This window comes from Centropristis striata, chromosome 5 (assembly GCF_030273125.1).
Source record: "Centropristis striata isolate RG_2023a ecotype Rhode Island chromosome 5, C.striata_1.0, whole genome shotgun sequence".
NCBI lineage: Eukaryota > Metazoa > Chordata > Actinopteri > Perciformes > Serranidae > Centropristis > Centropristis striata.
The window spans coordinates 41,903,773-41,975,861 of NC_081521.1; the positions used below are offsets into that span (position 1 = coordinate 41,903,773).

At 37.2% G+C, this 72,089-nt stretch overlaps 4 protein-coding genes across 6 annotated transcripts in view; 2 read left to right on the forward strand and 2 right to left on the reverse strand.

Annotated features, from left to right (window-relative positions):
- trappc6b (trafficking protein particle complex subunit 6B) overlaps positions 1-140 on the forward strand; it is a 12,657-nt gene extending 12,517 nt beyond the window's left edge. For both annotated transcript variants that reach the window (XM_059334179.1, XM_059334178.1), the window contains exon 6: positions 1-140. This exon is cut by the window's left edge and continues 209 nt beyond it. The gene's annotated coding sequence lies outside the window, so the exon portion shown is untranslated.
- Positions 141-7,127: 6,987 nt separating this feature from the next.
- On the reverse strand, positions 7,128-15,869 carry LOC131971883 (guanylin-like). The gene is made up of 3 exons (XM_059333542.1): positions 15,766-15,869; positions 9,241-9,436; positions 7,128-7,419 (listed from the first exon to the last, which is right to left on the reverse strand). Exons 1-3 carry the CDS (start codon positions 15,841-15,843, stop codon positions 7,355-7,357), a joined length of 339 nt encoding a protein of 112 aa, XP_059189525.1. The 5' UTR covers positions 15,844-15,869; the 3' UTR covers positions 7,128-7,354.
- Positions 15,870-18,876: 3,007 nt separating this feature from the next.
- Positions 18,877-29,777, reverse strand: lactbl1a (lactamase, beta-like 1a). The gene is made up of 6 exons (XM_059332993.1): positions 29,669-29,777; positions 27,080-27,183; positions 26,239-26,396; positions 24,949-25,169; positions 21,075-21,180; positions 18,877-20,155 (listed from the first exon to the last, which is right to left on the reverse strand). The coding sequence occupies exons 1-6, from the start codon at positions 29,772-29,774 to the stop codon at positions 19,177-19,179; spliced, it is 1,674 nt and encodes a 557-aa protein (XP_059188976.1). The 5' UTR covers positions 29,775-29,777; the 3' UTR covers positions 18,877-19,176.
- A 19,097-nt stretch (positions 29,778-48,874) lies between these two features.
- ephb2a (eph receptor B2a) overlaps positions 48,875-72,089 on the forward strand; it is a 55,412-nt gene continuing 32,197 nt past the window's right edge. For both annotated transcript variants that reach the window (XR_009394391.1, XM_059332992.1), the window contains exon 1: positions 48,875-49,047. Coding sequence is in view for 1 of the 2 variants with exons in the window: in XM_059332992.1 (XP_059188975.1) it covers positions 48,984-49,047 (64 nt within the window). In the remaining variant the exon portion in view is untranslated. The remainder of the gene's footprint in view (positions 49,048-72,089) is intronic.

A 72,089-nucleotide genomic window follows, 5' to 3' on the forward strand; every position in this document is an offset into this window, starting at 1 on the left:
AATTTCACAGTTCTGTCTTTGAAAGTATAAGAGTCTAAATGAATGTGTTGTATTGTCATTCTGGAACGAAGGTCAACGGCACTATTTGAATTGATGCACAGTAAACTGAATGATTGAATAAAAAAAGAGATTTAAATAAATGGAGTATTTATCAATACATTTGTTATATAATTTGATGTACACTACTGGTCAAAAGTTTTAAAACACACCAACTTTACCAGAATTTAATTGAAAATGATGCAGTTTAATGTCTCAGTGTACTCTGAAATTAATGCACATTTGCAACATTTAAAATTCTTTATTGAGCATGATAGTGTTTTGAAAGTAAAAAAAAGATTCAAAATCACATTTTATGTTGGACTAAAGGACTAAAAAAAGACACAAAATGACAAAAAAAGACACAAAATGACAAAGAAAAGACTCAAAATGACAAAAAAAGACACAAAATGACAAAGAAAAGACACAAAATGACAAAGAAAAGACACAAAATTACCAAAAAAGACACAAAATGACTAAAAAAAGACACAAAATGACTTACAAAGACACAAAATGACTAAAAAAAGACACAAAATGACTTACAAAGACACAAAATGACTAAAAAAAGACACAAAATGACTTACAAAGACATGAAAAGAATTCCAAAATGGACAAAATAGCCCAAGACTCCATAGAGTTAAGTTGTTAACCCATTTCTTGTTCCCTGAAAAAGGCCTACTTGTATAATTCTGAAATGTACATTATTTTCCAGTTTTGGTTAAGCTTACCTTTTTTTATTTACCTCTGGCAGTTCACCACTTACCTTTGGACCCTTTCAAGCTGTTCATTTGACTTGAACTGCTTGAATTTCAATAAAAAATGGAAAAATTGGGGTGTTATAAAACTTTTGACCGGTGGTGTACCTGTATGTGTAATGTCCGAGCCCTACCAGCTAGCTCTGATTAGAGAGAGCACATTTATGTTTCAGCAAATTATTAAAAAAACAGATATATGCTGCCCTAAAAGGTCTAACTGCAGTAACTACACAAAGAGTTAAACTAAGAAAAACTGCTTTAAAGTGTTTTAACGTCTTTTAACTGGCCAGCCAAATTAATTATAGCTGGGTAAGTGATGTGAAACTTAATTCTACATGAATTAATGATGTAATATTTATGCTCGAAAAGCATGACAATTTATTTGACCTTTGACCCCCAAAATGTAGTTACTGCACTTTTTGTTTTTGCATTGCTGTGAAAGCTTCTAATAGTAATGTTGTTGTCTTCTTTCAGCTTTTATATTTTGTTTTTATTGAATAAACATTTTCATTTAACAAAATCGATTTTGTTAAAAGTGTATTTAAGTGTCCATCAACTCTTGATTTGTGTATTTTAGACTTAATATTACAAAGTAATATTTTTAGTATAAATTTTAGTCTTAATTTAACTTTTCTCACTTTTTTACTTCATCTAAATAATTTCCCTATCAACTAAACTTAATAATTATAATATAATAATTTCTATTATTCTCGTCTTCACAATTCAACACAATGAAGAAATGCAAGGCTACACTGTATCACAGTCACAGTGAAGTTACTGCAGTCTGCTTTGGTTCTATGTTTAAATGTGAATAATATATATACACTACCGGTCAAAAGTTTTAGAACACACCAATTTTTCCAGAATTTAATTGAAAATGATGCAGTTTAATGTCTCAGTGTACTCTGAAATTAATGCACATTTGCAACATTTAAAATTCTTTATTGAGCATGATAGTGTTTTGAAAGTAAAAAAAAGATTCAAAATCACATTTTATGTTGGACTAAAGGACTAAAGAAAGACACAAAATTACCAAAAAAAGACACAAAATGACTAAAAAAAAAGACACAAAAAGACAAAAAAGACACAAAATGACAAAAAAGACACAAATGACTAAAAAAAGACACAAAATGACAAAAAAAGACACAAAATGACAAAAAAGACACAAATGACTAAAAAAAGACACAAAATGACAAAAAAAGACACAGAATGACAAAAAAAGACACAGAATGACAAAAAAAGACACAAAATGACTTAAAAAGACACAAAATGACTAAAAAAAGACACAAAATGACCAAAAACAGACACAAAATGACCAAAAAAGACACCAAAAGACACAAAATGACAAAAAAAGACACCAAAAGACACAAAATGACCAAAAAAAAGACACAAAATGACAAAAAAAGACAAAATGACAAAAAAAGACACAAAATGACCAAAAAAAGACACAAAATGACCAAAAAAAGACACAAAATGACTTACAAAGACATGAAAAGAATTCAAAAATGGACAAAATAGCCCAAGACTCCATAGAGTTAAGTTGTTAACCCATTTCTTGTTCCCTGAAAAAGGCCTACTTGTATAATTCTGAAATGTACATTATTTTCCAGTTTTGGTTAAGCTTACCTTTTTTTATTTACCTCTGGCAGTTCACCACTTACCTTTGGACCCTTTCAAGCTGTTCATTTGACTTGAACTGCTTGAATTTCAATATAAAACTGGAAAAATTGGTGTGTTCTAAAACTTTTGACCGGTAGTGTATATCCAAAGCAGAGCGTGGTAAGTGAACTTACTGAGGTCTGCTTTGGTTTTGAGTTGGATTTTGTTGTTACTGCAATTTTTATAGCATTATTTCTCTGAATTTAAGCAAAATTGAAATCTAAAATTCTGTCACAAGATAAAACGGACATCAAGAAGGTCATTTTTAGTGATCACTGAATTTCAACCAAAAATGTTACTGCACCCAGGCTTTGTAGGGCGTTGTAGACCAAAAATGAAAATGTCAGTGCAGACAAGAGGCAGATGGAGTCGACCTGCAGAACACGATGTGATCATCAGGACTCTAACTGCTCAGGAATCCTGCTGAAGCATGAAACAGTCTGCAGTGTTTGTACATGTTGACATTCGTTCTGTTCTGGTTCAAGTGGTTTGACATCAGTTGCATTAAATTCTGGTGTGAAAAGCTTTTTAACCTGCTTCATTCCTGCCAGCAGCAAAACAAATAGAAGCCCAATTATCAACTACTAATTAATTAACTAATTATAAAGAGATGTAAGCAGGGTTAACATACACTCAAATTTGACAAATGGACAAAAATAATGTTTTTTAGCTCTTTCCCACCATAATATTAAACAAATAATTTTTACTGAAATTAAATTAGTTTAAGACTTACTGTGAAAGTGAAAATAATCTGTGTGCCTTTTTTCCACTGTGTCTTTATTTTATACCTGGCTGATGTGGAAACTTTTGGGATTTGTTGCCCGTAGGCAAAAGTGAAAAAGACTGTTTTTAAAACTAATTTTAACATAATTTATTTAATACACATGTGTAAAAGATTCAGTAGCTTCAACAGGGTACAATACAAAATATTTAAATTTAAAAACATTATAAAAGGAACATTTTCAACCTGTTTCCTGTCTGAATGTTGCCTGTAGGCAGTATTGAACCAGTCTAAATGGATGAAACTATCAGAAACGAAGGTTTACTCACCTCTCAGTAGGAATATATTTTTTTCCAGATGGAAAAGGGCCATGAAATTACGTTTTGAGTGATTTTTTGTGGCTTAAAATGGCAAAATAGGGTTTCAATTTGGCCTCCTGGAGGTCATGTGACAAATGAATGCATTGCTATTGGTTCCCTATACTTTTTTTATACCCTCTTTTTTAAAATATTGCATCACTCACAAACATGCATTGTAGAAATATGGGCCAAAGGTTCTTTACTGTCCTTAAACCTCCACAAGGTGGCGTAGATACTCTGAACACTCACTGTTTCCATCAACATGAAGAGAATCCTGATCTCACCCCGTCCACCAGCGTTCCCATCAACCTGCCACAGCTTCTCTGTGGATCTGCAGAAAATGGCAGCAAATCCAAAATCCAGGCCTGCAGAAGTAGTCACATCAAACCAGAGAAGACTTGGAGCTGTGCAGTTAAATACTACTGAGTCATCAATGTGTTTTTATTTTATGATACATTTACAAAAAAATCTTAACCCTCTATGGCAGTAGTTCTCAACCTTTTTGAGTCGCGACCCCCAATTTAACATGCATGTTGTCCGCGACCCCCGCTCACTGAACACCCAAAAAAGAAACAAAATGAGCTAAAAAAGGAAACAAAATGACCAAAAAAGACACAAATTGACCACAAAATGATCAAAAAAGACACAAAATGACCAAAAAAAAGAAACAAAATGACTGAAAAAGACACAAAATGACCAAAAAAGACACAAAATGACAAAAAAAAGACACAAAATGACCAAAAAAGACACAAAATGACCAAAAAAGTCAGAAATGGACCACAAAATGATCAAAAAAAGACACAAAATGACCAAAAAAGACACAAAGTGACCACAAAATGATCAACAAAGAAACAAAAAAGACACAAAAAAGACAAAATGACCAAAAAAGACACAAAATGACCAAAAAAACATAAAATGACCAAAAAAAAGACATTAAGTGACTAAAAAGACTAAAACACATTAACACATGAACACTTTAACACAGTGGAGACAGAGCTGACTTCCAAAATGATTTGGCGACCCCCAGAAATCATCTCGCGACCCCAATTGGGGTCCCGACCCCAAGGTTGAGAATAGCTGATCTGTGGTACGCATTATGTTGCCAGGTAGGAAAAAAATGTTTGAAGTGTTTTTTTTGTCTTAAAATAGACTGAGTAAACTAGAAATGTTATTTAAAAGTAAAAATTTAAATGAATTGGAAGTTTTTGACAGTCAAAGTTGACTATATATATATATATATATATATATATATATATATATATATATATATATATATATATATATATATATATATATATATATATATATACCTAAACACACACGCTACCAATATCTTATGCTGCCATGCTGATTCCATAGTGGTTCATTTTTTTCCCTTGAGGCAACGCAGCAATTTTCCATAATGTTTAAGTTTCCATTATTAAACTCGAAAATAAATTGCATGAAACTATCGAAAATGAAGGTTTACTCAGCTATCAGTAGGAATATATTTTTTCCAGATGGAAAAGGGCCAGGAAATGATGTTTTGAGTGATTTTTTGTGGCGCAAAATGGCAAAGCTGTTTCCTTTGGAAAAGTCTGCAAAAAAGTGTTTCAATATGGCCTCCTGGACAAATTAAAGCGTTGCTATTGGTTCCCTATACTATTCCCTCTTTTTAAAGTATCGCATCACTCAAAAACATGCATTGTAGAAATTTGACAGGCCAAAAATGGGGATATTGTCTGAGGTCAACAATGTACCATAGAGGGTTAACCTGGTCATGAAACAACTGTAAACACATTTAAACAGGAACTCTATCAGAATTATAAAGTTTAAAAAAACAAAACATTTTTATAAACTTTGGAAAATATCATGAGAGCAAGCAGCTGGTACACTTCCTGCCCAACATGACAACATAGTCATGTTTATAACTATGAACATCATAAAAGTATTGATTACTCCCTCTAGTGGTGAAGAGTGCAGCAATGATCTTATTGTTCTAAATGCAAATTAAACTGATGTTTTAGCTTCATACAATGAATTCATAGTTTTATCCTGCTTTCATTCAATTCACTGAAATTAAACCTACATAAAATTGAATAAAATATGTGTGTTTTTTAATTTTTTTAATTCACTTTTGATTGAGTAAGTTTTTTAACATTTTATCCAGAACAAAGAACAAGAACAGTTCTTTGCAGCGGTCGTTGTTAGTTAAATGACAGTTTTATATAAAATCAGAACTTGTAGGTTTAACATATTCTGTCCATTTTGACCAGGTTTTGTAAAATGAGTCCATTTGTAACTTCAGATGAAAAGTCACTTTTTCCATTGTGTAGATGTCTCGTATGATGTTGATCCAGTCTTCATTTTGTGGTTCATCTCCTGGTAACGGCCTTTTTACTTGCTGCTAAAAGAATATAAAGTAATTTCTTGTCTGCGTAGCTAAAGCCGTCTAGTAATATGTTACCGAGATACACAGTTTCAAATAAAAAGGGGAAAACAATTGAGAATACATTCTGCAAATGATGATGAATTTCAACCCAATACCTTTGAATAATTTTACAGTTCCAGAAAATATGGAAATGATTAGCTCTTTCAATACCTCCAGCAGGCATCTCCATTTCTACGGTATCTTTTTTGAGCTGGTGTAATGATAAAACGCATTATATTTTTCCAACAAAATTCCAGATATTTGACCCAGTGGATGTTACAGATGTGCTCCCAGTCTTCCTCAGTTATCGTGAAGCTTCCTTCTCTTTCCCATTTTTCTGTCACATAATATGTGTCCCCCCCCCCCCTCTGTGATAACATCCAGACACACCTGCAACACTTTTTAACTCCAGGTTATCAAGTTATAGTCCGGCGGCTTAGGACCAGATTTGAGAATAAAGGGGACACGTCGGACAAAATCACCACATTTTTCCACATGCTCTCTATCTCTATAGGTTTCAATTTTTGGTAGGAGCCACTTCATCAAGATTGCGGATCAGAGATGGCAGCCATATAAAGTCTATGAGAACCAGTATGTCTTCCAAGCCACTTAGAAGGTCAATCTTGGTGTCAAAATCTACATTTTCTTTGTCAAAGAATCATTTAAAGCCACTGAGAATATCACTAGATGACTCACTGTAAATAATGTGTTGATCAAGATCTGACATGAGATGAAAGCTTTACCAGACCTACCAGTCTGGGTAAAAAGTAACATATCTATTTGATCAAATAATCATCTAGTGATATTCTCAATAGCTTTAAATGATTCTTTGACCCAGAAAATGTAGATTTTGACACTCAGATTGACCTTCTAAGTGGCTTGGAAGATATAGCATTTCTCATAGACTTTATATGGCTGCCATCTCCAATCCGCCATCTTGATGAAGTGGCTCCTACCAAAAATTTAAACCTATAATGATAGAGAGTATGTGGAAAAAATGTGGTGCTTTTGTCCGGCGTGTCCCCTTTATTTAGCTAAGACACCTGACTATCAGGATCCCGTCCAGGTTTGTTTTAGCACTCAACCTCACCACGAAGCAGCTCAACTCTGCTTTTTTGATATGCATGTTGGTATTTTTTCCAAACAATAAAACAATATTTCAAAGCTTTAACTAGATGTGTTCTGCTCTGTTGAATTGAAAAGCTTTCCACCAGACAAACTGTAGAAGTATCATATCGTTTTTTTATTTGTTCTGCTCATAGTGATACACAAATTAAATACAAGTCACAATCACTGTCCAACGTTGCTTATTGATTGTAATGTTTATGTCTGCATCACTGTTTACTTGCTTGTTCATTTTGGACTTTAATACATTCAAAAGTCAGATATTGTGAGAAAGATGCAGGTTTCCCTTTCAGCAGCCGGGGCAGGCGACTGACTCACAGATCTCACAGGCACTAGCGTGGATCGCCACGAACGCTGAAAGAGACATGAACGACATTAAAATAGATCCAGTTGGGAGCATGAATATGTGCATGAACATCTACACAGACAGACTGAATGACAGCTGTGTCCTTATGAACGACGCTCGATTTACTGTTGTGACTCAGTCGCACAACCACTGTTTCAACTGTTTTAACTGTTTCAACTGTTTCAACTGTTTCAACTGTTTCAGCTGTTTCAACTGTTTCAACTGTTTCAACTGTTTCAACTGTTTTAACTGTTTTAACTGTTTTAACTGTTTCAACTGTTTCAACTGTTTCAACTGTTTCAACTGTTTTAACTGTTTTAACTGTTTCAACTGTTTCAACTGTTTCAACTGTTTCAACTGTTTTAACTGTTTCAACTGTTTCAACTGTTTTAACTGTTTTAACTGTTTCAACTGTTTCAACTGTTTTAACTGTTTTAACTGTTTTAACTGTTTCAACTGTTTCAACTGTTTTAACTGTTTTAACTGTTTCAACTGTTTCAACTGTTTCAACTGTTTCAGCTGTTTCAGCTGTTTCAACTGTTTCAGCTGTTTTAACTGTTTCAACTGTGGTTGTTGTTGTGACACACCATAAGATGCCTTTGAGACTTCCCCAATTCCCAAAAAATAGTTCATATTTTCCATTGAACTTCATATTTATTGTATTAAGTAGATGTTAGAAATGCATGTTGGTCAAGCTCCCACACTTTTTTATAAATGAACTGCTCTACAAACTGCAGTAACTACGCAAAGGGTAAAACTGCTTTAAATGTTTTTAATATGTTTTAACTGGCCAGCCAAATGTGTTATAGGTAGGTCAGTGATATGACATTTATTTCTGCATGTAGTGATGATGTATTTTTTACGCTCAAAAAGCAAGATGATTTATTTGACCTTTGACCCCAAAATGAAGTTACTGCACACTGATTTTGCTGAAAAAGATTCTAATAGTAAAGCAAAACCTAAGTGCAGTAACTACAATGTTGTTGTCTTCTTTCAGCTTTTATATTTTATTTTCAGTGAATAAACATTTTCAAATTGATTTTGTTATCAGTGTATTTAAAAACTGTTAACAACTCTATTCAAAGATTTGCATATTTTACACTTATTATTATAAAGTAATGTTATTATTTATTCTGCTATTATCTAGTCTGCTTTGGTTTTATGGTTAAATTCATATATATATATATATATATATATATATATATATATATATATATATATATATATATATATATACATTACTGTATAAGTAATGGTCCTCTATTAAAACTTTGTTAAGTATCATAAGTTAAAAGTATCAAAAGTAGAAGTACTCATTGTGCAGTAAAAAGTGTCCTGTTTTACTATTCTACAGGTGTTTTTAAATGAATTCTAGAGCTGCACTATTGAGTATGATACATTTTACTGCTGTAGATGTTTATGTTTGTGCTCATTTAATCTCTTTTATATCCTGTAGGGTAGTTTAATCCAGAGCAATGCATCATATTCTATAAGATATGTTTGTATCTCTAAAAAATAAAAGTTTCAGCTTTGTGTCCAAGACTTTTCCAGCTGCTCCAAGGTGGTTTTTAAAGCATTTATTTAGCTTAAGAGGAAGGAAGATGTTCTCTTTTCAAAGAAACACCTCATTCTTCAGTTTATCAGAAAGATTCTAAATGTAAAGAAAGCTGTCAGACAAAGGTAGAATGTAATACATGTAGTGGAGTACAAATGTTAAGGAGCAGAAAAGGTAAATAGGCGGAAATTATACTTCTGTGCAGTATTTGAGTAAATGCTACTTTCTGCCACTGGAAATCAGAGCGTCCCAAAATGATGTTAATCTACTTTACCCAGCCTGGCCAGAGATGCTCCAGCATCTCTCCTCAGACACAGAGGTCTGAAGTCTTCGGGCAGCGCTGGGTGAGAACACACTGCTGCAGCTTTGGCCTCCACCAGGAGGAGGTTCTGCTCTGCTGCTGGATCATCTGCAGCCATCACAGCCCCCAGAGCCTTCACCGCCTCCAGGGAGAACTGGAACTCTCCTTCCTGCAATACATGACAAGCTGTTAGCTGAAGAGACCAAATATAGATTTTTGAAGTATTCTTTTAACTCGTACATGACTACAAGATAAAGTTTACAGAGTCTCTGAACATTTCCTAATACTTATAAACATCCTACAGCACTTCTACCTGAGGGAGATATTTAACTTATTTCAACTGCAAAGCAGTTCCTACTACACTGCAAAAAAGCCAACTTGTATTTTTTTTCCTAAAACAGTGTTTTAATTTGGTAAAACTTGGAAATATAAATTATTGACATTTAGGGCAATAATGTAAGTTAGCACAACAAAGGAAGCCAGTTGTCTGCTCAAAAACAAGTTGGTGAGTTGTTGTTACTTATATCTTTAAGTTGGGCTTCACAACAACGGCTAACAGCTTAGCGGCTAACTGACGCTAGCGGCTAACTGACGCTAGCGGCGCTGTTTGTTACAGCTACAAGAGTAGCCATTAGCGTATCAATGCTAACTCAAAATTGTGGTCGCAACATTAGCTGACATTTCATAGCGGTGTTACAATCGTGCCACTTCAGCACATTGCAGAAGTTAGCAGAAGTAAGGATTAAAAGTTATTATAACTTATAATTGTGACGGCCCCAGGCCCCACCCGGGTGTGGGTGTGTGTGTGTGTTTGTTTGTTTGTCTGTTGTTTCAGGGTGCTGGATTGGATCCGATTGGAGGCAGCTGGCCACTGTCTCCACGCCTTTAAAACCCGCCCTCCTGAGGGGTTTGGTCTGTTATTTTTCCCTTGGCATCATGGAGGAGCTGATCACCTTTGTTTGAGTTCTCTGTGTTTAGTTTTCCATTATATTAAGTTGACCGAGTAGTATGTTTTCTGTCAGCTCCTTTGCTTTAGTTTAGTAAAGATTTGGTTATGTTGTTTCCTTTTGGATTCATTTTGTTAAAATAAATTATACTTTTCCATTTAATCCCTATATGCTTCCTTAGTTTTGTGTGGTCTGTGAGCCGGATCATAACAAATTGGGGGCTCGTCTGAAAAGAGAATAGGTTGTAAGTGGTGTTAATTGTTTGGTTATGGTGATATATGTTTTTTGTGGTTGTTGTTTGTTTGTAGTGGCGCTTTGTTGGGAGTTCACGCGTTTCCTTTGTGCCGGCAGGGAAGTGGCGGGACTGATGGGTTTCCCCAGGGAGTGACGTCATCCTTGGGATTCCCTTTCTAGCGTCCAGTTTAGGAAGCTTATGTTGGGATTTGGAATGGGGTTAAGTATTTTTCTTGGTTATGTAGTCCAGGGAATTAAAGGATGTAGTGCAGATTTTGCCTTTGTCGATTTTGTGAGACAGTCGCGGGACAGGGAGAAGTGAGCACTGACCGTTTTTATGCGCATAATGCACTTGTTGAGATGACTCCCCTGTAGGCATAGCGTGGTTCCTCTTTGGGATTCGTGTGCAGTACATGTAGTGTGGGGTGAAAGTGGTTGGAGCGGTTGTCTCGGGAGCACGTCCGTAGTGTTGGCGGGGTTGCCAGCGTGCTGGTCGCCTTTGTCCACACTACTGGTTTTTAGTGCGTAAATACCCGCCGTGAGTACCCCCTGAAGACTAGGGTTGAGTTAGGTAGATCGGGTTAGGCAGTTAGAGGGGACGCTCGACTTTATGAGGTTTGTAGCCCTCGGTTGCGCATGAGTGGGGTCAGTGTTGTGCTTTTTTGTTGTTACCGGAGACTGTCTGGTGTGGTTAAATCATGGCATCAGTGGAAGATTTTGTGCGCGCTCCGTCGGAGGCGTTATTGGATCAATGTAACAGAGATCAGCTGTTGAAAATAGCAGAGCATTTTGTAATATCGGTAGGTGACAAAAGATTAAAAGATAATGTTCGGGCTATTATTAAGGCAAATTTGTATGAGTTAAATGTTCTTAAACCATTGCAGGAATCACCGGTTGTAACTAATCTGGCTGGGGCGGATGGGTTGCAGGGCGCACTCGCGGAGCCTGGCCCTGAGCTGGCCTTGAGTTTTGAGCAGCAGAAGGAATTGCTGAGATTGCGGATGCAACTAGAGATGGGAAAAGAGTTGGAAATTGGAAAAATTGCGACAGAGAGCAGAGTTTGATAAAGCGGTGGCTGTGGAACAAATACGGCAGCAAACAGAAAAAGCTAAACTCGATTTGGAAGCTATGAAGTTGAATCTGCTTAAGGAGGGAAAATTGTCTGATGTGTCAATGAATGAGTCGACTCGGATTGGTGATCACTCGCGGGACATTGTGAGTAGTTTACGGTTGGTACCGAGATTTAATGAGAGGGAGGTTGAAATTTTTTTCACGTTGTTTGAGCGAGTTGCAGATGCACGAGGCTGGGATGATGCGGACCGCACGGTCTTGCTGCAGTGCGTATTAACGGGAGGCGCGCAGGAGGCTTTTTCCTCGTTGACAACAGAGGATAGCGGTAATTATGTGAAGGTTAAAACGGCAGTTTTGAAAACTTATGAAATGGTCCCCGAGGCTTATCGACAGCGATTTAGGAGCTGGAAAAGGGGGGACAAATCATGCTTAGAGTTTGCCCGTGATTTGTTAACTCACTTCAACCGCTGGTGTTCAGCAGCTGAGGTAAAAGACTTTGATGGTTTGTGTAACTTGATGGTGCTTGAACAGTTTAAAAATTCGGTTCCGGAACGAGTTGCAATGTACTTAAGTGAACAGAAAGTGAAAACGGCTGCAGAGGTTGCTGCGTTAGCGGATGATTATTTGTTGACCCACAACGTCGGTGGAAATCCGCGTACTGCGTTTGGCGCTGGCAGGGGGAATGACCTTGTTGGTGGGCTGCAGTTCTCTGGGCGTCCTGGTGGAAGTTTTGGTCCGAGGCAAGAGAAAAACTGACTTCAGCACAAGCCAAAATGAAACGTCTGTATGATCGACGGGCTGAGCGGCGTGTTTTCATCCCTGGTGACCAGGTGTTGGCTTTGTTGCCTATTGTTACTTCACCGTTCCAGGCTAAGTTCATGGGTCCATACACTGTAGTGAAACAACTCTCAGAACAAAATTACCTCATTGCCACTCCTGACCGTCGAAAGCATCACCAACTCTGTCACATAAATTTGTTAAAGCCATATCATTCCCGTGCGTCTCAGCAGCAAAGTGTGCCGTTGGATGTTGTGCATCCAGTGTGTGTTAGTAACACACTCCCAACGTGCAGTGAAGCATTGTGTGAGGATGGTTTGCCAAATCATGATTCGGCGTTGTTAACAGGTAGGCTGAAAAATTCTGAGGTCCTGGCTAATTTGGATGGTGTTGTTGGTCATTTATCCGAGTCACGGCGCACTGACTTAGTAGATCTGATTCGTAGGTATCCGAGTTTGTTTGGGGATGTGGTGTCTCGAACTCACTTGCTGGAACATGACATTGATGTGGGTGACGCGAAGCCAATAAAACAGCGTTTTTACCGTGTCAGCCCAGAGAGGCGTAAGTTCTTGGACACTGAGGTAGAGTACATGTTGAAAAATGGCATCGCTGAACCATCATCATCTAGCTGGGCATCACCATGCTTGCTTGTGTCAAAATCCGACAACACTCCTCGGTTTTGTTCTGATTTCAGAAAAGTAAACAGCGTTACGAAGCCCGATTCCTATCCGTTGCCGCGCATGGATGATTGTATTGACCAGGTTGGTGCTGCCAAGTTCATCAGTAAATTTGACCTATTGAAAGGTTATTGGCAGGTTCCTTTGTCTCAAAGAGCACGAGAGATAGCAGCGTTTATTACGGCAAGTGGACTGTACTCGTATTCTGTAATGCCTTTTGGTTTGTGCAATGCGCCGGCAACTTTCCAACGTTTGATGAACCGAGTTGTTGGTAATTTGGATGGCTGTGCAATATATTTAGATGACGTCGTTGTTTATTCCGATACTTGGTCTGACCACCTGAAGCGTGTGAAACTCTTGTTCGACCGTCTGGCTGAGGCATGTTTAACTGTTAACTTGGCGAAGTGTGAGTTCGCTCGGGCGACAGTGACGTACCTGGGTCGGCAGGTTGGGCATGGAGAAGTGCGTCCCCTGCAGGCGAAAGTGCAGGCAATCGAACAGTATCCGCCACCCGCTACAAAAAAAGAACTGATGAGATTTCTGGGTTTGGTTGGATTCTACCGGGGCTTCTGTAGACATTTTTCCACTGTAGTTGCACCCTTGACAGATTTGCTGAAAATAAATGTAAAATACATCTGGTCTCCTTCATGTCAAAAGGCTTTTGAAAATGTTAAGACGATCCTCTGTGATGCTCCGGTCCTGGCTGCCCCTTGCATGCAGAAAGCCTTTAAGATCCAGGTTGATGCTAGTAATGTGGGCGCAGGTGGGGTATTGCTGCAGGTGGATGATTTTGGTGTTGATAGACCCGTAAGCTTTTTCTCCAGGAAGTTTAATAAACATCAATTAAACTATTCCGTTGTCGAAAAAGAAGCGTTAGCTTTGATTTGGTCATTACAGCAATTTGAAGTCTATGTGGGTTCAGGGCCGGTGGTGGTTTATACAGATCACAATCCGTTAACATTCTTGAATTCACTTCGCTGTCCAAATCAAAGGCTGATAAGATGGTCTCTGTTTCTGCAGTCGCATTCGTTAGAGATAAAACACATTAAAGGAAAGGATAACATAGTGGCAGATGCCCTGTCGAGAGCCCCATGCCAGTAGTTTCATGTCTTCATTATGAATGTTTCTGTCTTTCTCTTAAATTTGCTTCAAGGTACCAGTAGCTGAGATGGGATAGAAACTACATGATAGTGGACAAGTGAAAAACTGTTAAGGTGAATCTGTATTTTGGAAGAATGTAATTTTTGTGATTGTTATTTCAAATATATGCATTGGTATGGGTAAAGATTATTAGTAAAAAATGATGTAGTTGTGCAAATTGTTGTTTACAGGTTGTAGCAGGCCAGGGTTGGGACCCTGTCTTTATGGGGGGGGGGGGGGGTGTGACGGCCCCAGGCCCCACCCGGGTGTGGGTGTGTGTGTGTGTTTGTTTGTTTGTCTGTTGTTTCAGGGTGCTGGATTGGATCCGATTGGAGGCAGCTGGCCACTGTCTCCACGCCTTTAAAACCCGCCCTCCTGAGGGGTTTGGTCTCTTATTTTTCCCTTGGCATCATGGAGGAGCTGATCACCTTTGTTTGAGTTCTCTGTGTTTAGTTTTCCATTATATTAAGTTGACCGAGTAGTATGTTTTCTGTCAGCTCCTTTGGTTTAGTTTAGTAAAGATTTGGTTATGTTGTTTCCTTTTGGATTCATTTTGTTAAAATAAATTATACTTTTCCATTTAATCCCTATATGCTTCCTTAGTTTTGTGTGGTCTGTGAGCCGGATCATAACATAATGTAAATTATAAATTAGTACAACTTACAGTTGAGTTGACAAAAATCTGAATTCAGAGTTGAGCAAATGCAAAAACAAAACTTAAAATATTTAGTTTAATTGTCCAACTTAAAATTTTATTGTAGTTTGTTGCCTTGAAATTTTGAGTTCACCCAACTTTTCTTTTTTTTTCAGTGTACACTCCACATAATTTTGGTTGTTCAGAAGCGTTTTGTTGGGATGGCAACCCGATCTGAGTCACATGATCATCTGTTCCTCTTTTTCAGAAACTCCACATACTTTCTGTTCATGACATCAATATCTCTCAAATATGTGTTTTTATTTTTAAGGTATATTCAGATCATGAAAACTTTCTAAAGTACTTTAAGAGTTATTTTAAATTGAATTCTCATGTTCACTCTAATCCAACGTGTCGATCTTTAGATCTTCATCCTCCAAGATTTCTTACATGCAGAGGTCAATTTATTGTTCAATTTTAAATGATGGAATACCTTTTCCCATCTGGCAATGAACTCAAAATTTGTAAAAGATATCTAAAAACCCATTTAACTGCTGTTTTAACATTCTAATTCACATACTTTGATATCATGTTTTGTTTTGATATTATTTTTGTTATATTCATTATAACTTGTTGTTGATGTTTTTCATATGTTTTTTCTATTATCATCCATTCATTATTATTTACTACTTTCTTATAACTATGACATTTTAGGTGGAGGCTTTAAATAATCCCATCTGGTTTTCTGCCTCTCCCTTTACTTTATGTTATCTTTGTCATTTTATGTAATCTAACCGTGCAAATAAACCTAAAGCATACAGTAACAATGTCATAAAATGAAGGTCAGGAAAATATTTGCAAAATAAGGTCCTCAATAATGATAATAATATAAATATGATTATTATGATTTGGTAGCTAGGGTATCACTGCTGCTGCTGTATTTCTCATGTCAGAATTCAACAAACAAAATCACAGGAAACCTACGAGAATATTCCTACAGGTTAGTTTGGATGTTTACCTTGACGGTCACAGCGCTGGAGGGCCGGCTCAGAGCTACGAGGAGAAGGGACACACAGATGGTGGTCTTCATCTTCATCTTGCTGTCTTCTGGGATGGATAATGAACTTGTTGCTGTCTCTCAGCTCTGCTCTCTACACAGTGTTGCTTCACTGTATTTATACTGTACACAGACAGTGGGTGAGGCCTGAAGGCTAGTTAATGATAAACAGGAACTGTTTATGATGCCATAAAAGCTGCACTGTTGTCACATAGTGTTGAAAAATGAAAAGAAATATGATGGGTATTTATTGTTTTTATATTTATGTTGCTGATTATCAGTGTTCGGAGCTCTGCAGTGTACACATGATAAACTGGCTTCACGTCATTAACAGCTAATACTTCTTTCACTCCCTCTTGATAAGGAAGTTACACAAGATTAGGCTTCTTTTTTTGTACATGGGAACAGCTCTGTGCACAGATATCAGCCAGGTAGAAAAGCATGTTAACAAAGCGTTTCTGTATAACACTGTATAACATTGTATACTTTGGGAAAGGCATATTCTCTAATGACACTCAAAAGCTGATAAACCATTCGAAACAGTTGAAAGCTAGAAGTGGATGTTTGAGATTATTGTCACACATTTGACAGTTTTGTCAAGCCAAGTTTCAACCTCAGAGTCCGCAATCATTTAGTGTGCCACCATATACTCCCCACAGCGCTTCTTCTTCTTCTTCTGTTTCTTCCATGTTTTTTTTCGGTCGACCACTCCTCCCAGAGTTTTGGTCGCACAAACACTAAAAAGGTATCAAATCGACATTGAGTGTGCTCAGACTTTTCTAAGGGTTTCGGAAAACGGTTTTCAAATTATTTGGCAAAAACACGCCAAAAAATCCCCCCAATGTAACCCTATGGAGAGGCTAGAGTGGATGACATCATAGCTAGGGTGTAGAGGGATAGAAGAATTTGTCAAAAACTGTGCTTGAGGCCGCAAATGCCACAGAAATAATTTATACATAGAAACAAAGGAAAATTCGTCTTCTCGCTCACATTGGTGTGGTAAAGCTGTCAGAGTTCTAGTTTGGACGTAGGACACACAGATGATCCACCAACACCACCAACAGCCTCATAGACCGCCATGATAAAAAGGCGGGAAAATTTCTGGAGGAAAGCAGAGGTCCCAGTTTCTACTGATCTCTCTAAAAACAATTTCCTCATTTTTCTTCACAAAACACATATGTAGACGTTCAGGAAGAACTCAGGATGCTCAAAGTGAAGTCGGTTCAATGATGGGAGCTACCGTTTGGCCAAAAATGCTTTCTGTTCGAGGGGAATTTTAGCTGTTTTTCTCTCTTGCTCAGTGGCATCAAATGCAGTTGATTGCTCTGCTCTGATTGGTGGCTGCCACGTGGCCCTGGTTGCTTGGTTACCAAAGCCTTGATCTGTCACATACCTCAGCAATGGTAGAGATAATAAACTGTAAACTACTCGGCAGAGTAAATAATGTATGGCTGAGAGTCAAGCACAATCAACATTTCTTTAGAAATGTTCTAGCTATATTTTATTATGCATTATCATTAAATGAAGGTGTCATTTTTCTTGATCTTACTACAGCGACTATCTTGGACTTTTTAAAACAAACTTGAATGAAAGGGTAATTGGTTTGAAAGTTACATTAACAATTGCTTTTTGGTCACTTACGGGCAACCGATATATCTGGCATATCAGCACATTATATTGTTGCTATGGTAACGTCCAGCAGACACAGAGCAACATTCGGATTCATTTAAAGGCATGTTTTGTCAGTCAAATATTCACTTTCCTGTTAGCTCTGTCTCTGGTGTCTACCAACATTTACCCCGATCTGAAGCAGCTAAACACTATGTCCACTAGCTATATTTGTGTCTGTCTGCTGGTTGCTGTTTCCTTTTCTATGAATGTCCAGTTTCTGTCCTGGCAGATGGTGAATCCAGAGGGCCACATGTTGGACCTCCCACCTGAATGTAATGCAGAAAGGCATTCCTGAGCTGCAGTTTGGTGCAGGAACACATGGTCCTGATGGTCCTGATGGTCCTGATGAGATGTGATTTCCCCAGCATCACCTGCTGCCTCCAGGCTGAAATGTGTCATCCACTGACAGGTGGAGGTCGGCACAGCGAGATGAGATCTGAGTGGAGGATTTCTAGACTGCATGTGTTGACAACAGTGCGTGCAAGTCGTGGCTGTACGGTACAAACCTGCAGCCTCTATCTTCCCCCAACAGGTGAACTGGGACTTGGCTGCAAAATTGTCAGTTAATGGTAAACAATCTGGTAATGAGTATGGGCTAAAAAAAAAAAAAAGTCCAAATTAGCATTCATTTATTTATCCATTACCAGTAACCCCTCTTCCAGGGGGGCTGGAGGACAGCTAGACTATCACAGGGCTGACACATAGAGACAGACAACCATTCACGCTGTCATACACTCCTACGGGCAATTTAGCACCACTAATTAGCCTCAGCTGCATGTGTTTGGACTGTTGGAGGACACGGGGACCCCTCCTGCTAACCACTGCACCCCCCAAATTAAAGTCCTTGTTATAAATACAATTGCATCAAATTTTATTTTAAATAATCAATCTGAATTTTCTAAGTAGGGCTAATTAGAAACTACAGTTTTAAAAAATCAAAGAGGATTTAGCCCCCACTTTATCACTTGACTACATATTTTGCCTACAAGACGTGTTCTGCTCACCATATTCTGAAGAAAATGATCAAAACAAATGGCCAAAGACCGAAATGATCTGCAAAAAAAACAAAAACTGGACAAACCGACCTCCCAGTAAGCCTTCAGGACTTTGCTACATGCAGCTGTTTCCCACTAATATTCCCAGTATTATAGTATAATATTCTGTCTGCTGCTTCCAGTTCTTGCTGTCTTGTAGCTGCTGTTTTGTTTTTCCTCCGTTGCCATTGTAAATAATTATTTGTGGTTGGTTAAATAAAGGTTCAGTTAAAAACTAAAAAACACCAATTCATTGACACTTTTTATACCGTATGATTTTATTCAGCATATTATCTTGTAACATCATTATTGCTCATAGTATGTTCCCATTCTTCTCTGCTGGATTTTAATCTTAAATCTTAAAAAAACGTGACCACTTGACATTTCGTGACCACTTCTTTCTCTTTCTGGGTCACACTGTAGGCACTTAAAGGTTAAAGAGGAAAACTGCAACATTGTGGTAAGCGAACATGTCTAATGTCACCAGTTTTGCTTTGCTTGTGCTAGTTCAAGGAAAACGAAATGATATAATTGATATTATAAACAGAGTATTAAATAAATAATATTAGAATACTGAATGAATCACGTCCACTGCAGCAGGACAGTGTCATATGAAAACTGCCATATTTTTGCTACTGCATCAGTTCTACCTGAGTTGAATGCTCCTTTATACAGTGAAGTACGGCCTGCCAGCTATCCTGGTCACCCTGTAAGTGTTGAGTCCTGGAGAATCAAACCCTGGAGAAACACCTTTCTTGTTGAAGAGGTAAAAGTTGAAGAGCTGTCTGTCTTGTGCCTCCAGGGAGACAGAAGCACTGTTCACCTTCAGCTTGCAAGGGTACGGGCTCTCAAACACCACCCGGAACACTCTGTCCTGCAGGTAATCCAGCCGGATAGTTCGGTATTTGGACGGCACAGTCGCGTCCACCTGTGGTCCAAACTGCTGCATGACCAGAACCCCATCTGAGTCCACCTTGATCTCATAGAAAGTCATATTCCTGTAGGTGAAGAAGCCAACATATGGAGCTGGGCTCGGCGGCGGTCTGAGAGTTCGTTGAGCTTCCCTGAACGCTCTCTTCAGTGCAGGGATGAGATAGCTGTAGGCCTGCCGCACAAGGTCCCGATCTGTAGGCCGGACCCCCGCCATCAGGACCACCAGGCCCAGTTTGAGTCGAGGCACCAGGGAGAGGGTGGCCGCGTACCCGTCCAGGTCTCCGTCCTTCCTCACCACGTCGTAGCCGTCCTGCTCGTTGACCTCCCACGGCGTCCCGGTGGAGTTGGCAAAGTAGCCGCTGTGGCAGCGTAACACCGGGGTCAGCATGGTGTTCAGGGTGTCCTGGCGGAGCAGGGTCCCACCGTACGCTCCCAGAAGAGTCATCATGAGCTTGGCCATGTCAGCTGCTGTGGAGTACATCTGGCCTGCAGGTCTGTACCAGCCCAGGTCGTAGAGCGGAGCCGGCTGGCCGTTGCTGTACACGCCCACCGCCATCCGCCTCCGAACGGCCGGACTAATGTTGAAACCCGTGTCCTCCATGCTGAGCCGCTCCAGGATGTTCTCAGATACCCAACTCTCAAAGTCTGAGCCTGTCACCTTCTGGGCCAAAATGTTGGCCAATAAGGAAAAAGCAACATTGCTGTAGTGGCATCTGAGGGAAAACAGACGTTAATGTCACAGATGTTCATAAACTCCCTGTGGTGAGAACAAGATATCACCTTCCTCTCTCCTCTCAGACCACAGAAACACACAGATTGTTTAAAGACACCACTGTTAGTCTAGACGGAATCGTCCAAAAAGTGAAAGTGAGGAGCATTTATGGGTACAAGTCAGGAACCGGCCTACTTTACTTATTTCAAGGGTGCTGAATCCAAAAAAAAATGGTTCCCAAGCGAAATTTAGAGTTTTTGACCTTCTCATTTGCATATCAAAATGGCCGCCGTTGGTCATTGGACCATTTCCCCTTAGTTTTTTTGTAAGTAGGCAATCAAAGATGAGGAAATTAAGTTTCTGGATCTATAGTCTAGGGTCAGAGCAAGGATATAGTGGAGGCTCAGTGTCTTTTTTATGTATGTATATTTATATATATATGCAAAATACCAACTTTTAAGGTGAAATTAAACATTATTTGTGTCAGTTTTTTGAGGCCGACATAAATATTCAATCAATATCACTTTTAAATGTTACAGTTGGTAATTTGCATATATATATGCATAAAAAAGACACTGAGCCTCCACTATATCCTTGCTCTGACTCTAGACTATAGATCCAGAAACTTAATTTCCTCATCTTTGATTGCCTACTTACAATAAAACTAAGGGGAAATGGTCCAATCACTGAGCAAGATGGGCAATTTGGTGGCCATTTGATACAAATTAGAAGGTCAAAAACTCAAACTTTTGCTTGGGAACCATTTTTTTTGGACTCAGCACCCTTGAGATATGTAAGGTAGGCTGGTTCCTGACTTGTACCCATAAATGCTCCTCACTTCTTATAGGAGGCCTTTATTCTGAAATCCGTCTAGACTATGTTAACAAAAAGGTCAACACAAGAAGGAAACAGAGGCTCACTTGCTGCCGGGATCTGCCACCAGGACATCGTCCTTTAACAAATGAAGGGCTGCTTCTGTGTCTCCACTCCAGAGGAGATTAGTGGACCTTAATCTTCTGGGTAACCCTGTGGAAATATAAAATAAAAAACAAGTGAATCTGTGGACTAACATGAAGTTATGCCACAGATACTGTGTCTGTGGAAGAACTTAGCGTGACCATTATTCTGTATGTATTAGAAAAGCATGCAAGCAACAAACCTGTCAATATATGCAGCAATAAGGAGCTTATGCTCATAGCCAGCTTTATATTGCAAAACTGGTTTTCTGATGTACCATCTAAATAAATCTGTATTGTAGATATGACAATCAACTTTCTTCTTTTATAAGAAAGATTTTTCTTGTCATGATCTGGTATGTAACTTTTATTATGGATATGTTTAAGTCAAAGAAAGTAGGTGAGTCTGAATGTCATCATTTGTTTTCAGTCACACGTGAGGCTGATCATTCCTGACTATCAGCTTTTATATCAGGTGACCAAAGAAAGACACAAAATGACACAAAAGAAGAAACAAAATGACAAAAAAGACACAAAATGACAAAAAAAGGAAACAAAATGACCAAAAAAGACACAAATTGACCACAATATGATCAAAAAAAGACACAAAATGACCAAAAAAGACACAAAATGACAAAAAAAAAACACAAAATGACCAAAAAAAAGACATTGAGTGTCCAAAAAGACTTCCAAAATGATTTGGCGACCCCCAGAAATCATCTCGCGACCCCAATTGGGGTCCCGACCCCAAGGTTGAGAATAGCTGATTTAGAGCATGTGGCTACAATTTAACATGTGGGCAGTTTCTGTCTGTACTTGGATGACACTTTAATGGAGTAAATATATCACCAGTATATTGTTTGGTTATATATGCCAAACACTTGTTTTTTATACCAGTATGATTAAATCTAAGGATGATATTCCTCAATAAATGGACTGGGTTGATCCACATTAAGACTTTCTAGTGATGCAAGTGATTCAGTTGATTCCTTTCAGCCTTAGAGTCGTTGACCGATCGTATTAGTCTGAACCCTCTCACTTTATCTCAACCCTCTATGGTACGGTGACCTCAGGCAACATACACATTTTTGGTCTGTCAAATTTCTAGAATGCATGTTTTTGAGTGATGTGATACTTGGAATACTTGGATACTGGAAGAGGGAACTAATAGCAATGTTTTCATTTGTCACAAATCACTCAAAACGTCATTTTCTGGCCATTTTCTATCTGGAAAAAATATATTCCTACTGATAGGAGAGTAAACCTTAATTTTTGATAGTTTCATACACTCAGACTGTTCAAGACATTCATTTCAGTGGGTCGTTGGTTCAATGGTTCAATGTTTCCTACAGGCAACATTCAGACAAGAAACAGGTTAAAAGGTTCCTTTTATAATGTTTTTAAATTTAAAATGTTATGTATTGTACCCTGTTGAAGCTACTGAATCTTGTACACATGTTTATTAAATAAATTATGTTAAAATTAATTTAAAAAACTTTCTTTTTCACTTGTGCACCGTTATGGTACAATGTTGGCTACGGACAACAAACCCCAAAAACTTCCACAAAAAATAAATAAATAAATATAAAATTTCTTCAGATTATGTTTATTTAGTCTATTTTAAAACAAAAAACACAAACATTTTCTTTATAATGCGTACCATAGAGGGTGACAATCACAATGCCTGTGAATATTTGATCAGCTGCCTAGTTTGACAGTTGGAGCTGGGTTTAGTGGTTTAGTGAGTTGCACTGGTCAGCTGATTGGAGATCAGTCTGAATATGGGACAGAAGATTTGTCTGTTTCTGGGCTAGATGAATTTGGTCATGACTAAAATACCTGAGACAGGATGTGTGTTAATAACTTTGCTAAGCCTCTTATTTTTCATCCAGGACATTTATGGTTCCCTCACAAGGTTTACTTCTGACTCTGGAGATGCCCTGGTGTTTCCTGCAGGGCCATGATGACAGTGTTTTGCCATGCATGTTGGTACAAACATTAATGTTTCCCTCAGGATGAACTCTAATTACTGATGCAGATAGACTTGTACTCTAAGCAGGGCCTCCCCCTCTTTTAATCCCTTCTTTTCATTCTGAGCGCACAGAGCTGATTAGCGCTATATCTGGACTCAGCTCAGTGTAAAGATAGCTTCTCTTACTTTTACCGTGAGCCCGGGTTAGCTGAGGTGTTGTAGTGGGTGCAGGGACGTGTCCTTACAGGAGGTGCATGACTAGGACAGTCTGGACTACATTAGTCTACACTGCTGCTGGACTACTTGCCTGTGATTTAATGTGATGACAGGAAGTGGAACCTCACTTACACAATGCAACAGGTTTGTTATGAATTTGGCACTTCAAGAAGAGCAATTTTTTTGCTAATATTGGATGTTTCTGCACATCACAATCAACCATCTTGTGTCTCCATCTTGTTTCCGATACAGGAAGCATGACCATATCTGGACTGTGGAGGAGGAGAGGGATCTGATCACTGACTACAGCCTCTCTACACCTCAACCTGACTGAGAGAAGCTGCTGATAATTCATGTTAGCATTAGCTGGAGCATTAGCTGGGATGGTAGTTTTGCCAAAAAAACAAAAACAAAATGTATCTTTCTGACCTCAGAAAACTGAGCAGCGACTCCTTGGAGTGTCTGTTAGTCCAACCAAACACTGAACAAGACATTTACTGAACAAAACGTTCAAATAAACTGTCATTAAGTGAAAATACAGTGAAAGGGTCAAAGTTATGAGACCAAACCGCTAAACGTCCTCTTTTATATCTATATAACGTTATATATAACTTTATTGACACGTTGCCGTGGATACGCATTGTTCTGCTTCTCTCCTGGTGACGGCTCGCCTTGTCAGTGACCTGTCAATCAAAGGTAGCCCCGCCCCAAATCATACGATGCTTTATCTTCTATTTTCTTCTAAATGGGGCCATTATTAGAACTATTGACATCAAATTGTCTTGATGATTTTCTAGTAGTGATTGGGACCTTAGTGTTGTCCTAAAAAAAATTCTGAGGTAATAGTATGTCATTTTGCATTGAAATGAATGGACAGAAATGTTTTTGCAGCCACACTTTGCACCCCCTGCCTGAATTTTTGGTAGAATGCAGTTTAAGGCACTTCCTGGTTTGCCTCCCTGCTCCGACCAGGAGGTTGCCGCCTGCTCTCAACCATCCTTCGAGTGCCTCGTAGATCTGTCTGAGATGTCATTTAAAGGGGTTACAGTTACACAAGTGGCCAGTTGCACCGGCGCTACCATCAAGGTAAGGTTGGCCCAACCAACCACTGAATGCTGTTTTATAATATCAAAAAAGCATTTTAAATTTAGCAAAAATTGCTATTTTGATAATATAACAAGACATTTTAATCTTACAAAAACATCTTGCCTACCCAGGTCTCTTCACGGACAGCCGGGTGAAATATAGCGACTCTGCTAAGCCTGTTTGTTCAACCATCTTCTCATGTCTCATGTTTCATGTTGCAATGTTTAATGGCTCTGTACTGTCTGTCCTAGCAGCGTTTAGTTTTTATGCACCAAATCTCTGGAACAAACTCCCAGAGAACTTGAGGTCTGCTGCAACTCTCAGCTCTTTTAAATCAAGTCTGAAGACTTTTCTGTTTCCATTTTAACCTGTAATTTTTATTCATTCGCTCTTAAATGTTTTATTCATTCACTTTTTTTCCTTTTTTTTAAATTAGCTTTTAAATGTCTTCTAATGTGTTTTATGTATTTTAATCTTGCCCCTGTAAAGCACTTTGAATGGCCCTGTGTCCGAATTGCCCTTGCCTAAAATAAAATTCATTCATTCATTAAAATGTTGTGTTACCAGAGAGCTGGCTGGCCATCCTGCGCAGCGTGAGGGCCGGGGCCCGGCTGCCGAGGGTCCTGGCTGGGGACCCTGCTGGGCCCCCAGTCCTCCACAGCGGGTCCTTTATGGTGAAGTTATCGGCGTACTTCTCCAGAGGGTCGTCCAGAGAGCCCACCAGGCCGTCCTCCCACAGCTTGTACAGCATCAGTGTGGGGAAAATCTTTGAGAGGCTCGCAATTCTGCAATTATAGTGATTGACACGAGGGAAACGAGTGGTTATGTTTATTGATTAAATAAATGTATTCTGGTTTAATAATGCATAGCATCCTCACACAGATTAGATGTAAGCACCTCATTCACTGAGTGGTTCAGTATCATTGATCACAGCTCCTATATGGAGATTACTGAATACAATGTAGGACTAATCCTGATTCTGACTGTAAGCCTCAGATCAAATGCAATCCAATAGAAGAATTAGACTGCAGGTTACATCCTGTTGAATGATTATTATTCAGATGGAGAACGCCTGTCAGGTGTCAGAAGTTATTATTATTATTATTATTATATCATGCTTTCAGTCAAATTAATCTTTAACTTTGTTTATTGTATGTCACTAACTAACTACATAAAGTGAGAACAGAAAGAAACTAGACAGAGTTTTTATGTTCTATATCTTTGCAATAATTCATCATTCAGTATTTCAGGTTTTCCTCAATTAGTTTGTTTTTGATCATCATACATCTTCATTTTTATGTTTTCCTTTATTCGTTTTTAAATAAAATACGTTTTTCTGTCACTACTCTTCTAATACACAACATGGGTGAAAAATGAGCCATATCCATTTTTTTTTAGCTACGTAGCTTGTTAAGCTAACTTCTTGGCTAAGTAGTTAGCTTAGCAAGCTACTTAGCCAAGTTGTTAGCTATGTAATAATACAAAAACTTTTTTTCTTCATAAATTATGAGAAGCAAAATGATCTGTTGTTATCAAAACAAGATATTTAAAGAATACTTGGAATATTCAATCATAAAATAAGTTGATATCAAAAGATAGAGCACAGAAACACACAGCAGCAATAAATAACATGAAGGGAATGAATGCGGGTCATTTTTGACCCATGTTGTGCATCAAAGGGTTAATAGAGTTATTGACAAGAGTAATATATGTTTTATTGGCACAATATCAATATGTATATTGAGACACCTGTTCAATAGTATGGACTCGCTGAGGATATTAATTAATAATTATTTGGCATTTACACAGATCACCACTTCCCTTTCTTGCTGTAATATTTCATATGAATCTCACCTGTACACGGTGTACTCGTTAGGTTCCGGTGAGGACGGGTCACTGATGTTCTTCTTGCCAAAGTTTCCGTTCCACAGAACCGAGTCGTTCAGAACCACGATGGCTGATATGGCCGGCAGCCTGTCGGTGTGAAGGCTCGACCTCATCAGTACGTCTATCTGTTGGAGAAGCTTCAGTCAGACCCTGAACACATCTTAATATGAATAACACATCTTAATATGAATAACACATCTTAACCTCCTGAGAGCCAAGCTTCTGTTTGGTATGTATTGTTAGTTTCTCCTAGATATTTGATATTATGGATTTGTAGGACATGATAAGTACAAAAACTAAGCAATGTCTTTGAACAGGAAGTAGTTTTTGAAAAAAAACAAATCGGTTAATTTTACTGTATAACATAATTAATTCACCAGTGTATAAAACTTTTATTTCCTTACATTTACTCCCTCTCTTTGGAAGAACGATAGTAAAAGTCTATTCGTTCTCAAATGAGTACTTCCGGATTAGCAGTATCGTAGCTTGTTGCTATTGCTAAAAATAGTCAAACTTGCACAGAATATAAAACTACAAACATTATTAAGCACAAATAAAGAAGTTTTAACCATAAAATCTGATCAGATTTTGTACCTGGTCCACTTTTGTCTGGGTAAAAGCTGTTAATTGACTTCAGCAAGGTGCTGCCATCTGGTTTTTACACTGATTGATGTATTGTGCTTTTTCTAGAGTGTGTACTACTGAGGACAACATGTTATAGTTAAGCAGAATTAAATAGGGGTTAGGGTTAGGGTTAGGGTCCCAGGAGGTTAATATGAACCAGAAGAATGAGCTGAGAGGTATTTACCCTTTCTAAGGCCACCCTCAGAGACGTGATGGGGTGTTTGAGGGGCACGGGGTCGGGGAACAGAGGGCACATCTCCTCTGCTGCCTGTCGCTCCACAACTACTTCTGTGGAAAAATGTCCACTTGTCATGTGTGAAACACCGGTGAAACGTTTCTGTGAATACATTGCATCCATATTGCATCTGTTGCATTATTTAGTGTAACAATTCCTACATTTCTCTCAAATTCATGAATAAAATACACAAAAATGTCGACATAATACAGGGTCCGTGGCAGCCTAAACATGTCGAAGCATCATGTATTGGGCAAGATCCTGAAGCCTGATTGCTCCCATCGATGGTGGCAGGAGGCAACATTTACACCATTTACACCATTTACACCATTTACACCATTTACGCCATTTACACCATTTAGACCATTTACACCATTTACACCATTTAGACCATTTACACCATTTACACCATTTACGCCATTTACACCATTTACACCATTTACACCATTTAGACCATTTACACCATTTACACCATTTAGACCATTTACACCATTTACACCATTTACACCATTTAGACCAGGGGTGTCAAACTCTGGCCCGCGGGTCAAAATTGGCCCGCAGTGTAATTTTATTTGGCCCGCGAGGCAATACCAAATTATTATATTATTATTGTACTATAAAAGCTGACCCACCGGTATTATACGGCGCATTTACAGCTAATACTACAAATCCCACAATGCCCTGCTGTTGTTTTGGCGCGTCAATCAGGACAGGACCCAGAAACGCTCCTCTGTGACAGTCGTCATAGCAACCTCAAGCTAGAGCTGTCTCCCAGCTACCCCTTCCCAAAAATGGAGAAAAGAAAGGCAGAATTTATTAACCTGTTGAAAAAGTTTATTTTGATATTTAAATCAGATCAAATAGAAAAGAGGCATACGATTTTTATTTAATAAATGAATGACATTGATGTGTTTTTATTTGAAATTTGATTTTGCATGTCTGCACTATTTAGTTATATATTGTATGTTTATAAGCGTTGCTGGTTCCATATTAAATGTTAAAGCAAAACATGTTTGGTATATATTAAAAGGTTTATTTGTTCAATGTTGGCCCGCGATTTTATTCAAGTTTTAAATTTTGGCCCATTGTGTATTTGAGTTAGACACCCCTGATTTAGAGCATTTAGGCCTCAGCCAGCATGAACGGTGAATGAGCTCGTCTGTAGTATAAAGTGCTTTGAGTGGCAGCAGAAGACTAGAAGCACTATAAGAGCCTCTATCTGTCACTGCTGTAGAGATTCACTTTAACTGTACAGGCACAGTGAGACTGCTGGCAGCTCCCAGCTCTGACTGCAGATAGCTTTTTGATCTTGATTTTTTTTTTGCAGAAATGTATCAAATATGTACTAATTAAACCTTTTGGCATTTTTTCTAGACTCAGTTGCTTGTTCCAGGACCTGTTTAGCCTACATTAGAGGAACAAATCATAGCTTCCAATAACTGCTGCTGCTGCTGTGATCTTTTTATCCTCTGCAACATCTGATGGACATGTTTTATTGATGATGTGTCTGTGTTTTATTTGACTTGCTGCTGTTGGAATAGATCTTTCTAACCTCAGAGCATCTTTCTCTGGTTATCCTTGACTCAACAAAAATGTAAAATAAACTGACACAAATAATACGAGCATGACGCATATTCACCTAATACACAGAGAAACATGTTTTTATAGGGGTTGTTCTCCAAAATTATGAAATAAGAAAATAATTATATATATAAAATTGTCTCTGTAACTTCTGTCTCAAACTCAATACAGTGAGTTGAGTTTGGTTTTTGGTCCCGACAACTGAAACACTTTCAATGGCTGAGTTCTTCAATAGATATCTTTTTTTTAACTTCATGTAACAGTAAATGACTAGCATGATTTAAAAGTGGAAGAAAAACTGTCTAGTTTGACGATTAGTTAATAGTGATAGCACACTGGCATCTGATACCTAATACATTATTAATAATGCAGTAAATGATCCAAAAGTCTTACATGAGGAACATTCTGCAGTTTGCAAATGATCTGAAAGTACAAACACAATAACAATGAAGGTGCTAAAAACATAATTTATAGTATTTGTGGTAAATGGAAGTAGGGGATATATTTTAGCTGTAAAACCATCATATTGTGCAATGTTCATTATTATGAGTTGTAAATATGTTAGTCTGCTTTAATTTTCCCACAACGCTGAGCTGTTTTTATGATGTGACTTATTGATCCTATCAGGCTCAGCATGTTATTATATCACATGCAACACAGAAGCAGCTGAAGCTGTATCTGTTGTCTTTTTATCCAGAAACATCCAACCCTGCTCCTTCTCCTGTCTCAGCACGACTCAAAATCTGCTTTAACGTGGCGGCTAATCCTGCTGCTCCTATCTCCAGCTTTGTGTAATCCTGCTGCAGCTCCTGCAAACAAGCTATTCCACCAAAGAGGCTGAGGAAGGTCCAGGTCCAGAAGTAGTTTCAGGTTGGAAACTTACACTGCTTGTCTTAAAAATATATATGTGTGAGTATTCTGAGGGAGTAAATGTGATGTAAACCTGCTGAACTTTACCTGTCTTGAGCTTTGGCATCCTGTACTGCCATATGAAGCAGCAGGTCATCACCACAGACAGCAGGAAGAAGACAACCATGCCCAGCATGTTCCACTTCACCTTCATCGTGCTACTTCTACTGCTGCTTATGAGGCGTCTAGAGAGTCATGTTAGGAAACATATTGAAGAAAGAGTTTACCTCAACACCAAGCTCAAAGTAGCTAGAAACAGCAGCTGTACACTGTAAAAAAAAAATCTGTTTAATTTACGGTGAAATACCGGCAGCTGTGGTTGCCAGAACTTCACCGTAAGAAATACAGTGAGCGTATGTAAATGTAAATATCAGCAAAAACTGTAATTTATACAGAATAATCCCATTACTTTTAGGATAATTGTTTCATTGTGGTATTTCTCCATTAACTTTACATGAAACTTTTATATTTTTACAGCACAACTGTGTGTTTTCTACAGTTTATGGCGGTAGAATTTAAAGTTTTATACTATTCTTTGATTTACAGTAATTAAAAGTATCTACTACGGTGATTTACAATATTTAATTTTACGACCTATTTCTGATGCAATTTGACAGTTTTTTAAACATTTTTTACAGTGTGGAACAGATGATTCTACTCACCAAAGGAGGGAAACAAGCCTCAGATGTCTCCTCGTATATTAGTGTCAGTCTTCATCGTCACACAGCAAAAATCCACAATTTCATTCCCTGTGAGGTCCAGCAGGGAGAAGCCAGCAGGACTGTAAGGACTCGACTGCTCCTGAGCATTCACTGGCTGCAGACCATTACCTCCATGCTCTTAATCCTGACGGTGATCCCTATGGCTCCAGATGAACCGCTGAGTCTATTCCCATTCTGCCATGACATCATAATCTGCTGGGAGAGTCAGTCACAGCCAAATGTAAGGAGTGATGTGGGCTGGAGACCTGCTCAGCACTCATTCTAACAATCAAATCATCTCACATCCTTTGGGCTTAATTCCACACACACACACACACACACACACACACACACACACACACACACACACACACACATCACTCACTGCCCAATGCACTTCATCACCACACCAGAAGGCTGGAGGGTTAAATCAAGATCTACCACATATGATCAAGCTCAGGTCTGATGGTCTGTGCAAGAACCTGGATGGGTTCTGCTATGGAGCCAATATGTGAGGTCACAACACACACATACAGTGACAAGTCATTGTTTATTATTTGTAATGTTTATGGACCAAACAGAACATCTCAAGCAAAGGACATGTTTTGTGAATTATCTTTGAAGTTGGACGTCTTAAAGGAAAAATACAAAGATTCTACTATTGTCATAGGAGGGGACTTGAACCCATAAGAACCAAGGTTATTATAGTTAACGAAAACTAACGAAATAACAAAATCTAGAATTGAAAAAACATTTTCGTTAGCTGAAATAAAAATAAAAACAAGTTTTTAAAAAAACGATAACTAACTGAAACTGTATTGTGTGGTTACAAAACTAACTAAAATTATAGTGAAAATGTCCTTAGTTTTCATCTTTGTCAACTTTTTTCATACGTAATTCTTTTGAAATAAAGATCTGGAGAAAAAAAAACCCCAAAAAACAAACACACACACACAGTTAAGGAATCCTGAATCTCCACTGCACTTCCTTAAAGAAAAAAATATTGCAAGTTAAAATAAAGGAATACAATTTGATGCATATAAAATGCAAAAAAAAAATATTAAAATTTGTGGGAGATGAATTACAAACATCAGCATTTGGCGGTTTTCAAAGCTTCTGATCTGAAGATCTTTGAATGAAAACGGTCTCTATTGGTAACAACAAGTCTCCTCCTGACATTCAGGACACGCTTATTGAATGTTGATAACACGCAGTTTACGGCAAAAAGGCACATAGTTTTTCTCCTGCATTAAAATATGTCCATCTACTGTATGTGAACATTTCTCCATACTGTGGTCCTTAAACAGGCTTTGAATTGCATAAATTGAATATCACTGGAAGGAGACGCTTGTAAATTCAAGGAGACTAATCTTATCCATGTGTGATGATGTGTGGGTTATTGTCATTAATGTGCTGGATTAATTAATTATTGCTGTTGATATTGAAGAGGTGTAGTTTGGTCAATGTGACGTCTACATACCAGTAGCAGATATCAGGTGGTGTAGGAGCTGTTGTATTTGGGTGCAGTTACCCCTTCAACCATGAGATGGAACTGTAGACTTTAAATCAATCCTAAATAAATGAATACACCATGCAGCCTGTCCACTGCACTCCAGCTATAAGAGTATTCAACCTTGGTGACCTGAATTAATGGAATCCCTGAAAACATGTCTGTTTTTCATTTTCATATATATGTGTAACACCTGAGGATTGCACAAAGTGTCCAGACCAGATATATTTATTAATACAATAGAAGAGGCATGTAAGTCTGCTACAGCCTTGGAAATCTAAAAGTCAGCAGGGCCGGCTATTAGTCTGTTATAATATTCAGGGGCAGTATTTTTTTATTTGATTGCTTTATTGGATAGAGACAGAGGGGAGGACATGCAGTAAAGGGCCCTGAGTCTGTTCAATCATTTTCACAGACTAACCCTATTTTTAACTTAATTATTAAAATGTGACAATGTTACCAACATGTTTGAAGCAGCTACCAACACATGCCAACAACAGAGACCTTTATTTCGTAGGATATCATGTGAACCATCTTGCAAGATTTCCTAAGAGATCATATCAATCTGTTAATGAGACAACAATGCCCTCATCAGCCACGCAAAACATAAAACTGTCGACTGTTTAAGTTTGGTTGTCAGATAACCATAGTTGTCTGTTACCTGTCTGACAGTTAAATGTGTCCCTGTTACCTGTCTGACAGTTAAATGTGTCCCTGTTATCCGTCTGACAGTTAAATGTGTCCCTGTTACCTGTCTGATAGTTAAATGTGTCCCTGTTACCTGTCTGATAGTTAAATGTGTCCCTGTTACCTGTCTGATAGTTAAATGTGTCCCTGTTACCTGTCTGATAGTCAAATGTGTCCCTGTTACCTGTCTGATAGTTAAATGTGTCCCTGTTATCCGTCTGACAGTTAAATGTGTCCCTGTTACCTGTCAGTTAAATGTGTCCCTGTTACCTGTGTGATAGTTAAATGTGTCCCTGTTACCTGTCAGTTAAATGTGTCCCTGTTACCTGTCGGACGGTTAAATGTGTCCCTGTTACCTGTCTGATAGTTAAATGTGTCCCTGTTACCTGTCTGACATTTAAATGTGTCCCTGTTACCTGTCTGATAGTTAAATGTGTCCCTGTTACCTGTCTGATAGTTAAATGTGTCCCTGTTACCTGTGTGATAGTTAAATGTGTCCCTGTTACCTGTCAGTTAAATGTGTCCCTGTTACCTGTCAGTTAAATGTGTCCCTGTTACCTGTGTGATAGTTAAATGTGTCCCTGTTACCTGTCAGTTAAATGTGTCCCTGTTACCTGTCGGACGGTTAAATGTGTCCCTGTTACCTGTCTGATAGTTAAATGTGTCCCTGTTACCTGTCTGACATTTAAATGTGTCCCTGTTACCTGTCTGATAGTTAAATGTGTCCCTGTTACCTGTCTGATAGTTAAATGTGTCCCTGTTACCTCTCTGATAGTTAAATGTGTCCCTGTTACCTGTCTGATAGTTAAATGTGTCCCTGTTACCTGTCTGACATTTAAATGTGTCCCTGTTACCTGTCTGATAGTTAAATGTGTCCCTGTTACCTGTCTGATAGTTAAATGTGTCCCTGTTACCTGTCTGACATTTAAATGTGTCCCTGTTACCTGTCTGATAGTTAAATGTGTCCCTGTTACCTCTCTGATAGTTAAATGTGTCCCTGTTACCTGTCTGATAGTTAAATGTGTCCCTGTTACCTGTCTGATGGTTAAATGTGTCCCTGTTACCTGTCTGATAGTTAAATGTGTCCCTGTTACCTGTTGGACGGTTAAATGTGTCCCTGTTACCTGTCTGATAGTTAAATGTGTCCCTGTTACCTGTCTGATAGTTAAATGTGTCCCTGTTAACTGGTGGACAGTTAAATGTGTCCCTGTTAACTGGTGGACAGTTAAATGTGTCCCTGTTACCTGTCTGACATTTAAATATATTTATATTCATTTGTAAAGTATTAAAAAATAAATAAATAAATAAAGAATTAATAAATACACTAATTCATTAATAAATAATTAATTAAAGAATAATCTTAAATCTCTTAAAATACAAATAGTTTTTAGTAAGTGCTTCATAAGAGCAGCTTCAGGTGTCAACAGAAAAACAACAACTACTTGGTGTATAAAAACCAGTAGAGTGTAGGAAAAGGTAAAAATAGGAAAAGTATAAAGCTGTTAAAGGAAGCTGTAAAAACATTGTAGGTGTAAAGGTCCTGAGCATGATCTCACTATCTTGGGATACAGAAAAGGTTTTAAACAGTAGTATGTGAATAATGTCATTCCTTTATTTTCAAAGGTTCCTCAATAGCATCATTTGTTCCAGGATATATCCAGTATCATTTTTCTCACAGAAAAGGTTATATTTCAGTCTTTAGACCAGAATAAAATCTGAGTCCATTCTGCTTGACAGATATCAAACAAAGCTATTGAAAAATTCCAGATTGCATTACACATTCTGCAATGTCCATAACACATTTTTCACCGACTATGGCCATTACATTACAAGTTTCTATTGAGGACAGCAATGTTTAGCATACACATAAATATGCATAAGCACCCACCAGGAGAAAACATGAGGAAAGTTCATGACCAAAACACATTCAACACAGTATGAAAAGTCTTACAAAATACAAATAACATGACTTTACACATTCAAAGTACGTGCAATGCATACGGCAAAATCTAAATTTTGCGTGAATATGATACACACAGGAGCATTTCTAAAAATAGCGACCCTACACTGACACGTCATTATACATAAACACGGTTTGCTGTTGGAAAAAGAAGCTTCAGTTTCATTGAATTTATGCTACAAAAACACTTCTCTTGGTTTAGGGCAAAAAAACTTCCTGGTTATGCGTTATGAAAGACAGTTTATAAAGTAAATAAATGGATGCAAATGCTGGAAGTGAAGTAGTTATGAGGACAATGTGACTACTGGAAGTTATGTAAAAACATGATGCACAAAAGTTAAGTGATGCTTGAATCGCATTGTTTACTTTTGTTACACATGTGACACAAATCTCATTCTCCTGGTGAATGTCTAGGGTTTGTTTGGCCCATTCACCTCCCAAACTCTGCAAGTTCAACTTTGGTGCTTTATACTCTGCTCCAGTAGAGCAGTAGTTCTCAACCTTTTTGAGTCGCGACCCCCAATTTAACATGCATGTTGTCCGCGACCCCCACTCACTGAACACAATCTCACAGTTCAGATCACCCAAAAAAGAAACAAAATGACTAAAAATAGACAAATTACCCAAAAAGACATAAAATGACCAAAAAATGACAAAAAAAAAGACACAAAGTGATAAAAAAAACAACACAAAATGACCAAAAAAAGAAACAAATTGACCAAAAAAAGACAAAAAATTACTAAAAAAAGACAAAAAATGACCAAAAAAGGCACAAATTGACCACAAAATGATTTTAAAAAAGACACAAAATGATTAAGGCTAAAACACATGAACACTTTAACACAGTGGAGACAGAGCTGACTTCCAAAATAATTTGGCGACCCCCAGAAATCATCTCGCGACCCCAACTGGGGTCCCGACCCCAAGGTTGAGAACAGCTGCTATAGAGAATAAACTGCATGATATGAATACTGTGTATAGACTATAGATGAGATATATACAGTGAGGACAAGAAGTATGAAGCGTCTCAGGCCTTCTTATTGTCCTCTTGACAGCATCCCTCCCCGTCTCTTGAAGGATGTTTTAATGTTATTGGGCCCTCCTTGTGTTACGGATCTGATTCATTCATCTCTGATGTCTGGATGTGTCCCAGCTGCCTTTAAACATGCTGTGGTCCAGCCCCTCCTCAAGAAACATCATCTAGATCCCTCAGTTTGATCTCATTCTAGGCCCATCTCTAAACTTCCTTTTCTTTCTAAGGTTTTGGAGAAGGTGGTCAATGAACAGCTGCAGTCTTTTATTGATCTTAATGGCGTCTCTGAGAAGCTCCAGTCTGGTTTTAAGTCACGCCATAGCACAGAAACGGAGCTTTTAAGGGTTTTAAATGACCTTCTTTTAACAGTGGACTCTGGTAACCCTGCGGTCCTGGTCCTTCTGGATCTGACAGCTGCCTTCGACACAGTTGATCACAACATTCTCCGTTCTCTCCTAAACACCTGTGTCGGCATTAAAGGCACCACTCTGAACTGGTTTGAGTCCTTCCTGTCAGATAGGAGCTTCTCTGTGCAGCTGGGCCAGTTTTCCTCAGACTCTTCCCCTCTGAGCTGTGGGGTGCCTCAGGGTTCTATATTGGGGCCCCCTCCTCTTTTCTATTTACATGTTGCTATTTGGATCCATATTTCAAAAGCATAACGTCTCATTTCATTTCTATGCGGACGATGTTCTAATATATGTGCAGGTCTCATTAGACTGCCTGAAAGACACCCAGTCATGGATGGAAGCAAACTTCCTCTCAATTAATAAAAACAAGACTGAGATCATTTTATTTGACCAACAAAATCTTTTAGATGGCTATGACAGCTCCATTGGTAGCCTTGAATCTCTGTGTCAACCAGTCTGTTGAGCACTTTAAAACATTATTAAAAACCTTTTATTTATTCTCCTTGGCGTTCAGTCCCAGCGAGGCAAGAATCCTTGGCTTTCTTTAACTTTTTTACCCTTTTATTCTTCTTTTCTATCTCTAACTCTGTTTTTAGATTTAGTTTTTATTACTATTGTATTGTTTTACTGTTGTTAGTATTTTATTTTTTTCATTGTTTTTATTTATAACTATATTTGTGTATGATTTTTATTGTATTTTAATAACTGTACAGCACTTTGGTCAACTGAGGTTGTTTTTAAATGTCTATAATTAAACTTTGACTTGACTTGACTTAATATTTATGGGTAGCTGAGAGTTAAACAATGACGTAAACTAAGTTTCGCCAACAGGGGGCGTCTCTTAATGTCAGATCAGAACCTGAGTGTCTTTGTCTGGCTCAAAGTTAAAAACTAATACAGTGGAACAAGAAAGACAATATTTCATTATTTCTGTTTGCTACAGATGTTGAGCTGATATCTACCAGCAGTGGACTCTGTGCTGAGTTGATGTTGTTGATCAGTGGAGTCTGATGGAGGCAGAAGGCTCTCCAACGTTGTCATAGTGCACCGTACCTTCATCTTCATCTTCATCATTACGCTGCTGGGAAAAACAAAAACAACACACTTCAGATTCTGCATGAAAACAAATATTACACTGAAAAAAGTCATAATTTGTTGTTTAAACTCACATTGTTGTCTCCCATCTGTGCTCTGTTCCCTGAAAAGACAAAATAAAAGAGTCAACTTTAGCTTCCAGCATAAAAATCCAGGTGAATTCAAACTTCCTGTTTTTAAAAATGTCTTCTGTGAACGTTGTCACCTTTAGTTCTTGTCCACATGTTGACTGCAACAACAGTTATGATGAGAGCTGCTAAACCCAGCAGCACATAGATGATCCTCCACCAGCCTGGAGAGAGAAGTTACATGTTACATGTTCAACATGAAATGTTCAATATAGTCGCAGGTTTCATCATCATCACACCTTTTCTTAGCGTGTTCTTGTGCTCTCCGTGTCTTTGAAAGTGACTAAAGTGTTTTCTTTCCATACATCAATCAATCAATTAATCAATCAGACTTTATTTGTATGTCACTTTCCATACAAGAGAGATGCAGCACAAAGTGCTTTACATAAAAAAGGAGAAAGTAATAATAATAATAATATCAATATTAAAAATAAGAAAACACAGAAACAAGCAAACACCCTGATGGAGCAGAGAGGAAACACTGGAGGCAGACTAGAAATTAATTAGATAAAAAATAAAGTAAGATAAGATAAAATTAAATTAAATAAGATTCCAAAAAATAAAAGTAAATAATAATAACAATAAAAAGTTTTAAAAAATACATAAAAAAGATAAAACAATGAATAAATAATTACTTAATAATTGATATATATATATATATATATATATATATATATATATATATATACACTAATAAATAGTAGCAAATAAATAAATAAAAGAGAAGATGTTATAACACTAAGATGCATGAACAGAAAAATCTCTAAAAAGGGTTCAAGTAAAAGCCAAATTACAAGATAAGTCTAAAGTTTGCTCTTAAAAATATGAACAGTCTATGAACATATAAGTCTGTTCTGTTCACTCTCTACCTTTTTGTTGTTTTCTTCCATCGTTGTTTGTCTCTTCGTCACCTTATGGAATACAAAAACAATAAGCAACAGATGCAACAATCATCCACATCAGTTTGAAGTGAGTTTAAACAGCTCATCATATTCTCACCTGGTTTCTCACCTGAGGACTGAGGAGGGCTGAAGGGGAACAGAAGCACTCTACTGTAATCTGTCACTTCACATTTCAAGTCGTTCTTTGACTTCTGATTGAAGTCAGATGTTGTAAATGTCGCTCTGGCTGAACATTCACCCTGTGATGTCTCTCTGTCTGTGACATCATTTCCCTCATGCAGCCACTTCACTGAGTGGACACACCACCAACCAGCCACAGAACACAACAATCTGACTGTACCAGCGTTCTTCTGTTCAGTGACTGGTGAAGATGGATATATTGTGAGAGAAAGACAACAAGAGTAAAATTAACTTCATCACTGTAATCAGAATCATTGAAATATTTCAGTATTTTGTTCTAACAAGACAGTTAAACTTTATGACTTAAATACTCACTGCTGACAACAGAGAGGACAACATAATCATCTCGTCCTGATCTGATCTTTCTGCAGGTGTAATAATCACCAGCATCCTCCACTGTGACCTTCTTTATAACCAGAGAACATTGTTCTGTAACACTCAGTCTGTCTGGTTTAGTTGCAGCATCTTTGTGAATCTGTCCACGATCAAACAGTGTGACCTTCTTCCCTGAATCAGTGAACAACCAGGTAACTTTGTCACACTTATCCTGATCATGTTCCACATCGTCACAAGGCAAAGTAGCTTCATCTCCAACTCTGACATAGGAATATCCCACAGCTGCTTCTGTTGAGAAAATATAAAAAATGAACTAAAATAGGAATTTGTCTGTTATGTTCATAAGTAGTGTGATGATAGTTTGAGATAAGTTTGTGTTTCTTTGGTTTCAAGGCACATTTAGTTGTATAGCACCATTCATACACATTAAAGACATTAAATAGACATTAAAGCACCAGAAGCAGCACTGAGTCTCATCTTTGGCTCCAAGAGTTCACTAAACTCACCACGTTATAAACTAAACTTGTGTTCTTACCTGTAAAGCTGAACAGCAGCATCACAAATAAAGACATTATAATCCATCTGAATTCAGCCATCGTGCTTCTCTCTTGGTGTCTCGCTCTCAACTGTCAAAGACTCTGACCAGCTGCTTCTTAAAATGAACACAGGACACATGTTAACAGTAGATAACGTCTTGGTCATCAAAATAGTACGTTTAATATGTGAAGATTGTTTCTTGGTTCCTCATTCTATCTTGGCACTAATTTATTAATTTATGTTTTCTAAGAAAGGAGAAGTATTCAGATGAGAATGCGTCTAACAGCAGAGCTCTGCAGGTTTTACCCTCTAATGACCAGATAAACATCACAAACACTAACTACACTAACAAGGATCTGACAGAACTACTGGTGAATAACTTGAATGTAGAGCATCAAGTCTCCAAAACCCCAGAACAGATGCAGCAGCAGGTCTGTTCAAATGTTTTCTTCCACATAATGAAGGACACCTCATACTTCTCCTTTTGGTTTACAACAGATCAGGCAGGTTAAAGACAGATCAGGCAGGTAAAGACAGATCAGGCAGGTTAAAGACAGATGAGGCAGGTAAAAGACAGATCAGGTAGGTTTATGAGAAAGAGGAAGACTATCATGCTCAATAAAGATAAATTCTTTATTGAGCATGATAGTGTTTTGAAAGTTTAAAAAAAGATTCAAAATTGCCTTTTATGTTGGATTAAAGTACTAAAAAGACACAAAATGACCACAAAAAGACACAAAATTACTAAAAAAATATATAAAACTAGAAAATTTCCTCTGGGGAAATTCTGAAAGGGCCACGGGGGCTACTGCCGGTATGTGTACACTATGATGAGATTCTTCAGAGATTTATAACTATGCCCTTTAACCTCAAAATGTGTGTGTGTGTGTGTGTGTGTGTGTGTGTGTGTGTAGCGAAAATCGCATAAAGTTACCTGTGTGTGTGTTTGAAGCATGTGTATGCATGTGTGAGGAGTGTGCGTGCTTACGCGCATGTGTGTGTGTGTGTGTGTGTGTGTGTGTATCTGTAACTGTAATCACATCAAAGATCAAAGCAATCAACAGAATTAACTGACACCTGTTCCGGCTCAGTGACAGCAGCCAGAGGTGGACAGACTGGAATATCTGGTCTCGAACAGAAAGCATTTTTGGCAAAACCATAATACCTATCATTGATCCGACTTCACTTTGAGCGTCCCGAGTTCTTCCTGAATGTCTACATATGAAAAAATAGCTTTGATAGAGCAATCTAAAAAAACTGTTCCATCTTCCTTTTTCTGAAATCTTCCTGCATTTTTAATATGGGAGCCAATGAGGCTGTTGGTGGTGTTGGTGGATCATCTGTGCGTCCTACGCCCAAACTATAACTCTGACAGCTTTACCAGAGTTTGACGTTTATGCAGGAGCACACCATTGTTAGATATTGCTGCACACATGGTGATGCTGACTCCTCTCCGGCCTGGCACAGCAACCGTGGCTCTTTTACCAATGATGTTTCTGCCCCGCCTACGTTTTTGGGCCAAATTGAAGCCAGCCTCATCAATGTATATTATGTTATGTGGGACTTGATTGGTCTCCAACTCCATGACTCTCTGTAAGCAATCAAACAAAATGTATGTAAATGATTTAGAGTACTCCATGTATATAGGGTTATAGTAGTTTACTGCAAAACACACAATTAGTACAGTGTATTTTGGATTTAGAGTAATAACCTTACCTGGACATATTGGTGACGGAGTTCCTTAATGCGAGCACTTTTTCCTTTCAAAAGGGACTTTATAAAGTTGCTTCATCAGGACTCTGTGTTTAGCCAGAGTCCCAGAAATAGATGTAAGGCTGATTGCTCTGATGTTTTCAAAGACGAGGTCTTGTAAAATAAGAACGTTGAACCCTTAGAGCAACAAAGTTATATATTACTGTAGGGGCCAGAAGAATACAGTTACTGTAATTCATGTTACACTTTTCAGTAGGAAAGGCCCTTATACAATAAAGTGAATACTATAATCTACCTGTTGGTTGCTCAAAAAATCCGGACAATGGATGCCACTGTGCTCCGGCTGAGATTTGTCTGCACACGTTCTCCAGCCTCTCTATGTGACAGCCAATGGTTGATGAACTGGTCGATGATGGTAGCTCGTATTTCATCTGTCACCGTATGTCTGGACCTTCTTTGAGCTCCACCACGCATTCTAACTCTCCCTCTACCTCGACCTCTAGGCGTTTTTCTCACTTGTTTTTTGCAAGTCCTCCACCTTGTCCCTTGTCTATCTTTTGTTCTTTTCCCTCACAAGATCCACCTATAAATACAGGTGATGTGATTGAAAAAAGCCCAGCACCTGAGCTGGGTGGGACGGGAATCAGCTGTGATCAATGTAATCTTCAATCCATTAGTTTTGAACATGAGGTTTTCTGTTTTGACAAACCGTGTGAAAGCAATTGAAAATTCGCCCGTTAACATCTACTGTTTTGGTCTTGACTGAGCTTGTGTGTAAAAGGAGTTAAAACTCTTTTTAAACTTGTAAAATGTGTGTATTTTGCGTCAAAAGAAGAAGAATTGTGTTAATTCTATCGCCCACACAGGCTGATGTTGTGGTAACTGTGTGAAGAGTTTTGAAAAAGCGTTAAAAGTATTGCCTTTCTCCTCCATTAGGAGGAGACAGGCACTGCCAAGGTGGAGACAGCTGCAGACACTTTGATCTCTTCAGAAACCTACAGGTGACTTCACTTACAATGTGTTTATATTTTAAATAGTCTGTGATTCATCCAAGAGTGTGTGACGTCAACACTTCAGGGTTTTTCATCTTGAGTCTTTTATTGATGTGTGAGAATAACATGGAGTCCTATTACAGCTACAATAAAGAGGTCATGTACATGTTAGAATCATCTTTATTTATATGTGGTCTGTGTTTAGATGTGTGTGTGTGTGTGTGTGTGTGTGTGTGTGTGTATGTTTTGGTTGAAGTGTCCTCACAAAGATAGAAGTAAACGCATGTGTGTTTGTGTATTCAGGTCTTTCCGTCATATGAGGACCAAGGCTTTAAAGGACGAAGCAAGGACATTTTTTGTCCTGAGGCCTGTTTGAGGGTTCAGACTTGGTTTTAAGGTGCAGGTTATAATCAGGTTTAGGTGAGGTGGTTAGGGTTCAGTTAGGCATTTAGTGTGATGTTGAAGATTAAGAATAGAACATAGATATCAGGATACAGCCTTCTGTTTTTCTGTAAACAGAAAATGTTTGTATGTAGAGCACTTTACATGTTCACCTTCATGCTCGATCGGATATAAACAATATTAACAAGAAGTATTATTATGTATATAAAATAATTCCCTAAAATAATGACGTAAGTCTGCTGCAGCTTTAAAGAGAACCAGACTAAAAGCAACAGGAATCCACTTTAGATTGTTGGTTCAATTCAACTTTATTGTTCAGTGCAAAAACTAGCAACATGCAGAGTAATGAACATATATTATTATATAACAGTAGGTGGTGGATATGAACACACCAAGATATAATCAGCATGAACATGTGCAGCAGTTACAGCAGGCAGTGCAGGTATAAGTATAAAATATATCAAACAGGTATGAGTACAAGATATGCTCATAATGACACATTATATAGAGCAGTAGTTCTCAACCTTTTTGAGTCGCGACCCCCAATTTAACATGCATGTTGTCCACGACCCCCGCTCACTGAACACAATCTCACACGCACAGTTCAGATCACCCAAAAAAGAAACAAAATGACCAAAAAAAGACACAAAATGACTAAAAAAGACACAAAATGACCAAAAAGAGACACAAACTGACCAAAAAAGACACAAAATGACTAAAAAAAGACAAATGACCAAAAAAGACATAAAATTACCAAAAGACAAAAAATGACAAAAAAAGACACAAAGTGACAAAAAAAGACAAAATGACCAAAAAAAGACACAAAAGGACCAAAAAAAGACTAAAAAAGACTAAAAAAAGACAAAAAATGGAAAAAAAAAAGGCACAAATTGACCACAAAATGATTTTAAAAACGACACAAAATGACCGAAAAAAAGACACAAAATGACAAAAAAGACACAAATTGACCAAAAAAAGACACAAAATTACCAAAAAAAGGACAAAATTACAAAAAAGACACAAAAAGACTAAAACACATGAATACTTTAACACAGTGGAGACAGAGCTGACTTCCAAAATAATTTGGCGACCCCCAGAAATCATCTCGCGACCCCAACTGGGGTCCCGACCCCAAGGTTGAGAATAGCTGCAACAGAGGGCGCCAGTGACTCCAAGTGTAAACATGGGGACAGATTGGCGCAGAATTTAGTTTTGGTGTATGTTTTGCACGCAATTTGAAGTTCTAAAGTCATGTTGTATGAAAATGCAACAGAATGGGCTGGACGTTAATGGTCGTTGTTTGAATGTCAAATCCAGAAATCCTGTTATGGTTCAAAAATAGTTCCAAAAGGAAAATCATCACAGCGCTTTTGCTAAAAATTTGCGTCCACAGTGTGCATTCAGTAGTAAGGTCTGGACCACATGAGACAGAAATTCAACTTTTAACCCACTGATCAAGTTGTTAAACATTTTCTGAATGCAGAATACTACACTGTGATATTGCTACTACTGAATTAAAATATCTGAGTACTTGTGCTGCTCTGTTAGCTCAGTTAGACAGTGAGAGCAGCCACAGAAAGGCACCAGCTTTCCTGCTCAATCTCTGACCCACAAGTCAGCACAGATCACGTCTGATTGGATCGCTGATGGCACATCTGACCTACAATATGCTGCGTTCCCATCGCCGTCTCCCTGGGCCGGCGTTTCCATGGGAACGAGCTCTGGGCTTCTCTAATTTGTTGTTTTGCAACTCTCACTCATCTGGAGGCTGGATTCCTTTTTGTCAGGCCCATATTCTTCTGCTCTATTTCCTCACTGAGCTGTCTCCCTCCCTCCCTCTCTCTCTCTCTCTCTCTCTCTCTCTCTCTCTCTCTGTCTCTCTCTCTCTCTCTCTCTCTCTCTCTGCCCCCCGGTGTCTCTCTCTCTCTTTCCTTGCTTCCTGCCACTATTACCTCCTCTCCCTCATTCTTTTCGTCCACTCCAGTCTTGACTATTACTAAATATCTCAGGCATGTCAGCACGTTAAATCTATGCCATAGATGACATTATGTGAACGTTGGAACCTGGTCTCACAGAAATCCGTGAAATAGCCACAGATTTCGCTTAACTCAAAATCCGTGGAATAGCCACGGAATCACTCAAATTTCCGTGAAACTGACACGGATTTGGCTACAATGCAAGTTAATGACATCATATCCCGTGGCTATTCCATGGATATTTGTTCCTATTGGTTTGTTCCAAGTCACGTGACTTTCAAGGTCCCGGCGGTCAGAACAAAAAACATGGCGGACAGTTCTCTCATTTTTAGTGAAAAAATCAATATTTTGACTTAGTTTCTGCATAAAAATGGATTTTGATCACATTTCTAGCCAGAAATATATGTTTTATTTTCTAAATCTTCACTCAGTGAATGTACATAATCACTTTGTATGTTGGAATAGCCACGGGATATGACTGGCATTAACTTGCATTGTAGCCAAATCCGTGTCAGTTTCACGGAAATTTGAGTGATTCAGTGGCTATTCCACGGATTCCTGTGAGACCAGGTTGGAACCGAGGCAACCTGCCATCACACTGTACAATAACAAATAATAGTCTGGTTCATTACATACAGTCGCTATGTGCACTTTATGTGTTTTTTATGCACACTTGCCTTTATTTTTTATTGTATTCTTATTGTATTATTATAGTTTATTGCTTGAAGTATGCCTAGGTTGTTGTTTTTATTTAATTGTGTTGTTATTGTCTCTGTGTGTAATGCTGCTGCTACACTGTAATTTCCCAGCTTGGGATAAATAAAGTCTATCTATCTATCTATCTATCTATCTATCTATCTATCTATCTATCTATCTATCTATCTATCTATCTATCTATCTATCTATCTATCTATCTATCTATCTATCTATCTATCCATCCATCCATCCATCCATCCATCCATCCATCTCTCTATCTATCTATCTATCTATCTATCTATCTATCTATCTATCTATCTATCTATCTATCTATCTATCTATCTATCTATCTATCTATCTATCTATCTATCTATCTATCTATCTATCCATCCATCCATCCATCCATCCATCCATCCATCCATCCATCCATCCATCCCTCTATCTATCTATCTATCTATCTATCTATCTATCTATCTATCTATCCATCTTGCAAGGTTACAATGTCCCTTTTGATTTATTCTGCAAATGATTTAACAGCGATTCTGCAAATCTAAACACACATTTTAATCTTTTCCTACCACAGTCAGCCAGCTGATGAGCTTTATTGTGCTGCTTTTAAAGCCTCCACTCTTCTGGTTTCAGTCTTTGGACCAGATGTTGGAACCTGGCTTTAAGTATTAACTATAAGTATATTTGCTCCCATCAGATTCAGAAATATGTTATTGATCCCTTGGGGGAATCTGGGTTATGTTACAGTTTCTCCCACATTAAAAAATAAATATATATAGAGATATATCATTTCTTAAATAACAAAACAAGAAATGTATGTGAATATATATACATCATACTACAATATATAACAACAATTCAGCAATATTTTTGTGTAAAATAGAAATTAAAATATTTATAGTATACAAAAAAAGTAATAGTATGCACAGAAAAGTATTTATGCCAGAGTAAAACAGGGTACTGCACAATTAAGAATGTTTTTGCACAGAAAATTGATATTTTAGTGATTGCACTTTTAAAATTCAGTTTTTATGGGTTATGGGTTATAGTTGTTGCAGGAAATCAGTCCAAGGGTGAAAATGTCTGACACTGTTTTTGATGGCCTCAGGCAGGAAGGACTTCCTGTAGCATTGTCTTATTGAAACAGGAAACAAAACAAAAGGGTTCCCATACTTTTACTAACTTTGTGACAGAGCATATTGATCAACCACCAACATCCTGATGACTGGAACCACTGGGAGGCTGGAGAAACATCAAGACACAGTCACTGGCATTGACAAGAAAAACGCAGTTGAAATGTCAGTTGATGGGTTGTGCAGATAATCTACACTGTAAAAAAAAAAATATTTAATTTACGGTAAAATACCGGCAGCTGTGGTTGCCAGAACTACACCGTAAAAAATACAGAGTGGCTTTTCTACTGTAAATTTAAGTGTAAATATCAGCAAAAACTGTAATTTAGATTGAAAAGTCCCTTTATTTTTAGGGTAATTGTGTCCTTGAGACAATATGGTATTTCTCCATTAATTTTACATGAATTTTTTATATATATTTACAGTAAAACTGTTTTCAAAAGTTTTTCAAAAGCTTTGTACTATTCCGTGATTTACGGTAAATAAAAGTATCTATCATGGTGATATTAAATTTTTTATTTTACACCCTATTTCTGATGAATTTGACAGAGTTGTACTGTAATTTCTACAAATATTTTTTTTACAGTGTAATCTCTTAATTCCATGTTTAGCCTCTTTAAAGAGTCAGAGATGAGTACAGTTCAAATGTAAGTGGATACTTAATTGATAAAAGCAGTTAATGTGTAATTTGAAGCACCTGATTTTGCTGCAGTCAGACTACTGACCAGGGTGTTATCAGTATCTATATCTAATTTATACTAGCTTTATACTAGCTTTATCTGTCTATTAAAATTAAAAAGATATAATAGGTTTTCCCATTTCTGAGTGTTGTTGGCATGGGAATGGTAAAATGAAAAACTAAAATCCCACTGGAAGAGTTCAGCAGAATAGCCATAGGCTACATGTATATTGAGAAGGGTAGTGGGCCCAGGATCGACCCTTGTGGGATGCCACATAAAAAGTAGCAGAGGAACACTCGTAGTTGTTGTGAACATTGAAAAATCTTTCAGACAATCACGAGGAAAACCATCTCAATGTAGCACCAGAGATCAGGTCAGTAGTCTATTAATAAATTAAGAAAAACTGAGGTTTGTTTGACCCATTTAAAAAAAAAAGAAAACAAACACAACCCTGTTGGACGCCCCATGGTCGATGAACATGCTGAAGTGTTTCTGAAGTGCCCTTAAATGTAGAAAGCATGATGAGGAGCTCCCTGGGGTCCCTTCCAGTGGGCCCTTATAAAAACATGATAAAACACATGATGCAATGCCATCGAGGTGTTTTAACCCTCTGAACCACTAGTGCCTATAGGGATTTTTTGCTTATTGTCATCTCATTTTCTTAAAGGATTTTCAAGTGCTTCATATCAATGAAATCTGTTCAACCAAAGCTGAAAGGTTATGTCATTTACTAAAAAAAAAAAAAACTCATGAAATCCAAAGATGAAGTATATACATATATATATTAATACTCCACAAGATATTTGAACTATTTACTTTTTTTAAAGTGCCAAAGCACTTTGGTTTCATCTGCAATTAAATGTAAATATTTTCCCAGTGCATTCATCTGTATTTATGCTCCTAGTGATGACATTTCTTTGAGTATATTCAAATGATTCTCATCCATAAAATCTTTACAGCCTAAGCTAAAAGGTTATGTTAGTTAATAAATCATGATATTCACTATTTCACTGAGTCTATGCACCTTTATAACACAGTTAAGCACCGTACAGAGTAATTAAGTCATCAAGAGATCAGTTTAAACAGGATAATTTCCTGCTTCCATCATCACATATTGTCTCACATGGACAGCTTGTAGCGTAATGAACATTATATCATCATCATGGATAATGTGATGGCTCAAAAAACTAAAGTAATTAAAGCTTTCTGCTGCAAAAGAATGAATGCTCTAAACATTTTTGTTTTTTGTTCATGATCGATTTAAACAGGAACATCCAAAACATTTTCTTAGTTTTTAATAATCTGACCTCTAGGTTGCCTTTCAGTGGAGAAAATTTAATAATCTGCTCTCTGGGATTAAATGAAGAAAGCATGAAGTACCCTCTAGAGGGCTCTTCCTCTTCCTCTTCCTTTTTTTTTTTTTTTTTTAAATATAACGTTTATTTCACATTCATTTATAGTGCAGTAACAGAAGTAGCACGGTAAATAATATTTGAGAAACATCTAAATAATACAAAAATAAATACATAAATAAACAATGAAAATAATAAAATAGTAGTGAAATAATAATTAAAAAACTAATTATTTTATATAATTATAAAATAATTAAATTATATATATATATATATATATATATATATATATATATATATATATATGTGTGTGTGTGTGTGTGTGTGTGTGTATGTATACATTTCCAGGGTTCACAAGCAAAGACAAATTAAATTGAATAAAAAATACCGAAGTGGGAGCATAATCTGACAGTTTTGATATCTTTCTTGTTTTTAGCATTATATTGAGTTGAAGTTCATCTCCAGTTCTTTCATAAAAACACAAAAAAGGTTTCACTTTGGCAAATTGACATGTATGGATGTAAAACTTTGCAAGGATTATAATAAGTTTAATTAAATAATATTATTTTTCAACTGAAATGTTACTCATCTTAAAACCAAAAAGTACATCTTGGAGCGTGAAGTCTTTCCTTCCTCACACCAGGACTAGATAATCCAGGTGCTGAGAGGTCCCCGGTGTGTTCCGCCCCTTCCTCTTGGTTTCCTCTTGGTTTCCTCTTGGTTTCCTCTTGGTTTCCTCTTGGTTTCGCCCAGACCGGCCTGGCCAGCAGCTCCTCAGCCTTTATCCCTCTGCTGCTGCTGCTGCTGAGGATGAGGAGGAGGATGATGATGATGATGATGATGCTCTGAATGAAGCCTCAGTCAATGGCTCGCTGCTGGACGGCTCCGCGATACACGCATTGACTTTGAAGAGTCCAGTGCAGGAATAACTGTGATGATGGATATTATGGATATGTTATATTTCCTCTGGATGCTGCCAACAGTCTGGGCTGTCGAAGGTAAGCTGCTGGAACTCTGTCGGGATGTGAACGGCTGAATGTGGAGCCGCGCGGCGCGCACAGCGGCGGAGGAGCTCCATCATTATATATTATATATATATATTTATATATAACATGTTTATAGAGTGTTTCAGAGCAGCAGGACTCTGTTCTGTGTGTTCGAGGCTCTTACTGTACAGAGACTGAGGCTGCAGACATGTTATATATATATATTATATATTATATATATAACATGTTTATAGAGTGTTTCAGAGCAGCAGGACTGTGTTCTGTGTGTTCGAGGCTCTCCCAGCTGACTGTACAGAGACCGAGGCTGCAGACATGTTATATATATATATTATATATTATATATATAACATGTTTATAGAGTGTTTCAGAGCAGGAGGACTGTGTTCTGTGTGTTCGAGGCTCTCCCAGCTGACTGTACAGAGACCGAGGCTGCAGACATGTTATATATATATATTATATATTATATATATAACATGTTTATAGAGTGTTTCAGAGCAGCAGGACTGTGTTCTGTGTGTTCGAGGCTCTTACTGTACAGAGACCGAGGCTGCAGACTGTTAGTCGGCTGACATTAATCTGCTCCTCTGGCTTCTCCTCTCGGTCTGACATGATTAAAGGCCACCGGGAGCTCTGCTGGCTGGTCACACTGGCTGTTGTTGTGGAGCTGTTCTCTGTTCTCTATGTCCTCAACATGTGTGCTTTATAGGCTGCTGTAAAGTGTAATACATTACAGTAAGTGGAGCCTGTTTCAGTAATAGTTAAATTATAAGGAGCAGCCCAGAAAGTGACTGTATGAGGCTGCTAGACTTCAGATGGTGAACTTCAGGATCCAACAACAATAATGACACCAGACACAGAGAGTAGAGATCCATAAGTTTATAACATACACTACAACAAGGTGTTTAGTCTAAAAACAAGATAAAACAGTAAATCTGAGGGAGATAATCGTGCTGCATGGAGAGATTATTTACCTTGACAAGATTTATTGAATCTAGAAATAATCATGTTGAACACTTAAAATAAGAAATTAACTCTTAAAACAAGATAAATGACCTACCACTTCTAAATCTTTTATTTTATTTTATCATGCTAAGAACCAGATAATTAGCAGTGTATGTTAGCCCATATGTCTGTCTGATGTTTATATAATGATACACAATGTCTCTGAATGATGCAGCCATAAAAAACACACAAAAAAAACCCTTAGGTTTAAACATTTCACTCATTGTAAACAATATATATATTATATATATATATATATCCTGACTGGAGAGCTGAGCCTGTGTGTGTGTGTGTGTGTGTGTGTGTGTGTGTGTGTGTGTGTGATATGAGATGATGAAGAGCCTTAAAGCTTCCTGAAATGGACAAAAGGAGGCAGAATGGATGTTAAGGCTGTGTGTGTGTGAAGAGAAACCATAACTGACATATTGCTCTCATCATCCGCTGACTACAGAATATGATTTCCTTCTATTTCCATTTCACAGTAAAGACACATCCACTGCTGGGTCTGTAGAGAAACTCCTCCAGGCAGACAGTCAGGAGTAGCCAATATTTAATATTTACTTAATGACAGAAACACGCATGTTATCATGTAGAAATGATGGCAGCTCATATTCTAAGTGTAGGCGTTTCTATCCATCCAGCTAACATCCAAGTTATTAACCCTTTAGCTTTCCTACAGATTAACCTTAAAATGCCTTCAAAAAACATTGAAAATGTAAATTAATTAGCTGTTCTTGAATAGATAGATAGATAGATAGATAGATAGATAGATAGATAGATAGATAGATAGAGAGATAGATAGATAGATGGATAGATAGATAGATAGATAGATAGATAGAGAGATAGATAGATAGATAGATAGATAGATAGATAGATAGATAGATAGATAGACAAGTTAAAAAAAAGTACTGATGATATGATGCAACAATGCTATAGTGACTAGACGGTATATAACTGTAATAATAGTACAGTATATAGTATATAACATGTAATAATAAATAAATAAATAAATAAATAAATAGTAACAATATAAAATAAAATAATTATAAATAATTAAAATAATTATAAAAAATTATAAATAAAATAATATGAAATATAATATATAAATATATAATAATAATAATAATAATAATAGTAATAATAATAAATAAGGCCGATGTAATAATAATAGTAGTATATTACAGTATATAGTAATAATAATAGTAATGTCAGCAACAGTATATATAATAATAATATATATAATAATAATAGTAATAATATTAATAACATAAGTAGTTTCGAGTAAATCTGTGAAAGGTAACACTCTGAGTTTATTCTCAAAGAGTCAGAATAACTGTAAGTGCTGCTGTTATTGATAACAAACGTCCAGAAATGTTGAATGATCATTCTGGGCTCTAATGGAAGTTGTGGTTGTATCTTAAAATGTTAAAATGTGGTTTTAATCAATAGAATCACAAGAATCTCAGCTTTTCAATGATATGTAGCATGAATATTAACTCAAACACAGCGTAGTAACACCTCTTATGTCCATATATGCTCAAGGAACACTAACAGGTTAAAAGTCTGTTTTTTTAGAGTTAACCAGCATGGTGTATGTTATACACATCTATCCAGCATCCAGAGTCACATCTACACATCTATATATAGATGTATATAACATACACATCTATATATAGATGTGTATGTTATATACATCTATATATAGATGTGTATGTTATATACATCTATATATAGATGTATATAACATACACATCTATATATAGATGTGTATGTTATATACATCTATATATAGATGTATATAACATATACATCTATATATAGATGTGTAGATGTGACTCTGGATGCTGGAATACTATCCTTTCCCAGGTACGCTTCTGAGTTATTTTGGCAATCGATTAAATAGAAATAATGATAAAGAAATACACATTCATACTATCTCAGTTTGCACAGTGATGCATTTTACCAAATGTATCTGTAACTGACCACAGTCGGCCTATAGAGTCACAGAGACAATAAGAGCTGCTGCACCTGCTCACTGCATGACTGAAGAGTCTTTTACTGGATTGAGTTTTATTATGATTATTATTATGAGAAAAACACTACATTACCTTTTAGGTCCAGCGTGTGTACAGATGTTTTCCTTGCTGTGATGTACTAACACAGAAATAGAAGCACAGCTACAAACAAGGGAATGATGCTAAACAAAGACAATGAATAACAAAAATAGAACCATTCTGGACATAAAAACAGATGCATATATCAATATATAAAAGAAAAACAGCTGTTGGACTACAACATAAATGTCTATGTACAAATTTGTAGTATATATACTGTTTCTGTAAAGTGTAAACAATAATACACTGAAAAAAGAACCAACTTAATTGAATTGTTTCATTTGGTAACACCTAAATGATTTAAGTTCTTTCAAATTAATTTAATAAGTTAGATTAACACAACTGATTTTAAATTAATTTGAAAGAATTAATTCATTTAGGTGTTACCAAATGAAACAATTCAATTAAGTTGGTTCAACTATTTCTTTTTTCAGTGTGCAATTATGCAAGAAACATAACATTTATAATGTATTAAATTACTTTTTATACATGGGTAATTATCTACAGTAAAGCCTGTGTAGTTGTCTATGTTTGGGTTTATATCATTGTGATGATGGTCTGAAGACAACAGGCTGATCTAAGTGGCGTTTCAGTAAAGGCGTGAGGATAGGAACTGTAATTGTGTCTATTAATCACGTTTAGTACTAGTGAGCCTATAAAAACAGCTGCGTCATGTGTTGTGTCGCTCGGGAGGATCTCTGAATTCTAAAAATAAAACCCTGACCATTTCATAGTGAGATATCATTAAAGTTTCCTCTGAGACTTGACACATGGATTATTAAACAGACGGTTTTTGTTACAAAATGTGGCTATATGTCAGGCACAGAGTCTAATAATAGTCGTGATGCTCATTATGGAAATGTAGGATGTGTATTTTTACAATAAAGATATTCTTGACGATATTACAAAATACAGAAAAATATATAGAAAATATGTTTTTTTATTCTGTATGAATAAATAAAACCCACCAGGAGAATTTTGTACATTTTTAAGTACAATGCATCAATCTCGCCCACATAACATTTTAACAGTCAACATGTTCCCACAGATATATTGCGCATGAAAATGACCATAATATAGTCCAGAGGTGTCAACCTCTGGCCCGCGGGCCAAATTTGGCCCGCAGTATAATCATATTTGGCCTGCAAGGAAATTTAAAGAAGGCTGCATAAAAAATAAAGGGACATACGATTTTTATTTGAATTTTATTTAAGAAATGAATGCCATTGATGTGTTTGTTTGTTTGTTTTATTTGATATTCGATTTTGCATGTTTGCAATATTAAGTTATATCAAGCTTTGCTTGTTCCATTTCGTTTGAACTTGTTTAGGTCCATTTTTTCAATAAATATCAATGTTGGCCCGCGACTTTGTCCAAGTTTTACATTTTGTCCCACTGTGTATTTGAGTTTGACACCCCTGATATAGTCCATGGTGTTGAAAATTATATTGCACATGGTGTTAATATTATTCAGCTTATTATATTATATGATTAGCTTTCCTCCCTGCAGAAAGGGGAGGAGTTATACAGTTTGATGGCCACAGGTAGAAAAGGCCTCCTGTGGTGCTAGTAAAGGAAAATATTATCTTATCTATCTTATCTTGTCTTATCTATCTTATCTTATCTTATCTATCTTATCTTGTCTTATTTTATCTTATCTATCTTATCTATATTGTCTTATCTTGTCTTGTCTTGTCTTGTCTTAGCTAGTCACAGTTGTCCTGAATGGGATATTGGTTTTAGAGACTAAAGCTGTTTCTGTCCCAGACTGTAACATGTGTATTTGTGCAGTAAAGTGGGGCATTTTAACATGGTGTCTGTGGGGACTGACTGGCTTTTAAAGCCAGCCTCAAGTGTCCATTTGAAGAATTTAATTTTTGGCACTTCCGCTCTGACCTCATTTCTCATCAGTGCAGATTGCTGCTTGTGTCTCTGCCTCTGGAGAGATTTCTGTCTCTAATCTGTCCCAACCTTCTGCAGAGGAACTGAATGCTGCAGCACTATTCACACACATTCACATGACATGTGAGAAAAAGCTGGCGAAGCAGCTAGCTGGTAGTTTCCTCCTGAACACTGAACAAAACGTGGGCCGGATCAGAAAAAGGCAATAGGGACATTATCTAAATATGACCTTCAATTAACCTGAATAAGATTAGGAGCTGAATAACTGAAGATAAAGTTGTATTACTTTTCTTCTAGTAGTTCTGGTTTCACATGGACCTGAATTCTTTTTATCACCTCTGAGGTTGTTTTGGTTTGGTTTGTCAGCAGGATCATAGAAAAACTACTGGCCCCATTTTGACACAACCTAGTTTTAAAACTCTCCATAATTAATACTTTTTTCAAACTTTCCATAATTAATATTGGATGTTTAACATTACACATTAGTATACATTAGTATACATTGTACCAGGGGCACAGATGTGATTTTTGAACTGGGGGACGAAGCTGTCAGCAAATGATTTCAACTCAATTAGTTATTTCCATGCCTGAACCAAAATATGTTTTGTTTAAACATTTTTAAATGAACTGTAGTGTAAACAACAACCAACATATTAACATAAATAAAAATAAGTTTCTACATGTAATTCCCAGTGCAGCCAAACAAATTTACTGACTTGAAGCTGACTCAATGAAGGACCCAAAAACATCTCTCCTCCTTTATCACCCTGAACATCCTGCTGGGTGATTTGTTGTCCATCTAGGTTGTGAAGCCTTTAGGACCAGTGTTCCCACAGGATTTTCTCAGACTTTGTTGGGGAAACCATAACTTAGTAGGGGGGTCTGTGGGCATACTCCCCCGGAGAAATTTGTGCCCTAAAAGCACATTCTAATGCCACTATTCCATCTTAATCATTGCATAATGAATTATTGTAAAGGAGAATAAGGGTTCTTATATGTTTTATTTAAGGCGTCATATTATTACAGTCTTCTTGTAAATTCTACGGTGGACTCTGCTAACACATCCATGTGCTTTTATTTTGAAAGCTACATTTGTTTGCTTTTATTTCTAAGGCGGGTCTAACACGTTCTTACCGTAACGCCTTATGGAGTGTTTTATCAATTTACACTGAAAGTCAGAGCTTGGAGCTTGGAACAACATCGAAAATTCAGACATTTGTGTAGACCTTGAACGCACCATTAGCCGTTGGACTCTCTATGTGCTGTAATGTAAATAATGTAACTAATGGAACATTAATCCTGTTTTACTGGAGATGTTTGTCGCTGAAAGTGGGGGAATCTGGTGCCATCTGCATGCATGCATTGTACACTATGTCACACTATGTCACCATCTCAGAAGTAGTCCCACACATTACTAAATGTTTGCAGCTTCTCAGCCATCTTCAGGAAACAGAAGAAGAGAAAAGGATGCAGCAGACAACACTATTTCTCAACTCAAGCATAATGTTCTGCATGCATCTATCACAGGCCAACATCAGTAATATGGACCAACTGATGCATCAGTCCTGCTCCATATATGACTGTATCTGAGAAATGTAAGGAGTTTATTATGGAGTCTGGGTGGTAACATGATTATTTGAGGCAGCTTCTCTCTCCGGCTGGAAGCCAAACTGTTTATTTGTCATCATGGCTGCTCCAGTGATGATGATTCGCTGGAGGGCTGAAAGTTTTCTCAATCTTTCACAGCCAATGAGTGTCATTAACAGTTAAATGTGCTCATTTGGTTGTAAGCTCTTGTAACACTGAGTCATCCTCAAACGTGATCTCCATGCTCCGCCAAGAGCTTCCAGACCTCCAGAGGATTTATAGATGCATGTGCTTCTTTTGAACTAAATTATACCTTAATCCTCCACCAAACAGGAATATTAGGACACTAGTGTTCTTCAGGTTTGTGTTAATAAGGTAAATCAGTAGTTCTCAACCTTTTTGAGTCGCGACCCCCAATTTAACATGCATGTTGTCCGCGACCCCCGCTCACTGAACACAATCTCACACGCACAGTTCAGATCACCCAAAAAAGACACAAAATGACCACAAAACGGAACCAAAATGACCAAAAAAGACACAAATTGACCACAAAATGATAAGAAAAGACATAAAATGACCAAAAAAAGACACAAAATGACCAAAAAAAGACACAAATTGACCAAAAGACACAAAATGACTAACAAAAGACACAAAATGACCAAAAAAAGGGAAAAAAATGACCAAAAAATACACAAATTGACCACAAAATCACCAAAGAAGACACAAAATTACCAAAAAAGACACAAAATGAAAAAAAAGACACAAAATGACCCAAAAAAAAAACACAAAATGACCAAAAAGACTAAAACACATTAACACATGAACACTTTAACACAGTGGAGACAGAGCTGACTTCCAAAATGATTTGGCGACCCCCAGAAATCATCTCGCGACCCCAATTGGGGTCCCGACCCCAAGGTTGAGAACAGCTGAGGTAAAGGACCTGACTGGAGCTCTGGTGTCTAAATGGGAACCTGGTTCTAACATCTGGCTGACTGAAACCAGGACAGTAGAGGTGTTGCTATCACATAGAACTCAGCCATTCAGTGGTTAACTTAAGTCTGGATGAAGTAAAATCAGAGATTTTAGATATTTTAGAATTTACAAAATAATAGCAAGGAATAGAAAGTCCTAATGCGTGTTTATTCTGGGTGCTTGTGGCTGACTGCTACCAGCGGGGCGCATTTAAACCAACATGAGAGCAGATCTCTGCACAACACCCAAACACAAGCACAAGATGTATTCTTTGTAGTTTGTTGTTTGAGAGCCAGTGTGAGTGAAAGTCACCGGAGAAGTTAGATATCAGAAATCAGGTTTAGTCCCCAGAAAATACTGCAAATGATTCTGTGGCATGTAAAAGTTAGATCACATACAAGCTGGCAGAGCGACAAACATCTCCAGTAAAGCAGAGGATTAATGTTCTGTTAGTTAGATTATTTACATTACAGCACATAGAGAGTCTGACGGCTAATGGTGCGTTCAAGATCTACACGAATATCAGAATTTTAGAGCTCCAAGTTCCGACTTTCAAGTTCCGACTTTCAGTGTAAATGAAACACACCATAAGGCGTTACAGTAAGAAAGTGTTAGACCCGCCTTCAAAATAAAAGCAAACACATTTAGCTTTCAAAATAAAGCACATGGATGTGTTAGCAGAGTCCAGCACAGAATGACAAAGACTGTCAAAATAAGAGCCTTAAATAAAACATAGAAGAACCCTTATTCTCCTTGACAATAATTCATAAAAACATGCAATAATCAAATGGAATAGTGGCATTAGAATGTGTGAGAGGCACCAAGTTTAGTGGAATGTTAAAAAAAAGCTGATACAAACTCTTTATACTAAATTTATATACAGATATGTATATTGGAAATTGAAATCACCTGAGGAATAAAAATGGGATACTATTAATGGTACAATATAAGTATTAAAGTGTTGGTGGGGAAGTTCCTGGTGTGCAAACAAGCTAAAATATATGGAAGTCAAACTGAACTTTACCAGAAAACAGCTTCAGTACATGCAATTCATGTACAGTATTCTATTTTCTTTCATTTTCGTGCCATATATATCCCATTATAATGTCAGTTAGGAAAAAAATGTCATCAGAGATAAGAAACACATACACAAAAAGCACATTGATTATTTATATCTCCAGAGTCAAGAGACACGTCACACACACACACACACACACACACAAACACACACACACAGGTTGATCCAGTGACATGTGTGAGCCCGGCGGCGGTGACATCCTGTGAGTCAGACTGACGTCTTGTCAGGAGCAGAAATCATTCGTGTGTGTTCCTTTATGCCTGATTTTAGTTTTATTCATTTCTCATTTTCTTTGAATGTATTTTCATGACATAGAATTGATAGCAGCAGCTTTCTGAAGACGCTAACCACAGATAGCGCTCATCTTCTGGAGTGAGCCTCATTTGCACAGAAAGGGGTCTGCACACCATCTCAGTTAAATATGTGCAGATAGCTCAGGAGCACAGAGACTATCTGCCAGTCAGGCATGTGTTCACCCTCTGCAGTGATGTGAGGATTGTTTGTGGTGTTTGTGCAGGTTTATCAGGTGAAACATTCCCTGAATTTGTCTCTGAGTTTAGTTAAATCTGATGCAGCTTAATCACTTTTTTAAGGCTGAATCTGTCCTGAGGTTGAGCTGTATTTGATCTGACTGAGAGATATTAATATCTAGTCTCTCCTCACTGATATTTGGGAACCTTAACAATAAGAGCTATCTGTGTATATGCTGTCCCATATGTCCATATGTTATGGAAACTTTCTCACACAATATTTAATGCAGAAAACGTTGCTGGGCATGATTTTAGAAATGGTTTTAGCTACTCATTTAAAAAAAAAGGTGAAATAGTCAGCAATTGACTGCATAGTAATGATGTTTATAGTCCTGAAAAAAGGCTGTATATTTCTTTATTCTGCATCAAAGGGTTGAAGAAATACATGCTTTTAACAAAAAAAAACAGGCGAAAATAAACAGGAAAAATTTCTCTTCCAAATAATAGAGGTCCGCGACCCGATTGCGGATAAGCGGTTAATGGTAATGAATGAATGAATGAATGAATAATAGAGGGTTATTTCCAGCCAGGTCATGTGACAAATTAATGCATTGCGATTGGTTCCCTATACTTTTTTTATACCCTCTTTTTTAAAATATCGCATCACTCACAAACATGCATTGTAGAAATATGACCACAGGGCAACACCGTACCATAGAGGGTTTAACTGGAATTACTGTTTCTTTTGAATACATACAAACTAAAATATATAACTGCTATTATTTCATTTAGAGAGAAGAAGACAGAGCAGTCCTTTAGAAACAGAAGTGTGAGACAGACCTTTATCCTCTCACTACTCTCTCTGCTCTGCTTCCTCTCTCTTCATTCACTCTCTGGCTATTTTTACCTGAACAGGAACATCCCTGGCAGCAGCACAGATGTTAGTGAAGTGCTGCTCCTGCAGCGTCTCAGCTGGAGTTGCATTGCACATAATTGGAATGTCTTGTAGCAGCCTGTTGTGTTGCTGCCATTGAACTAAGCTGTCTTTCCTCCAGACACTCAAACTGAGACAGAACTGTGTGTGAGAGAGTTTTTGTGTTGCTGATTGTACAGAAAGGTGATGAATCAGAAACCTTTCCTACAGGGAGGAAAGGGAGGGTGGGACGTTAGTAGTGATCCTGATCCGTTCCCCCGCCCCCCCCCCACGCTCAGCAACAAACATCGCCAGTAAAACAGAGGATTAATGTTCGCTTAGTTAGAGCAGCTATTCTCAACCTTGGGGTCGGGACCCCAACTGGGGTCGCGAGATGATTTCTGGGGGTCACCAAATCATTTAGGAAGTCAGCTCTGTCTCCACTGTGTTAAAGTGTTCATGTGTTAATGTGTTTTAGTCTTTTTGGTCATTTCATGTCTTTTTTTTGGTAATTTTGTGTAATTTTTTTGTCATTTTGTGTCTTTTTTTGGTCATTTGGTTTCTATTTTTGGTCATTTTGTGTCTTTTTTGGTCATTTTGTCTCCTTCATTTGGTCACTTTGTTTCTTTTTGGGTGATCTGAACTGTGCATGATTGTGTTCAGTGAGCGGGGGTCGCAGACAACATGCATGTTAAATTGGGGGTCACGACTCAAAAAGGTTGAGAACTACTGAGTTAGACTATTTAAATTTGCAGAGCACATAGAGACTCTGGCTGCTAATGGTGCGTTCAAGGTCTACATGAATGTCAGAATCTTCAGCGTTGTTCCGAGCTCCAAGTTCTGACTTTCAGTGTTAATATAACACACCATAAGGCGTTACGGTAAGAACATGTTAGACCCGCCTTCAAAATAAAAGCAAACACATGTAGCTTTCAAAATAAGAGCACTTGGATGTGTTAGCAGAGTCCACCACAGAATTTACAAGAGGGCTGTCAAAATAAGACGCCTTAAATAAAACATATAAGAACCCTTATTCTCCTTTACAGTAATTCATAAAAAATATTAATGATTCAGATGGAATAGTGGCATTAGAATGTGTGAGAGGCACCAAATTTCGGCTTTTAGGGCAAAAATGTTCTCCAGGGGAGCATGGTGCTCCCAGACACCAGGACTTTGTTTGGGTCCCCCATCGTAGTCTAAACTAACTACTAAACTAAAGGACAGCCATAAAACAAAAAGCAAACATATGCTGCTACAGCTGCACTGTAAAAAATGTTTGTAGAAATTACAGTAAAACACTGTCAAATTGCATCAGAAATAGGTTGTAAAATTGAACATTGTACATAACCGTAGTAGATACTTTTAATTACTGTAAATCAAAGAATAGCATAAAACTTTAAATTCTACTGTCATAAACTGTAGAAAACACACAGTTGTGCTGTAAAAATAAACTATTTTCATGTAAAATGAATGGAGAAATACCACGATGACACAATTATCCTGAAAGTAATGGGATTATTCAGTATAAATTACAGTTTTTTTTGCTGATATTCACATTTACATACGCTCACTGGATTTCTTACGGTGAAGTTCTGGCAACCACAGCTGCCGGTATTTTACGGTAAATTAAACAGATTTTTTTTTACAGTGTGCTCCTCAACTGTCCATACATCATATCCAACCTAATTAAAGCGAAGCTCTCCAAGATTTTTCCATTTCCCACATGTGGCTGCATGATAACTGTTTCCTTCACACCAGGAACACTCCAGAAGAAATATCACAAACTGAATGATCATTTTCATTTCAAGTTTTTTACGTAGATAATGGAGCCCAAATGATACGGTGATGCTGATACTGAAATTAGAGCTGGAAAATTCACAGATAACCTATAAAGTGGCTGATGTATAAATTAAATAGAAAGTGTCAGTGTCAGATAAGAGTTTTATTTAAGCTGATATAACCAAAATCATTATCAAGAACACCATGGAAACGTCTAAATATCAGCTCTTAAATTAAACTTACCAGCTATTTTTGTTCTTATCATTATGTTTGTCCAAACAAATTTACCTTTAGTTGAACCAGGCATTAAAACTAACTTTTTAGTCTTATTACTGATGGGAATGATGTCAAATAAAATCTTATAAATATGAAATTCAAGTTGTATTAACCCTCTATGGTTCGCATTATGATGCCAGTTAGGAAAAAATGTTTTTGTCTTAAAATAGACTAAATAAACATAACCTGGAGAAATTATATAATTATTTTTTGGGAAGTTTTTGGGATTTGTTGCCAGTAGGCAAAAGTGAAAAAGACAGTTTTTAAAACTAATTTTAACATAATTTATTTAATACACATGTGTTAAAGATTCAGTAGATAGATAGATAGATAGATAGATAGATAGATAGATAGATAGATAGATAGATAGATAGATAGATAGATAGATAGATAGATAGATAGATAGATAGATAGATAGATAGATAGATAGATAGATAGATAGATATACTTTATTCATCCCAAGCTGGGAAATTCCAGTGTAGCAGCAGCATTACACACAGAGACAATAACAACACAATTAAATAATTAAATAAAAAAGAACAACCTAGGCATACTTCAAGCAATAAAATATAAAAATACAATAAAATACAATAAAATGTAATGTAAAAATACAAATTGTGTAGCTTCAACAGGGTACAATACATAACATTTACATTTAAAAACATTATAAAAGGAATATTATAAAAGGAACATTTTCAACAACATTTTAGTTGTACCAGGCATTAAAATGACCACGAGCCCTCTCAGCCATCATCTATTATTTGAACTTATTTAACCTATAACATGTCTCTTTATGCCTCAGAGGAACTCTCTCTGCTGGGCTTGGAGAGCAGCCAGCCTGGCCTCAGTGGCCTGGACACAGTGGAAGTCAGTTATCTAAGCCAATCAATATTCAGCGTTAGCAGCAGCAGAATGCTCTTTAGCCTCTGGGGGCAGTGGTAGAAAACATCGAGCTGCAAAACAGCCCATGACCCAGTTCTCCACTGGCCCGTGGTGCCTTCACCAAACTTGGGAACTTGAACTTCCTAACAGAATGTGTGTCAGCAGCTCTGAGTTACATCAGGTCCAGACTGTCCAATGGGGACACACTTCCCTGTTTCCATGTTTCATGCCTGTCAGAGGGAGTTGTGTTGGTTGTTTCTCCTCATGCAAAGTCATTTTCTGGGCTGTATGAAATATAATTGACATGACTTTCATTTGCATATTGTTACTGAATCTTTAATTTTGCAGATTTTTCTCATGCACCACCTCTCTACTCATTCTTTACCACCACTTGGTAGTAAAAACCTCAAACTGAAATATGAAGAAGGACCTGCAGAGACATTTAACCCATAAGAACCCAGATCCATAATCCTTAAAGGAACATTATGGGGGATATACCACAGACCTAGTGGACCACACTGTAAAAAAAACTGGCAGCTGTGGTTGCCAGAACTTTACTGTAATAAATACAGTGCAACATCTTTTAATGTTACGGTAAAAAGATATTAGCACTGTTGATTTCACATTTAAGATTGCGATTTTATTTAATTTTTTACTGTATAAATAAAAGGTTTTTCCATCTGTTTTGCTATATAATCAACAAGAAATACTTTATAAATGCTGCATAAATGAAAGATTTTACCTTTAAATATTACAGTATATTTCTGTTAGAGACATGGTGTTTAGTACATTTAACAGTGAGAAAAAATATAAAGTATATATATTACATTAAATACATATTACAGTGTATTTTACAGTGGAGCAATGCATGTTTCAAAAAACAAAACTGTAAAAAATACTGTTTTGGCTGTTATATACATTTACGATGTTTCATTTTTACTGAAACTGAATTAACTCATTTATCATTTTACGGTCTTTTACTGTCACGGTTTTGCAGTTTTTCACCGTAAAATCTACATACATTTTTTACAGTGCAATAAATAAATTCTATAAATATTCTGTAAAAAACAATAAATTCTAGCCCTAAATGTCAAAGATCTGTGATGTGGCATATATGATATATTGGGCGTTTATGGTATTTATGTTTATGATATTTCTTATTTTCAAATACAAAAACTAGACACATTTTCTGCTTACAGAGACGCAAATTTGCCTTTTTCTTTGCATCTCCACAACATTTATCAAAATTGTGACATTAATAATGCTGTTTAACAACACATTTTTTGTCAGATTTGTTTGCAAGTCACAAAATAAGAATAAATCAATAATAAATAAAAACAAACAACTATTTTCCTTTTTGTTTGCATCTCCATAACATGTATATATATATATATATTGTGACTTTAATTTGTTCAGGAAATATGGTCAGTAACAAAAATAAGCTTCTTGAAATTAGCTACTTTTTCACATTTCTGTTCTGAATATGGGAGATTCTGGAAGATTTAAAGTGTTTGTTACACGGGTGTCACCGTAGGTTCCTATGGGTTAAAGGATCTATTGCTCCTAATGTTCAGGTCACCATAAAGCTAACCACCAATCAATTATACATTTCTAATCATTTCTAATTAATAATCTATCTATCTAAATTTATGTTGTGTGATAGCAGAGCAAAGACACACCAACTTTTCCAGAATTTAATTGAAAATGATGCAGTTTAATGTCTCAGTGTACTCTGAAATTAATGCACATTTGCAACATTTAAAATTCTTTATTGAGCATGATAGTGTTTTGAAAGTAAAAAAAAAAAAGATTCAAAATCACATTTTATGTTGAACTAAAGGACTAAAAAAAGACACAAAATGACAAAAAAGACACCAAAAGACACAAAATGACCAAAAAAAGACACAAAATGACAAAAAAAGACAAAATGACAAAAAAAGACACAAAATGACTTACAAAGACATGAAAAGAATTCAAAAATGGACAAAATAGCCCAAGACTCCATAGAGTTAAGTTGTTAACCCATTTCTTGTTCCCTGAAAAAGGCCTACTTGTATAATTCTGAAATGTACATTATTTTCCAGTTTTGGTTCAGCTTACCTTTTTTTATTTACCTCTGGCAGTTCACCACTTACCTTTGGACCCTTTCAAGCTGTTCATTTGACTTGAACTGCTTGAATTTCAATAAAAAACTGGAAACATTGGGGTGTTCTAAAACTTTTGACCGGTAGTGTATATGGGGATATGATGTTTGCTGCATATCGCCCAGCCTATGCTACTAATAAGCATCTTTAACATTTACAAAGCAACGTTTTGCTCCCACAACATCCATCAACCGTTTGATGTTCTCTTCAGTATTCCAGTTTACATCTGTAAAGTTAGTTAAGATGCATGTGGGGAAATATTTCGATAACCGTCGACTTCTGTGACACTTCCTGTTAGCGTTACATTTCCCCAAATCTAAAAGGCTCACGCACATCAGGATATTCCCCCAACGAGGCACTGAGACTGTGAATCACTGAAGCATAACCTTTAGTAAAGCATAAATCAGCCGGAGCCTGTTTCTTTCCCCAGGAGATCAGTGGCTTAGTCCATGTGACATCTGCTCAATCAGCTCCTCTCAGCAGCCATGATGGATCAGTAGCTGACACTATTAGACAGCAGAAACAATCACAAGAGCCATGCTAGGATTTCACTTTTCAGTTCTTTAACCCTGATGCCCCTATCAATATTTTTTAGATTTTTTTTCATAAATTTCTTTAACAACTTCGGAGTTGTTCAAAATCTACCAAACATTAAATCATTTTCAGAATTTTATCTCTTTATTTGCCAGTTTATATATTTGAATTTGTGTTTATTTCTTCGAAAAACAAAACATAAAATGCAACCTGGTCTCACAGGAATCTGTGAAATAGCCACGGATGGAATCCTTGATTAAATTTATACATTTGTGTGGGCTTGTTGGAAACATTTGGAGTAATATACGCAACATGGTCTCACAGGAATCCTGCAGGAACAATGCAAGTTAACGACCTATTCATGACCTATTCCTATTGGTTTGTTCCAAGTCACGTGACTTTCAAGGTCCCGGCGGTCAGAACAAAAAACATGGCGGACAGTTCTCTAATTTTTAGTGAAAAAAAAATCAATATTTTGACTTAGTTTCTGCATAAAAATGGATTTTGATCACATTTCTAGTGAGAAATATATGTTTTATTTTCTAAATATTCACTCAGTGAATGTACATAATCACTTTGTATGTTGGAATAGCCACGGGATATGACTGGCATTAACTTGCATTGTAGCCAAATCCGTGTCAGTTTCACGGAAATTTGAGTGATTCCGTGGCTATTCCACGGATTCCTGTGAGACCAGGTTGCATTGTCACACATTTGACCGCCCTCCACTAACACGCCACAGGCCCAGTGTCAACATAAATTGAAATATGAACATATTGTTTTGAAGTTAAATGATCTCCAGGCAGTAACAGTATTGGCACTGAGCTGTGCAGAGCAGCATAGCGACCTTGGCCAGTGGCGTTTCACAGTCCTGCTAGCATCAAACCTGCATGTGTGAGTCATTTGACAAGTTGTTCTCTTCATCTTCTCTCATTCACATGTCATGTGGTATGTAGGGCAGCATGTTAGCATGTTAGCATGTTAGCATGTGAATCCCTGGGGCAGGTGTTACCACCCTCTGGATGGTTACATTGTGCAGCAATGGAGAAAAAAAGTTTAGTTGCAGCTTTTGTGACATGAAAATTGCATTCTATAACGTTGAATTGTTCACCCTACTGAGGAGTGTCAGGCCTCAGTGATGCTTCCTGTTCTTTTTCTTTCCTTTCTGTTGACTCTTTAATGCTAACTCATGGTAAACCTACTGTATGGTGCTTTAATCTGTGCAGCAGCTGATTGCATCAGTGCCAGCAGGCAGCGTGAGGAACAGATGCTCTAGTATCTGTTTAAATGTGCTGCAGAGGAAAGAACACCATGCCCACAGAGGCTCTAGACCTCAGACCTTCTCCTCAGAGCTCACCTCCATCTGGAGGAAGTCACGATGGAAAATGGAGATGGAAAAATGGTAAAAAAATAAATATATATATATATTTTCAATATAGTCCAGGTCCCAGTGGTGGTAGACCAGGCCACTGTGAATAAGGGTTGGCGAAGCTCACCAAATGATTTCAACTCAATTAGTTATTTTTCCTCTCCATGCTTTAACCAAAATATGTTTTATTTCAGCATTTTTAAATGAACTGTAGAGTAAACAACAACCAACATATTTACATGAATGAAGTTTGTACATAACTCAGTGCAGCCAAACAAATTTACTGACTTGAAGCTGATTCAATGAAGGACCCAGAAACATCTCTCCTCCTTTATCACCCTGAACATCCTGCTGGGTGATTTCTTGTCTGTCAGGATGTTCTGAGACTATGATGGGGGACCAAACAAAGTCCGGGAGCATGCTTTCCTGGAGAACATTTCTTCCCTAAAAGCCAAAATTTGGCGCCTCTTGCATTTTCTAATGCCACTATTCCCTCTAAATCATTGCATATTTTAATGAATTATTGTAAAGGATAATTAGAGTTCTTCTATGTTTTATTTAAGGCGTCATATTTTGACATCCATGTGCTCTTATTTTGAAAGCTTTGTGTGTATGTGTGTTGCTGAAAGTGGGGGGGACGGATGGGGATCACTGGGGATCATGGGGATCACCCCCCCACCCCCCCCACCCGTCCCTCAGCTGGACTCGTCACGATAGTCACAAGATTCCACGATAATCTTGAGATTATAAAATCCATCCAGCCAGGCACCATTTGGTAGAAAAACTAGAACTTGGACCATGTGTCCGGCTCCTCTGAGGAGCTACTAGTCTAGACGGATTTCAGAATAAAGGCCTCCTATAAGAAGTGAGGAGCATTTATGGGTACAAGTCAGGAACCGGCCTACCTTACATATCTCAAGGGTGCTGAGTCCAAAAAAATGGTTCCCAAGCGAAATTTTGAGTTTTTGACCTTCTAAATTGTATCAAATGGCCACCAAATTGCCCATCTTGCTCAGTGATTGGAGCATTTCCCCTTAGTTTTATTGTAAGTAGGCAATCAAAGATGAGGAAATTAAGTTTCTGGATCTATAGTCTAGAGTCAGAGCAAGGATATAGTGGAGGCTCAGTGTCTTTTTTATGCATATATATATGCAAAATACCAACTGGAACATTTAAAAGTGATATTGATTGAATATTTATCTCGGCCTTAAAAAATGACACAAATAATGCTTAATTTCACCTTAAAAGTTGGTATTTTGCATATATATATATATATATATATATATATATATATATATATATATATTTTTTTTTTTTTTTTTTTTTTTTTTTTTTTTTTTGGACAATTCCGTCTAGACTATGCTGGCAGCTACGTGTTTGTGACAACACAGAGAGGTGAATGTTGGTTCTGTTAGTGTAGATGCTGCCACAGTATCAGTTCTATCAGAGCAGGAGAACATTTCTTTATTAAAAGAAGAGCAGAGAAGGCTTTTACTCTGGTCCTGACAGGTTGCAGCACAGGGTTCAGTCCTCCATTAGAAGAATATATAGGCACATGATGTAACTAAACAATACAGGACATAAAAGTGGAATTTTCATTGTAACTATGAGTGGATTAACCTGATAAGAGGCAAACTTCTATCCAACCACGTCAGCTCCAACATGTGTGCTTTGTGTATGACAACATCATAGTACAGAAGTCAGCTCCAAGAATTATTTTACATTTATGAGATTTTTCCATCATTGTGCTGGTAATTCTTATTCCCACAGTGAGTCTTTAGAATGTAACAGCCCTGCATCCACAGTTGAGATGTGTAGTTTTATGCATAAATGTAAAGGAAGATTGAGGAAGATTCATTTTAACATCACAAACAACCAGCTGGCAGTAAATCTGAAGCATTCAGGGACTCTGGGGCAGTTCATACTTTGCCTGGATGATGATTTCAGACATAAACGATGCACAAACTAGTGAGGCTATATTTCAATATGATCTTTGCATTGTGGATAGTGCATTGTATCCAGTTACTACACTGTAAAAAAAATAAACCTGTTGTTTTGCAGCTGTGGTTGCCAGAACTTTACCGTAATAAATACGGTAGAACTTTTTTTAGTATTACGGTAAAAAGATATTGGCACTGTTGATTTCACGTTTAAGATTGCCATTTTATTCAATTTTTTACTGTATAAATAAAAGGTTTTTCAATCAAAAGAAACACTGTTTTGCCATATAATTGACAAGCAAATACTTTATAAATGAAAATGCATAAATTAAAGGTTTTACCATTAAACATTACAGTGTATTTTTGTTAGTGATATGGTGTTTAGTACATTTAACAGTGAGAAAAAGTACTTTTTACAAAAGATAAATGCAAAAATGACTGTGGCGGCTTGTATATATATTACATTAATTACATATTACAGTGTATTTTACACTGGAGAAATGTATTTTCCCCAAAACAAAACTGTAAAAAATCCTGTTTTGGCTGATATATACATTTATGGTGTTTAATTGTTACTGAAACTGAATTAACCCATTTATCGTTTTCCGTCTTTTACTGTCATGGTTTAGCAGTTTTTCACCGTAAAATCTACAGATATTTTTTACAATGTATACCAGCATTATGTTACATTACGGATCGATAATGTCCGATAGCTAATTAAGAGTAAATAATGAGAACGAGGCAGTAAACTGTCTCAGAGCTGGTGCTGCAGCAGCATGGAGCGCTTTGACATAAAACAAAATGAATTTGCTGATGTGTCCCTGTGGGTTTAATCCAGCATGGCATACAGACCGTGGCGCAGCCTACAAGGATTATGTGTGCTGGACTTGGCCCACTCTCTCCTCCTCTTTGCCCTACTTTTCATTGAATCATGCAGAGAAAGGCAGAACAAGAGCTTTCTCTATATATATACTGCAGGAATGCAGGGACAGATGGAGCCGGTGGGAAGGGGAGGGGCCATTATTGGACAGAAAAAGAGACTCTACACTGTATGATGACAACAAGCTGAGATATTAAATATTATTAATTAATCCCTGAATGATAAACATTAGCTGTTATTGCTCTGAGTTCCCTGAACAGGAAGCTATTTGTGCTATTCTCTAGTTCCTTGGTGTCGTTTTAATCCCAGCAGCATATTGCAGCGAGTCAGTAGTGATAAACTGCAGAGACTCAGAGCCGCCACGACAAATGTCTAGTCACGAAAGGAGGGCAACATATACTAAAGCACCCCCACCCTCAGCCCTGCTGCCCCCGATTCCTGCTGCAGCTCCAGCAGCAGCTCCAGCCAGCCAGCCTGCATTATAAATGCAGCACAGCTCTTCATTATTAACAGATAGATTAACTTCCTGTCTCCTGAGCTCCTCTCTCTCTCTGAGAATCACACAATGCACCTTTGTTATTCTAACACCAGCTAGTTGGACTTATTGTAGTAAATGCAGAGGTCCATTTCTGTTCTGTTGGATGGGAGCCATTTACAGTAAATGTGTGTATTTTTGTGCACCAAAAATAATTGCAGAGTCATAATTATCAATCGAGGTACACTACTGGTCAAAAGTTTTAGAACACCCCAATTTTTCCAGAATTTAATTGGAAATGATGCAGTTTAATGTCTCAGTGTACTCTGAAATTAATGCACATTTAGAATTCTTTATTGAGCATGATAGTGTTTTGAAAATAAAAAAAAGATTCAAAATCACATTTTATGTTGGACTAAAGGACTAAAAAAAGACACCAAAAGACACAAAATGACCAAAAAAAGACACAAAATGACCAAAAAAGACATAAAATGACCAAAAAAAGACACAAAATGACCAAAAAAGACATAAAATGACCAAAAAAAGACACAAAATGACCAAAAAAAGACACAAAATGACAGAGATTACAAAGACATGAAAAGAATTCAAAAATGGACAAAATAGCCCAAGGCTCCATAGAGTTAAGTTGTTAACCCATTTCTTGTTCCCTGAAAAAGGCCTACTTGTATAATTCTGAAATGTACATTATTTTTCAGTTTTGGTTAAGCTTACCTTTTTTTATTTACCTCTGGCAGTTCACCACTTACCTTTGGACCCTTTCAAGCTGTTCATTTGACTTGAACTGCTTGAATTTCAATAAAAAACTGGAAAAATTGGGCTGTTCTAAAACTTTTGACCGGTAGTGTATATCTGTATAAAACTGAACCATTTGAAGTATCAGTATTTGTTGTATCAATCTGTTTATATAAAGCCTAAAGTAATTATAGTTAGTACCCACACACTGTATTGCAATAATACAGACACTGTATACAAATACACCTATATATACTACATTTACTGTATTAACACTATTTTCAGTATGTAAAGACTGAACCTGTGAAACACTATTTCTAGAATATTTCGACCTTAGGAGACAATATCAACGAGCCTTTATGTAAACACTGAAAGTATTTGTTTTGTCAGATGTATTATAAGGTATTTATATTCTGTCTAGTCAGGAGTAGAACTGAAACACTTTTACTTACTGACTGAAAGGTGTCTGTAGCAAGGTTATAATAGTTTTGGATTTTTCATTAGTTTTAGTTTTAATTTTGTTGTGAATTTTTGTTTTCAAATTCAGTTAGTTTTAGTTTAGTGTGTTTAGAGTTTAGAGTGAGTTTTCTAGTTTTTGTTTAGTTTTTTTTTTTTTAAAGTCTTAGTTTTAGTTTAGTTTTTATTAGTTTTAGTGTTAGTTTTAGTTTTTTTGTAATGGGCTATGTGTTGGGTGCCAGATTCAAAGAGGTCATAATAAATGTTTCCTTTATTTCCTTTGGTTTATCATCTCAGCCTCAATAAGGTTATTAACTCTTACAGTTCTGGGTGTTTTGTATTTTGGTTCTAGTGTAAACATCCCAGTCTCAGTAAACATATTCACCATGTGTTGCATGTTCAAATAGAAACACTGAATTATGAATGAAAAAAGTTGACAAAAACGAAAACTAAGAACATTTTCACTATAATTTTAGTTAGTTTTAGTTAGTTTTGTAACCACAACATACAGTTTCAGTTAGTTATCCTTTTTTAAAAAACTATTTTTATTTTTATTTCAGTTAACGAAAATGTTTTTTCAATTCTAGTTTTCGTTATTTCGTTAGTTTTCGTTAACTATAATAACCTCGGTCTGTAGCATCTAGAAAAAAACAAAAGAAAGCTAGCATGAAATGTCTGCGTTCTGCACTACTAATGTGCTTTTACTACTAATGTGCTTTTACTTCTTCCCCTTTTTCATGTGGACCAATGTGGGCAAAAGTGATCCGAAATGTTAAGTCAAGCTGGAAATGACGTTAACATCCAGCTTTGCCAAGTTATATGACTACTGTGTCTGAGACAGGGTGCAACTTAGCATTTATTGTAACTAAAACATGTGTCTGTAGCTGTTAAATGCTCCACTATGTTCACCAGCTGATCTCAGACTGTCTGTCTGCTGCTCTGAGAGCTCAGTGCTGCAAATAGACCAAACACATGAACATTAGGAACTCTTCACCAATTTAACAACACGTGCAGCATTTATAAAACATTAAGCTCTCATTGGTGTCTCCATCATGGTGTCAGCTGCTCCTCCAGGTAATACTCTGGGTCTTTGGAGCCCCTTACACTTGTCAGACCTGTTTTTTATTCAATTCATTTGGAACACCTTAATGTTCCTCCATGAAGGGTCTTACACTAACCACCAATCCAATGAGCTCATGACTATAATGCCCCCTCATAATACACTCCCTGTCATTGAGGCTACAGACACTCTGGTCCTCTCTGACCTCCTGCCTTAATAATCTTTGTCCTCTAACATCACAGATGCTCAAAAAATGTTTTATGTTTTCAACTCACTCCTCCTACCTCCACTCTGCTACCTCCACACTTGTCCATCTTTACTGATATGGTTTCTGCCATCAGTAACCCAGTAGGAAGTCTCCAAACTCCTACTGGAAATAAAGTTTATTCTGGCAGTTGACATATAATGTAAATGTCCTTTCAGCCTGTGTGACATGTGACTATT

Bases quoted from the DNA above. Each gene is read 5' to 3' on its own strand.
- LOC131971883 (XM_059333542.1), bottom strand. From the start codon at position 15,843: ATGAAGATGAAGACCACCATCTGTGTGTCCCTTCTCCTCGTAGCTCTG. The intron at 9,437-15,765 runs GTAAACATCCAA...CATGTATTGCAG, and splicing joins CCAGCGCTGTGACCGTCAAG to GAAGGAGAGTTCCAGTTCTC. The intron at 7,420-9,240 runs GTAAAGTAGATT...TGTCTCTTTCAG, and splicing joins AGCATCTCTGGCCAGGCTGG to CGTTCGTGGCGATCCACGCT.
- lactbl1a (XM_059332993.1), bottom strand. From the start codon at position 29,774: ATGAAGGTGAAGTGGAACATGCTGGGCATGGTTGTCTTCTTCCTGCTG. The intron at 27,184-29,668 runs GTAAAGTTCAGC...ATTTTTCCACAG, and splicing joins GATGCCAAAGCTCAAGACAG to AAGTAGTTGTGGAGCGACAG. The intron at 26,397-27,079 runs GTAAATACCTCT...CTTCTCCAACAG, and splicing joins TGAGGGTGGCCTTAGAAAGG to ATAGACGTACTGATGAGGTC.